Raw genomic sequence first — 72,089 nt, 5'->3', positions numbered from 1 at the left:
AGCGAACTTGGAAAGGTACCACATTTAAAAATTAGATTAATTATGCTGCTTAGTGTTTCCGCAATGCAAGGGGCAACAAGTTTTAATTGATAGGCAGAGACATTATCTAGACCTGGGCAAGTGTTTTTTAGATTTAATATAGCAGAACAGACCTCATCGGCTGTGACGGGAAAAAGAAAGAATGTGTGATTGCAACGGTTACATGGATAGGAAGAGGCTATCGGGCAAAACTGTACACTTCATGGAAGTAATCACTAAACGAGTTAGCTATGCAAGACGATGCAGTGCAAGTGTCATGTTTATAAGTTATTTTATCAATGGTTCTACTAGCCTGGGGAACATTCAAAAAGTCGTTGAAAAGTTGCCATTGTTTCTTAGGATTATTTTTAGCTTTGCAGAATTCTTTCTCGTAATAAAGCCGTTTTGATTTTTTGAGTAGGTTGTTCAACATGGTATTGTATTTTTTATAGCGATGCGCTAGATTCACATTGAAAGGCTGTTTTTTAGTCTTCCTGTAAAGATTATCTTTTTTACGCATGCTCGTTAACAAACCTTTAGTTATCCAGGGATTACGTGGGAATTTAAACTTTTTTTTTTGCATTTGACAGTTGTAGTACTAGCGCGCGCAGCCTTCAAAAATAATGAGCAGAATTTTTCGAGTGCCTCTTCAGGATCACATAGATTACCAATTGATGACCAGTTGGTAGTATTTATTGTATTAACAAAGTTATCCCGGTCGAACCTGGTTGTAAAGTAATTAGTGTCATAATAAGGTTTTTCTGTAGCAAAGGTAACGAAAATGGGAAGATGATCTGTGATAGACATGTCAATGACACCCGCACTTGGAGATGGTGTGACATTGCTTAAAGCGTGATCAAGAAGTGTATTAGTTCCAGAAGCGGAAAACCTAGTAGGAGAAGTAATTAAAGACTCAAGCCCGAATCCAACAAAACAATCGCTATATGATATTACTAAACTATTATCAGTATCCAGTAAGTTGATGTTAATGTCACCAACTATTAAAATCTGTTTATTTTCAGCTGAAACTTTATGAAGAATTGTGGAAATGTTGTGTAAGAAATCAGGAGTAGATGAAGATGGGGAGCGATAAATGCAACCAATGATTAGATCACTGCGATTACTAGTAGACGATAGGTTAGTTTCGATCCACACTGATTCACATTTAGATACGTTTAAACATAGGTAAAGCCTACGTTCGTACTTGATTTTCGATGATATGAAGATAGCCGAACCACCATGCCGATCCGAACTGCGGTGACAGTATTCGGAATGGAACGACCGAAAACCATATAAATTACCATCAGAAGAGTCAAGCCAAGTTTCGGATATGCACAAAAATGAAAAGGAATGTCCAAGTGAATCAATAAAGGCAGTAATGCTATCTTGGGTTTTGCATAAACTTCGCGCATTGAAGTGTAGTAATGAGTAGTTAGAACCAGCGAGCAACGATTTCGATTCCGTTGTTGAGAACAATGCCATTGAGGAAATGTTGTCAAGAACCGATTATGAAAATGACAAATGTTGCGAATTGATATCTATGTGAAGATGCGCAGATCTGACTCGGCACTTATTCTGAAGACCCTGCTGTCATCAGTCTTGCGCGCCTTGATATGGCAATTCTCAGTCCAAAGGTAACGCCATTTCATTTCTTTTTTGAGGGCCAGCGCTTTGCTGAATAGTCGTTTGTTGTCAATGGTCAGATGTTCGTTGACGTAAATAGCGCTATCCTTGCTACCTGTCAGACCTATCAGAGACGTATGCAAACGTGCTTTTCGAGCTTTCCGAAGGAACTCGTTTTTGTTGTCACGCGAACAAAAACGGGCGATAATGCTTTTTTCTGGTGTCTTGCTGGCGACACGGTGAACTGCGTCTATGTCTGTGGATGCAATGGGGCATTCAACAACTTCAGCAATTGTGTTCGAAATGACAGCGCAGTCTTCCCCCTGTGTACAGGGGATGCCTTTGATTTCAATGTTATTTAGCCGGCTGTATTGTTCCATTGCTGCAATCCTCCTGGCGAGCGCTTCGTCTTCGGCCCTCAAATCTTTGTTTGAATTTAGCAATTCACTGACAGTAGTCTGCACTTTGTCATACTGGTCACTCATGTGACGCACACTCTCAGCCAGAGATGTAAGGTTAGCAAGACCCTGGTCATCAAGCTGTTTTGTAATTTTAGAAGCAAGTTCATCAACAAGGTTGTCAAGTTTGTTATTAAGGAGTGATTCAAGTTGCTCAATTTTTTTAGCCAGTTCAGCATTTGAAGGCATGTTATATAGCACAGGCAATAACCAAAGAAACACTAGTGAGCAGACAGGAAACACTAGTGAGAGACAGGAATTTGAAAACATGGGTCTGAACACCGTGTGTTCGACGTCTCGACACAGCGGTCCCCAGTTATCTAGCGGTCCCCCTCGTCCCCGGCAGTCCTTTTCTGCCACATCTCGCCGCAACCCGTCCGAATGGCGTACGCATGATGACCGGCCGATCTGCTTCCACTGCTGTCGAAACAGCCACGTCGCCCGTCACGGCCGAAACCGATGCCCAACACCTCCTCGGACTTACGCCGCCACTTATTCCCGCACCTTTGGACCTACTGTACCCTATGCCACCTGCCATGAGCCCACTACCGCTGATGCCCCTGCTCCGAACCTTCGCTACAGCCGCTCGCTCTCACCTCGACGCCACCAGTCTCGTTCGCCCCAACCCCGCCGTTTCTCTTCGCCGCCTATCGGCTCCCGGACCCAACCGGAAAACTAGGCACTGCAGCTTCTGGAGGTGAAGCTGCGTTGTCGACCCTGCCCTCAAATCCTCTGCTCACGTTACCCGCGAACCGAAACCTTCTTGACGTTGACGTTGACGGCTACCCTGTCACGGCACTCATCGATACAGGAGCACATCTTTCTATTATGAGTGCTGCCTTCCGACGACGACTGAACAAGCTCCTCACCCCAGCGTCGGCACGCGTCGTCCGCATTGCGGATGGCGGTACTGTGCCTATCATCGGCATGTGTACGGCACGTGTCAGCATCGCCGGCCTCCACACTCCTGTCTTCTTCACCGTAATTGCTCATTGCCCCCAAGACCTCATTCTCGGCCTCGATTTTCTCTCCGCCCCTTCTGCCCTTATTGACTGCTCTTCCAGTACCCTTCGCCTTGAGTTGCCAATGCTCGCAGAACCTTCTGACGCACCCACTGCCGCTTACGCTCCACCGGCTTTCTTCGCCTGCCGCCAAAGTCCATAGCCTACATTGAACTGTTGTCTTTCTCACCAGTTCCTGATGGCGAGTGCCTCGTCACTCCTTTTCCCGACATCCCAATACAGTATGACGTCACCGTGCCTCACAGTATACTTACAATTACTGCGAACCACTCGCATGCCTGTCTGTAACTTTGGATTGGCAAAGCAAGTTCTACCGAAAGGTATTTGCCTTGCCACCATTGATTGTCTCAGCGACCAATACGTGGCAGCGTTATCGCCCGATGGTTCTCGCGAGCTTAGCATGCCCCTCGCGCCAGCCTCGGGCGTTGATCCCAACACCAACATAAAGAAAATGGTTGCGACGGACCTGTCCTCTACGCAAGCTGAAGACCTTTCCGAAGTATTATCGTCCTACCGCGATATTTTCGACTTCGACGATCGCCCTTTAGGCCAGACGCTCGCGATGAAGCATCGCATTCTGACTGGCGATGCTGCGCCTATTCACCGACGACCGTATCGAGTTTCTGCGTCGGAACGCCGAGTAATTCAAGATGAAGTGAACAAAATCTCAGATAAAAACATCATTGAGCCTTCATCGAGTCCCTGGGCGTCACCTGTGGTGTTGGTTAAGAAGGACGGCACGTGGCGCTTCTGTGTAGACTACCGTCATCTGAACAGCGTTACAAAGAAGAACGTCTACCCGCTCCCACGTATAGACGACGCCCTTGACTGCCTGCACGGTTCCAGCTATTTCTCGTCTATTGATCTTCGTTCGGGATATTGGCAGATTGCTGTTGACGATATGGACAGAGAAAAAACCGCGTTCATCACACCTGATGGCCTATACCAATTTAAAGTAATGCCGTTTGGATTATGCAACGCCCCTGTCTTCTTTGAGCGTATGGTGGACTCCTTGCTCCAAGGTTTCAAATGGTCCACATGCCTCTGCTACCTCGACGACGTCATCGTCTTCTCGCCAACGCTCGACACTCACCTTGAGCGTCTCACAACTATACTTGATGTATTTCGAAAGGCGAAGCTGCAACTTAACTCGTCCAAATGTCGTTTTGGCCACCGACAAATTACTCTTCTGGGCCATCTCGTTGACGTTTCCGCAGTACATCCTGATCCCGACAAAACTCCCGCTGTCCGAGAGTTTCCGGTTCCGAAGACAGCCGCAGACGTTCGAAGTTTTGTAGGGCTGTGCTGGTACTTTCGTCGTTTTGTTCGAGATTTTGCGACAATTGCTAGGCCCCTGAATAATCTTTTGAAGAAAGGCGTGCGATTCTCGTGGGGTACTGCAGAAGCCGCCGCCTTCTCTCGTCTCGTCACTCTTCTAACCTCACCACCCATTCTCGCCCACTTCGACCCTGATGCCCCCACAGAATTACGTACAGATGCCAGCTGTCATGGCGTAGCTGCCGTCTTAGCCCAGCGTCAGCGTGGCAAGGATCGCGTTATTGCTTATGCGAGCCGCCTCCTAGCACCATCGGAGCGCAACTATTCCATTACGGAACTCGAATGCCTTGCTGTTGTCTGGGCGGTTGCGAAGTTCTGCCCTTACCTTTACGGCCGCCCTTTTTCCGTAGTCACTGACCATCATGCTCTCTGCTGGCTCTCATCGCTAAAAGATCCTACAGGCCGGCTTGGTCGATGGGCTTTGAGGCTACAGGATTTTTCATATTCCGTGGTGTACAAGTGTGGCCGCCTGCGCCAAGACGCTGACAGATTGTCGCGTTACCGACGACTCTGACTTCTCTAATACTGCCAGTGCTTCTTGCGTATTCTCCGTATCCCAGCTGCTTCATTTCGCCGACGAGCAACGCCGTGACGCCTACATCAGAGCACTCATCGACCGTTTTGAACGCTCTCCGGCCGATGCTGCTCTACGCCTCTTCGTCCTCCGCGGCGGTACTTTGTACCGTCGTAACCTTCATCCGGACGGCTCTGAGTTCCTGCTTGTAATACCTAAACACCTCCGCTCCACCGTTCTAGAAGAGCTTCACGACGCACCAACGGCAGGACACCTCGGCGTATCTCGAACCTATGACCGTGTACGTCGCCGTTTTTCTGGCCGGGCCTTGCCCCATTCCGTACGACGTTACGTCGCCGCTTGTGAACTTTGCCAACGACGGAAGAAGCCTTCCCAGCTCCCCGCTGGTTACCTGCAGCCGCTCGACATCCCTGCCGAGCCCTTCCATCGTGTCGGCTTGGACCTTCTCGGCCCATTTCCGGAAGCCACATCAGGAAACAAGTGGGTTGCAGTCGCGGCGGACTACGCGACCCGCTACGCCGTAGCCCGTGCTCTTCCGACCAGTTGCGCAACTGATGTTGCGGACTTCCTGCTCCATGATATCATTTTCATGCATGGTGCTCCGCGTCAATTGCTTACAGACCGCGGATGCACCTTTTTGGCCAAAGTCATTGACGACATCATGCGTGCCTGCTCAATACAGCATAAATTTACTACCTCCTACCACCCTCAAATGAACGGCCTCACTGAGCGTTTGAACCGCACCCTTACAGATATGCTATCCAAATACGTTTCAGACGACCACCGTGACTGGGACTTGGCTCTACCTTACATTACCTTTGCATACAACTCTTCCCGTCTCGAAACTCCTGGCTTTTCCCCGTTTTACCTATTGTATGACCGCGAACCGACGCTACCACTGGACACTGTGCTTCCTTCCGCCACAGCTTCGACTAGCGATTATGCCCGTGATGCAATCGCCCATGATGACCATGCTCGCCAACTTGCGCGTGCTCGTCTACAAGTGTCTCAAGGCAAGCAGAAACAACGTTACGACCTCCGTCACCGTGATGTCCATTTTGTGCCCGGCGCCCTCGTGTTGCTTTGGTCACCATCGCGTAAAGTCGGCCTTTGTGAAAAACTGCTTTCCTGTTACACAGGCCCATATCGCGTGATACGCAAAGTGACCGATGTCACCTATGAAATCGCTCTAGGCACGCCCACCACGTCCTCCGCTGTGACAACCAGTGACGTTGTCCACGTTGCCCGACTCAAGCCCTACAACTCTCCATGCACCTTGGATATTTAACAGCACCGTGACGGTGCTTTTGCCGCCGGGGGGTAATATTACGATATCACGGAGCGATGCTCAAGAGACGAGCTGCCGCGAGAACGACGAAGTTGGTCGGTGCCCTTGGCACGAGCGAGTGTCAGCCTGGATGCCTGTCTCCAGTGTAAATAGCGTGTAAATAGCATCTTTCGTCTGTGTCTTTCCACACGTAACTATATATATATATATATATATATATATATATATATATATATCGGAAAATATGCAGGCTGTAATAACAGTCACTGTTTAGATCAAGCGCTATAATTTAACGTCCCGAGCAACACGTCCTACAGTGTGAGCTTCAGATTCACTTTGACGTCATTTGGCCACGTGAACGGGAGTAAGTGGGTGAAGAAAATTTATTACAGGTCCGGCGAAGACGCGAACTCGTCCTGTACCCGATGAATCCCAGTCGGGACCGGCAGGTCTAGCCCACTGGATCAGTTGTGGGCACGCCGGACAGCCAGAATTCGCTTGTCTAGAGCGGGGCTACGCAGAGACAAGTCCCACTCCTCCTTGATGAACTTGGGGTATGTTGACCCTCACTCCCAGAGCATGTGTGCTAGAGTGGAGGTCTACCCGCAGGACGGGCAGGCATCGTCGCAATATACGTCGGGGTAAGCCTCGTGGAGAACGGACAGACACGGATATGTGCTGGTGTGTAGAAGTCTAAGCGAAATGGCTTGCGCCCTATTCAACTTGGGGTGAGGGGGTGGAAAGACCCTTCTAGAGATGTAGAAGAATTTAATAACCTCGTGGTGAGTAGCGGGAGCCTCCTTGTGGCCGTAGGGAGGAGGAGAGTCGGCGCTCCTTGCAGAGGAAGCGTGGACAGTGAGGTCACGCGCAGCCTCGTGAGCAGACCCATTGAGGTTCGGGGGGCACCCTCGACCGGCCCTACGTGAGCGGGAAACCAGTGAATCGAATGATGCGTCAGAGCATATGGACTCAAGCCGTTAAGAAGTCGAGCAGCTTGCTGGGCGATGCAACTCTTCTGAAAAGCCGTAACTACCGTTCTGGAATCGCTATATATCTCGGACCCACGACCGTCTAGCAAGGCGAGGGCGATGGCGGCTTGCTCGGCGACTCCGGGGTCTGAAGTGGGAATCGAGGCGCTATTGGCAATCTTGTTGCTGGAGTCAACCACAACGATGGCAAAGGTCTTCCCATTGTTGTACTCCGCGGCGTCGACGAAGCTTGCTCTAATGTCTTGTTGCTTGATCTGTTTGAGGATCGTTGCAGCTCTGGCCTTGCGTCTGCCCACGTTGTGGACGGGATGGACGTTTCGGGGCAAAGGGGCCACTTTGAATTTGTCTCGAATGCACCTAGGGATCGGGGTACTGACCTTCGTGAATCCCGCAGGGGGGTAACCCATCTCTTTGAGGTTGTGAACGTGTTCCTAATGTGCAGTATATGAACCTCTTTACATTCCCGCCACATCGGGAAGTGTACCTTGACTGGGAATGAATAATGGACTGCCATTAAAACCGCTCATATATCGAGCCGGTAGTGCGTTCATGCGACCACGACGGTCCGGCCAGTACCAGCTACCTCTCGTTCAGAATAGTCACTTTCTTGTCAATAAGATGGCTTTAATTGTGAATTCTACCTCTCATTTCTCGTACCGTTCACGATTTATTCGTAAACCAGTGACGCTATGATCGGTCCCTGTAAAAGGGGACACTGCTGCACACACACACACACACACACACACACACACACACACACACACACACACACACACACACACACACGCACACGCACACGCACACGCACGCACGCACGCACGCACGCACGCACGCACGCACGCACACACACACACACACACACACACACACACACACACACACACACACACACGCACGCACGCACGCACGCACGCACGCACGCACGCACACACACACACACACACACACACACACGCGCGCGCGCGCGCTCCCGCACGCACGCATACGCACATGCGCGCGCGCGCACACACACACATTTTAGCTTACGGCAGAACTCGTTCCGATTTTGTCAAATGTATATTTGTCCTATCCCATTATTAGGTGTGGCGCTATTCTTGAACTAACGCCAGCAACGGTAGAGCTGGTAGCAACAAGAGTTCAGCACTCTTCTAGAAACTGACTGCTCGGTTGATGAGTGAGTTTGCAAAAGCCATTAATAAAACTGGGACCTCGACGCAAATTTTTTCAGCTACCTTTTCATCATTAAGTATGTCTATCTGTGTCACAGCTGAATCTTGAACGCTACTCTCGTATGCGTAAGGTCCTTAGTTCTCCAATGCTTCTGACGCATTCTAAGTGCCCGTAAAAGGCCATATATGATAGACACGTAAGTACAAATGTCGAGCACCTACGTTGTCAAAATAAAAAAAAAATTATCAAATTTAAATTTAAATCGCGCTTCAGATCTTTCACTTGAGTGCATTATAAGTAGTTCTTTACCTTTAGTAGTCTTGAGGTTGCGGGGTCAAATCCCGGCCACGGCGGCCGCATTTCGATGGGGGCAAAATGGGAAAACACCCGTGTACTTAGATTCCCAGGTGGTCGAAATTTCCGGAGTCCTCCAGTACGGCGTGCCTCATAATCAGAAAGTGGTTTTTGCACGTTAAACCCCATAACTTTTTTTAATAGTCTTACGCAAGATTAGTCCCTGTTTCACCACCGGTAAAATGTGTTACCGTTGTGTCGTTCAGTTTGTTCCCGCTCTATCTGTCTAGTCGTATCTAGGAACCGGTTGACCAGATGACGAAGCTATTCAAAAATAAAAAGTCATGCATCCTTATTGCCGTAAAGTGGTAAAGTAGTTCGGTGTGTTGAAAAGCTCGGAATAAGAACTGTCAGTGTCAGACTAGCACCGAGAAAATGTGGCAGCACGAAAGAACCTGCAAAGCAGCTGACGCCTCGAATGTGAACGTGGCTTACGGTGATTATTTCATATTCTTGGGACGTCAAACGTAATAATATTAATTTTAACGGTCTGCACGGAATATGAAATACGAAACACCGCGTCAAGGTGGGCAATCATAACACTTACACAATGTTCTACCATTCGCCTAAAAAGTTGGACACGCCTGTTAACATGACAGAAAGCGGTTAATACCGTAACAGGAAGTCACAGAAACGCATGAACTATGCCTTTTACATCATTCGCCGATAACTGCAGTCGCATTAAAATGTCTGAAGATATTCTCGTCTGTAAATGTTGTCTTACAACGTTTCACTTTCTAACGTACACGTGCATTGATGACTTGATAGTTGGGTTACAAATAAAACTAAAATAAAATTAAAAGTAAAATTTATTAAAATTAAATGCTGACCGAACGGTCAATTAAAATTGACAGTTCAGTGAGCAGACTGAAAACATTTCGCTACTGTGCATTTCCTGTCCCTGAGGGCCAGTTCCGTTTACGTTTAAACACTATATAAAATGCAGCAAATCGTTGACTTTAGAAAAGTCAGTAACACCGAAAGCATTGGTTTTCGACCATGAATTGGAAAATGGCTTTCGCGTGTTAAACGCGTTTGTGTGTTCAAATTCGTGTCCTCGTGGGTTAAAGCGCAATGGAGGCCAAAACTGACGAATTATTGTCCATACCGGCCCACAATCCCTGATGTGGACCAAACTACCTCTCCTAAACAGAAAAGTGAAGGAGATATGGACAAAATAAATGCAATATCAAAAAACAAAGCCAATGACAAGAATCGTGTATGAAATAGTGTATCTCCTAATCTGGCTCTCTGAGCTCCGGCCTGCCGTTCAGCGTGTCGCTTTACATGAGCTACTTAGCATTCCTGCGTTGTAATGCATTTTTAAGCATGGGGAGTCGTGAACGCTTCGACGATATAAAAGGAAACAGCTTTTTAGTTCCTGCTCATGGGACGGAACAATGTACACTTGGTAAAAAGTGTTTCCTCTCATGATCATTACTCAAACATTTCGGTGCTCGTTTAAAAGCAGTCAGTACGCTCGATAAGTTCGTGAGAGCATGTGCGAGATTACTGTCATGGCGGCAATTTCGTACACGTTGACTGCGTGCCAGTGGAAAACGGGCTTAAGAGCGAAGAGCTTCGTGCGTGCTCTTGTTGCTTTGAGAGAAACATAAATGTGCTCAGTACTTCACCGATTTAGTACTCATCCGGCAATCAAGCTTCACCCCATCTTTTGTTCGCATTCGCAATCTCATAAATAAGGAGCTTTAAAAAACCGATTAAGGAGGCGCGCATAAGGACGGTACTCAAAAGAACGAAACAGACGTAATCAGCCCTGTATCTTTTCATAGCCAACTTTGACAAAGCTGCACTGTTTCACCAGTGGACGATGCGGTCGAGCGCGTAGCGATTTTGTTCACCGCGACTGTTCCGTCCACTTATCTGATCCTAGTGGCCTCGCAGATATAGTTTGAGTTGATCAATGCTATGATAAGCATTATGACGGCGCTTAGGTCGTCATTAGCTGGGCCAGTGTTGATCTCCTCCCCACAGCACAGGAAGCACGTTGAGCCAATACTTAGGCACCTACTGTTTCCGATGATATACTGAGCACGTCGCAGTCAGGTCACATCTGCGAGTTTTTTTGTAAATTTCGCCCTTGGCAGAAGACATCCGGTCTACACACCGATGTAGCAATTTATTTTCAATATCATTCTAGGACAGTGTTCCGGTTGTCATCATGGCCCACTGAAAGCACAAGCAGAGCACCATACTCATGTTTCGACATCCACAGTACGGAAAATCGCATGGACACACTTTCAGAAAATTTCTCAAACAGCTCTGTAACCTCGTGAGCGGTACTGATAATTATTTAAACGTCCCGACCATGGGAATTGGAAGGTGCACTGATCGGGAGAAGTTACTTTCGTTTCAGTTTTTTAGTTACGACCAAAAATCAGATATCCTATTACCAATACGGCGAAATTACAAGGCAATCGCGTCCTTAAACGGTGGTAGCTCAGGTGACCTTAAGTTGTGTCCTGAAGTTGCTGCTTTCATGAATGCCTACATAATTTTTAGAAATAGTAAGGTTCGTTACAGTGCAACACAAGACAAGGACAAAAAAAAGGAACAAAATGACGAAAAGACCTTCTTTTGTCCTTGTATTGTGTTGCGCTGTAACGAACCTTACTATGAATCCCAACCAACTGTCCCAACATGCCCTCTTGATTCTTAAAATTGTATTCAAAATATTCAGAGCCCAAAGTGGATGCATTTTACTTACCGGTTGATGGACGTGATCCTCCATACTAGAAGCGCTCGGCTAAACAAGCAACCCATATTTTCTCGCGCACAGTATTCTGCCCATACGCTTTCCTTCTAAACTAGGATCAAGACACTGTCGAATTCGCAGTAATCGACTTCTGGCTTTTGCTATGCTGGTTGCTGGTCGCCCTGATGGTTCCACGGTCCATGCACTTGGATGGTCCTGGATCTTTTCCACAGCATATGGTCAATTGTCAGGGTCCATTTTACTCTTTTCTTCTTGATCCGTTTTGCTCGGCAGATGTCCCCAAGCTTTCCATCATCTTGGATGGAGCATCGTCATGGCTCTGTTCGTATTTACCATGATGGCTTTGGGCAACTATATTTTGTCTAGCATCACTGCCACTGGCAGCGTCTTGTCAATAAAAGGGAGTGTGCACTACTTGGTGGAGCTAGAATGCTGGGAACCCAGTTATAGGCTGAAAACATGCTCCAGCACTAGTTAAGACAACTTCTTCATGCACCCCGACCCACTCCACGTCGGTTCGAACCACCACTATCAATTCATTAGGAATATGTATAGATAAAGGTTTGCGGAGACAAGACACATCGGATTGCCACAGGAAGACTCATGAAAGAACACAGGGTTTTCGTCTTGCGCCAAAGAGGACATCGTTCGGGCTTCGAAGGAGAACCTAGTTCCGAGCGAGCCTCTCCTCCTGCTACGGCGGATGCCTGCAATGCATCTGGTAAACCCCTTCAGGTAGGTTCGCTATGTCGTGCTCGGTCGGCGAAACTCTTTCATTTTGTAGTTAACCCATACATTTGCACATCTTCAACCATGGTTGAATCTTGCACCACAAAAGAACACTTACACATGTAGCAGCATGAAGAAACTGGCTTTGAAATTTAATTTGGACAATCATTTGGGTAGTTCAGTTATAGCACTCATGATCTCTGATGTAAAAGGAAACATTGCTTACTTGTTGCCATCTATATTTTCTGGCATATAGCATTGCAATTCTATGCGCGTATGGTCGTAACCTTCCATCTTATTTGATTCCGCGGGTTCTAATAAAAAAAATGGAAGGTAGAATCGTAGGAACCTGCATTTATATAAACTGTAGCGAAGGTGATTTTCACGCGCTGCAGCGGCATCGCCATAACTTCGCTTGCAGCAGAGCTTGCGCTTCGGGAGGCCAGACTGGTATAGAGCGCTGGCGCACTGCAGTGCTCAGATACTCATTTCGTGGTTGCTGGCATTTTCACCCACCCTGGAATTGCGCAACCGACCTCTCCCGTTCATCGTGCAGTGATGACGCCAGCCACACTGCACCACCGGCTTCTCAAGCCCTTGTTTGTGCTGGTGTCCTGCGTCACCGATATCCTGCTATCTCCAGCGGCACCGGTGACAGTGACGTCGAAGACTGGCTGTCATCATATGTACGAGCGAGTGCACACAGTTGAGGTGATAGCGAAAAATTCACCAACATTATCTTTTGTTTAACGGCTGTGCCCAATCCGTGGGTTATAAACCACGAAGCAAACATTCGTCCGTGGATCGACTTCAAGTCCAGCTTCTCAAAAGTCTTTGGCCGAATTGCCGTCTTCGAAGCTGGTTTGAGCAAATTGATGAGACATTCAACATCTATATAGTGGACATCGTCGACGTCTGCAGACACTTAGGTGCGGCAATGACGCAGGCGGACAAGTAATGCCACATCATGAAGGCAATTTCCGGCGATGCCTTTCATATACTGTTGTCCAAGAGCCCTGGAACAGTTGCTGAGGACTTCAAGCTTTGCAAAAGCTTCGATGAGCTCAGCTGGCAACAACTACTCACGCAGCGTCCCTCTGTGTCAGGCGAAGTCCTTTCGAGCATAGTCACCATTTCCGACCCAGCTTTCCGAGATCAAATAGTTTGCCCGTGCAGAAATCATTCGGCAGTATTGGCTGCTCTCTTCTTCCGGACAGCCGCATCGTTCTTGCCTCCACAGCGTCGTCAGGTGATAACGGAGCAAGTTTGCGAAGCTCTATCTTCTGCACCCGAGCCTCGGCTTGTGCCGACTCCCGTTGCTTATGCCCAGATAACTGCACGTCCAACCTGCGGCGGGGCTGCAGCAAGACTGTCACCTCAGACATTGTTGCCGTTGCCGATAGATGTATCACTAAGTCCAGCTCATCGCTTCATTCAGCCGAGGTACCCACCTAGCAATGGATAATGGCACACCACAGACAACCAGCCAATCTTTTGTGCCTGTGGTGTGCCTAGCCAAGTCGCATGATTCTGCTATGGCAGCGTATCTACCTGCCGGCAGAGTTTTCCACCTGAATCGTTTGTTTTGCCCTACCCATTGTCCTCAGCACCCAGCAATGCTGGCCAGATATTCCCATACTCAGACCGCAACCTCTCGTTGACCACCACTTACCGTTGCTTCGACGCAGCTCCATAGCGCCGAAGCGTCGTCGTACCCATACGCAAGAACTGGAAAGCTAATTGCCGCAGTTCTCAAGGCACGAACTGCGTCGTCGACGAAAAGACCAAGGCCTATTTAGCCTCCGATGATGATGATGAGGATGGTAATTTATGATGTTTAATGGCACAGAGGTTACTATTGCCATAGAGTGCCGTAGCAGTAGGGATTTGGCAGCTCAGGGCAATAATTTTCCAACAAATATGATAGATGTACATGTGGATGGTGCTGTTGCACTCGCCCTGGTCTGCGCTGGTGCAGCAGTCTCAGCCACAAGTGCCAAACTCTGCCGCTCGCTTCATAAAAGTACGAGGCGCTTACCGAACATTTCACTTCGCATTGACCGTGCAGACTATACCACGCTTGCGGTCGCATGCCCTTATTGTCGTTGAAGGTATCTTATACATCGCTGAGTTGTCGATGTTGTGTTCTTGTTCGCACCATATTATTTTAGGCGGGGACTTTCCGCTAATCAAGCCGTCATCGACTCTTCACGCGCTGAAGTGGAACTTGCTGCGCTTTCCGATGTGCTGTTTGCTGATGCTCAGCAAGCCTAAAGTATTCATTGCGGATGACGTCTAAATTCCACAGCATTCTTCTGCTCTTGCCACGCTGTCCAGCAACATTGTTATTGGCGGAAGCGCCGCTTTTACACCTTCTGCCATCTTCATTCGTCTTAAATGTTACCGACTGCCTTTTGTCCGACTATTCGTCTGCAACCAGTTGCCATATCTTCGCACTCTGCTTCGCATTGTGTGCATTGACCATATGCGGAGCGTCGCCCCTTCTCATATCATTGGTATGCCGCCAGGTTCCAACACCACTAAGATCGACGCGCTCACGTGTAGCCCTGCCCATGACCCCGCGTCTGCCGATGTGCTCAATCGCTCCTTCCCAACGCACCCAGCTTCTACATCTCCTAGACAAATTTCTGTCCTCCTGTGACTGCCAACGTGCTTCTTTGGGACGCACGTCAACTCTTTGTCAGCCCATCGACTTGGGTCTCAGAGCACCTCTGTGACAAAGGTCATGCCATGCGTCAGTGTCAGACGCTGTGTTGTCGACGACCAAGTAACTAATACGCTAAAGCATTACGTCGTGCAACCTTCTAACAGCTCCTGGGCGTCCGCAGTTCTTGTTAAGACGAAAGATGGATCAATTCACTTTTTTGTCGATTTCCCCCGACTTAAGGAGATTACTCGCAAAGATGATTATAATCCCTTTGCCGGGGATTGATCTTTACCGCCTTCACGGGGCAGTGCTCTTCTCTTGTATCGGCTTACTTAGCGGCTATTGGAGTCTCCGCGGCGCCGGACGACCAACCTAAAACAGCCTTTGTCAAACCAGACGGCTTATATGAGTTTCGAGCCATGATTTTTGGTCTTTTCAACACCTCTACAGCTTTCGAACGGATTATGGACAAGCTTCTACATGGTCTCAAGCGAAAGACGCGTCTGCGTTACCAGACAATGTCGTTATTTTGTATGCCCTATCGCGCGTTGCTCGGAGACATCGGTTGACTTTCTGAGCATATCGTGGCATCCTGGGACAGAACTATCCAGCCTTAGAAATGCCAGCTAGACGGCGTTATTGATTATAAAAGCTATATTTTGACAGGGGAAATGATGCGCTTGCTACAATAGAGCAAAGCACTCACAGTGATAACCAGTGGGTGATTACGCTTTCGGAATAGCGTCTAGCATAGCTGTGTTTATTCTGAAAATTAAGTGCGGAGGGCTCAGGCTCTTCAAACTGGGCATGCGTCAAGGCTTTAAATACTTAAAAGCAATTGACCGATCGCCGATATATCCTTGATTGATCAGTATTCTGGGTTGCCTTCTAGTAAGTCAAAGCCATCGAAGGTGCACTGACGTAAAACGATCTCTTGGAATGCATAGAAAAAATATTCATGCAGAAACTCCTCTGGTAGTTGTATACTTATACGTAAGCATTCTGCCACTTGCTCATCTTCACGTAGCCCGGTGTCATGATCTACGTTATAGAAGTTGATCCCACCAGTATAAGCCTTTATCAAACCTCATTGGTGGTTTGCTTAGCATGTTGGATAGCGAACATGATAAGACAGCTTTAATTAAGAGAGGGTTCATTACGGCACTTGAACCCACGAACATTGTTGCTCAGTTGTAGTTAATTAGCCACAGGTTATTATGATAGAAGTAATTAAGGCTCTCGTATCCTCGACTTTTGGTGGCAATTGAAGCCCTGACCTCTGATGATAATTAAAGTGAATTAGTGTAATTTAGCAAAGCGGTTGCAAAGCCACCATTACATTTGCAGTGAGGGTTATGCAGTGCTTTACTGATGGTTCGGATGCTTGTCTTGAGGTTGTTCTTTATTCACACGTGTGTTGTTCTGTGTAGTACGGGTGATTATAATGAGTGTATGCAGTGTTGGCTTCCCTTAGCTGATCGCGTGTAGCCTCTGCCTTACGTGGGTATGAGCCATTGCATTTCCTTCCCTGCTTCCCCATGCCTATACAGAGTAGCATCCCAGCGGCTATATACGCGCCGGCAAAATTCCGTGTTTTTCTAATAAAGAGCTCTCTCTCTCTCTCTCACTGCTTACGGCGGTATGAGCCATTGCTTAAGAGGGTATGATATATTCATTCTTTTAGGTGATGGACAAATTTCATGCATCGTAGGAATAGAAATGCTTACACATTTAAAATTCCCGCATAAACTACTTTGGTAGTTGTCTAAGTATGCATGAACATTGTGCCACCTGCTCATCTCCACTCAGCCCGGTGTCATTATTAATACATTGAAACTTTATGCAGCATGTATAAACCTTTCCCAACCCTTATCGGTGACTGCATCCAACCCTTACCAGTAGTTAGTAACCTTATCCTCTCTAGTGAGACCCTTATCATTCCTTAACTGTCCATATCAACCTTAACGGACAAGATCCGACTGTTATCAACTCTATCGGTCCTTATGAATCTTAACAGAAGCACCTTATCCATCCGTGTTGAATCATTATCAAAAGCGATGAGGCCCATATAACCCATCCTCACTCTTTATTAATCTATTTACTACTGATCTGTCAGTGTTGAGCAACGTGAAGCGCGCGAGCACTCAGAGATCAGTGGCATTTCGGTTGGTGCAGGAACGACCCAACGGAATTCACGTAACGAGATCACCGAAACGCATTGGGGATGCGGCGTGTTTGGCAATAAAATTTTCGAAAAGCGGAATTTTCCTGGTGTTTACAATGCTCCATGTCAATTCTACATGTGGCCGTAAAGGTAGGTTTTGTCCCACTATCCACAAATCTTCCAACAAAGTTTTCCTAGAAACTTTTCTCCTCCGACATATGTTTTGTACCGCGCGTGCAACACATTCGTGTGGTTCATATATAGAACCTAACTACTGGTTTCTGTGGCACAGAACTGTGTCGCACCTACGAACTGATCAACATCCTAAGGAAGAAGTTCCAGGGAGCAGAAGCTTTACAGACGCTGACGTTACGCTGCTGGATGGCGACAGCAGCGGTCTCGTTGTGAGGCCAAAATTTGCAGTCAAGCGGCGGACCACCTCGCTGGAACTGCTGTCCATGGTGCGGAAGGCTTCAAGCTTGGTCCCCGCGAGTGAGAAGCTGTAATTGTATTTCTGACAGTGGCAGATTGTGCGCCCAGACCAAACTGCAGCCGCATCAAATCTTCAGGATCAGCGCCAAAGTGGACGGCCAGCAAGGGCCTCTGAACCATGATGAGGGTCATCAACGTCAAGCGTATGACTTGATTCCGGGAAATCGCAGGAGCAAACAACAAGAGAGCGTAACAACACTCGCTATTTTCATTGGTTCAATGAACCACGTCATTAAGCACCTCCTGCGTTACAAGAGTATTTGCGCTGGTTGGGTACGCTTCGGCGACTCTTTCATGTCAGTCGTCAGTTGCCGTGCTACCGCGGTCCGTATCTCTCTAGGTCACCCCCTTTGGACTTAGCTGTTGAGCACGTCCGCCGGCCTCGGCGGCCGCTGCTGCTTCCTCGGTCACTCGTCGCGTAGGACGTCGGTCGCATGCGGCGTTGAAACCGCACGCGGCGTTGGCCCCGAAGGCTGCTGCTGCTTGCTGGCTCGGGCAGCACGCACTGCTAGGCACATTGCTAGCCGCGCGAAACTCGAAGTACCGCTGAGCATCGTTCAATTGGACAATATTGTTTTCGCTTTCACAACTCGGAAGTGCTCACAATTCATAACACTTTTCATGGTGACGGGTAGCATCAAGAATCAAAACCAACTCCCCCAATTTTCCGTATTTTTGGGTAATACTGCTTTCGTTATGGGATACTTTTTGTTACGAATCGAACAAATTTGTTTTACATTGATGTGAAATGCCAGTGCCATCCGGATGGCACGTCAGGTGTTCATATATATATAGATATATATATATATACATATATTGCCGCCCAGTGTTTTCGGGGAAAATGCATTGTACGTGTTCAGAAAAATGGGGTGCAAATAGGTCAGGATAGTAGCGAATTGCACTGAACGGCTCCGACAAAACGGAACTACCCTGTTATGTTGTTTACTTTGACATTCAACCACGTGACAAGACTGGTGGTGCTGCTTGATACAACAACAACCACGTATCCCATGCACAAGGCCCCGTCCAGCAAGTACAACACGAGTCCTAGACCCGTGAGCACTCTAGTTCGCAGAGCAAGCCATCGGCGACGAGGCCTACTATCAGATACGCGAGGACAGCTTAGCGAGACAGGTGTTATGGCGTCGTGTGAAGTTACTTTCCGTACCTCGCCGTACCTTTCCGTACCTTTCTGAACCCGCTGTCGCCCTCGGCCTTTCAGGGAGATATATACGAAGACGTGAATGACTGGCTGAGTGAGTTTGAACGTGTCGCTGCGTCCCTTTTGGGGGCGAGGTTGCCGCAACAAAGGCTCTTGCGACTCGTGTTCAGACATATACAGAGCTGTATATTTCATACGTCCAAGATGTCTTGGCTCTTTGCCGTAAAGCTGGCGACATGATGTCTGAAGTAAGCGAAGAGCTAATATACTAAAAGGAATCGCAGACGACGCTTTTAATATGCTTGTCTTCGGCAACATCTCGACTATCGACGCAATCATAAAAGAATGCTGTCTCCTTAAACAAGCCAAGAGCCACCGTATCACACAGCATATCACACGGCTGCTGAATATTGCTGCCACGTCGACATGTTAGGGTCGACTGTGTCAGCCCACCACCTGTGACGGTGTAACCCGCACGGTTTCCCGCGAGGTCGAGGCCGCCTGTTCCGTCTGCGCGATGCTTCCCGATCCACCAGCAACTATGATTTCGATGATCGAGGCTGTCGTCCGAAGAGAGTATGAGAACATGGGTCCCATATCCATCTTTTCGTCGACACAACCCAGCGCACCCTAAATCTGTCGCGGCCCTCCTCGTATTCGGCAGTCCTTTTCCGCCACTTTTAGCGACCCGTTCGAATAGCGTACCACTGACGACAAACCTATCTACTTTTACTGCTGTCGCGTCGGCCACGTAACTCGTCACTGCCACAACCGATGGCCACCACAAACTCAACATGCGCCACTGCCTATTCCCGCACCTTTGGACCAACTGCTCCTTATATCGCCCGCCATGAACCCACTGCCTCTGATGCCCTAGTTCCAAACCTTCGCTACGGCCCATCACATTCACCTCGAGGACGCCAATCTCGGACGCTTCAACCCCATCGCTTCGGCGCCTATCGATGCCCGCACCAAGCCACAAAAGTAGGCACTGCACCTTCTGGATCTGGAGTTGCACTGCCAACCCTTCCCTCAAGCCATCTGCTCATGTTACCCGCTAACCAAAACATTCTTGACGTTGACGGCTGTCTTGTCCCTGCACTTACCGATACAGAAGCCTATCTTTCGATTACGGGTGCTGCCGTCCGACGACGCCTCAAAAAGCTCCTCACCCCAACGTCGGCACGAGTCGTCCGCATTGCGCATGGCGGTACTGTCCCTATCGTCGGCGTATAAACGCCACTTGTCAGCATTGCCGGCCGCCACAATCCTGTCCTTTCCACCGTGATTCCCCATTGCCCTCACGACCTAATTCTCGGACTCGATTTCTCTCCGCGCATTACGCTGTTATTGACTGCTCTGCCAGTACGTTTCTCCTTGAGTTGCCTCTTCTCGCAGAACGTTGTAACGCACCCCCGTGCCGCTTATGACCAAGTGGCTTTAGTCACCTGCCACCAAAGTAATTAGCTGTTCTTGATGGCGAGTACCTCGTCACTCCTTTGCCCGACGTTCCAATGCAGTATGACGTCACTGTGCCTCACCGCACTCTCATGATTACTGCTAACCGGAGTCGCATGCCTATTTGTAACTTTGAATGGGGAAAACAACTTCTGTGCAAAGTAGACTGTGCCTTATAAACGGTGATTCTTTTTCAGAAATCAGGTCTGCGGAGCAGTGGGAGACGCGCTATTCAGCTCCGATCCGGAAGCACAAGTCCGACTCGTCCGGATGGTTGAAGACACCGGCGGGACCCAATGACTCCCGGTTGCCGCCTCAAGGGGGAAGAAGACAGAAGAGGATCTCCCACCTCCCCCCCCCTCTCTTGACCCCAACCAGGGCATGCAATAAAGCTGTCCTCTCTCCCTCTCTCGGCAACAATCAAGTGGCGGCTTCATCAACCGATGATTGTTGCGAGCTTAGCAGGCCCCTCACGCCGGCCTCCGTCCCAACGTAAAGAAAATGGCTTTGGCGGTCGTTTCCTCTGCGCAGGCTGCTGACCTTTGCAAAGTTTTATCGTTCTGGAGAGAAATTTTCGACTTCGACGATCGCCCTTTAGGCCAGGCGCTCCGGGTCAAGCATCGCATTCATACTGGCGGTGCTCCTTTCACCGACGAGTACGTGTAGTTGCTGCGTCTGAACGCTGAGTAATTCAAAGTGAAGAAAGTGCTTGATAAAAACATCATTAAGCCTTCTTAGAGACACTGCACGGCACTTATAGTGTTAGTTAAGGAGAAGGGCGGCCCGTGGCGCTTCTGTGTAGACCTTCGCCATCTGAAGAAAATACAAAGGAAGACGTCTACCCGCTCCCACCTGTATACAACTCCCTTGACTGCCTCCACGGTTCTAGCCATTTCTCTTCGATTGATCTTCGTTCTCAACACTGGTAGGTTGCTGTTGTGGATATGCGCAGAAAAAAGACCGCGTTCGTACTGCCTGATGGCCTAAACCAATTTAAAGTGACGCACTTTGGTTTATGCAACGCTTTCAGCGTATGATGGACTCCTTGCTCCAAGGTTCTCAATGATCCACATGCTTCTACTACCTCAACCACGTCATCTTCTACTCCAGAACGTTCGACACTCGCCTTGAGCGTCTAGCCACTATATTGATGTTTTACAGAGAAGCTGTTAGCCTCTAGTTGGTCGAAATTTTTCGTGTCCGTCAGCAAAAAAAAAAGAAAGTGAACCGAAAAAAAGTGCATATCTTCTTTGGAATCAGGCATACAACACACAGCTCAGCATTCATTTCAAAAGGAAGCACAAAAAAAGTGTCAGAACCTCATGATGGATGATAAGGCGCCTGTGAACAACGCGAGGCACGTTCTCTCTCCCCGCGCGTGTTTTCCGGTAAAGATTACGGTTGAATGAGCTGCTCCTCTGGGAAAGAGGCAACAGCAGCATAGGATTCAATGAGTGACGTCACCAAACTTTATATATAAGAGGAAGACCAGCCTAGTAACACATTCAGTTCATTGCAAGAGTGCTATGGGTAGACCACGCAAAGTTAAGCCTCCCGAAAAGCAGTGTGAACACGATCAGCGTCGATGAATGCAAATTGTAATGCTCAATAACGCTGTGGTGCTAAGATTAGGAAGAAAAATAAAACATTTCAGATCCCCGTTGACTCCATTTGATGGGTTTTCTAACAGGTTCGCTGGCCTTTTACTGTCGCAGGGTCGGGACGGCGAGTCAATTTTTCCGAAAGACGAAGCTCCAAGTGAACTCGTCTAAATATCGTTTGGGCTGCTGAAAAATTACTGTCCTGAGCCATCTTGTTGATGCTTCCGGAGTACAGCCCTTTCCCTGCAAAACTCGCGCTGTCCGATGTTTTGTGATTCCGAAGACAGCCGCAGACCTTCGAAGTTTCGTAGGGCCATGCTCGTACTTTCGTCGTTTGTTCACGATTTTGCGGCAATTGCTAGAACCCTCACTAACATTTTGTAGAAAGGCGTAGGATTCTCGTGGGGTACTTCAGAAGCCGCCGCCTTCTCTCGTCTCCTCACTCTTCTGACCACCCAGCTTCGCCAACTTCGACCCGGACGCCCCTACATAACTACATGCAGATGCCAGCGGTCATTGCGGAGGTCCTGTACTAGCCTAGCATCAGGGAGGCCAGGATCGTGTTATTGCTTATGCAAGCCGCCTCCTATCACCGTCCGAGCATATCTATTCGATTACGGAAAAGGAATGCCTGGGCGGTCGAGAATTTCCACCCCTCCCTCTGCGGCCGTCCTTTCTCCGTAGTCACTGACGATCATGCTCTTTGCTGGCTTTCACCCCAAAATAATCCTACAGGCCGGATTGGTCGATGGGCTTTGAGGCTCCAAGCGTTTTTATATTCTGCGGTGTGCAAGTTGGGACGCCTGCACCGAGGCGCTGACAGCTTGTCGAATTACCCTGCTGACGACTGTGACCGCTCAAAAACAGAAAATGCTGCTTGTGTTTTCTCAGTATCGCAGCTAATTGATATTGCCGACGAGCAACGTTGTGACACCTACATCAAAGCACTCATCGGCCGTTTTGAACATTCTCCGGCCAAGGCAACTCTACGCCTCTTCGTCGTATTCGTGTTGATCGCAATATTCATCCGGACGTCCCTGATTTTCTAGTTGCGATGCCTAAAAGCCTCGGCTATACTGTGCTAAAAGAGCTTCGCGACGCACGAGCGGCGGGACATCTCAGCGTGCCTTGAACCTACGATCTAGTAAGGTGCCGTTTTTTTTATGGGCTTGCCCGTTCTGTGCGACGTTACATCACCGCTTGTCACGCATGCCAACGACGTAAGAAACCATCCCAGCTACCCGCTGTTTACCGGCAACCACTCGATATCCCACCGAGTCGTTCAGTCAGGTCGGCTTAGACCATCTCGGCCCCTTTCCGGGATCTACATCACGGATCCAGTGGGTTGCCGCAGCTGCGGAGTACGCGAACCCCTGCGGCATAGCACGTGTTCTTGCGACCAGTTGCGTAACCGATGTTGCGGACTTTCTCCTACACTATATGATTTTGATGTATTGGACTCCGCGTCAAATGCTCACAAACGGAACCGTACATTTTTGTCCAAAGTCATTGACATGATGCGTGTCTGCTGTATACAGCAAAAACTTATCACCTCCTACCATTTACAAATGATCTGCCTCACTGAGCGTTTGCGCCGAACCCTTCCAGACGTGATATCGATATACGTTTACACCAACCACCGTGGCGGGGACGTTGCTCGACCTAACATTGCCTTTGCTTACAGTTCTTCCCGTCTCAAAACTGCTGGCTATTCTGCATTCCACCTTTTGTATGGACGAGAACAGGCGCTGGGAATCGATGCAGCGTTTCCGCCTACCACAGCTTCAACTAGCGATTATGCCCGTGATGCTATCTCTCATGCTGATCATGCTCGCCAACTTGCACACGGTGGTTGACAAGTGTCTCAAGACACTTGCAGCTATGCAGCACCGCTATGACCTCTGTCACCGCGATGCCAATTTCTTTTTGCCCGGAACCCTCGTGTTGCTTTGGTCACCATGTCGTAAAGCTTGCCTTTGTGAAAAACTGCTCTCCTGTTGCACAGGACGATATGGCGTGCTCCACAAAGGGTCCGATGTCCCCTATGAAATCATTCTAACCACTGCCACTACGTTCACCGATGTTACAACCAGTGACACTGTCCGCGCCGCCAGGCTTAAACCCTAAAGCTCTCCACGCGCCTTAGATCTTAGAACAGTCCCGGGATGGCACTTTGCCGATGGCGGTTAGTATAAGGATCCCATAAACAGACGCTCAAGAAGTGTAAAGTGTCTTTTTTGTCTGTGTAAACACACGTAAATATATATGTATATGGGACGCGAGCGGGGAGGAGGGAGCAGGGGGACGGAGACAAACATTATTCTTCGTCTACCTCGTTCTTCACCATTGCACCGTACCATCCTTACGCGCGCGTGTGCACACACACACACACACACACACACACACACACACACACACACACACACACACACACACACACACACACACACACACACACACACACACACACACACACACACACACACACACACACACACACACACACACACACACACACACACGCACGCACACGCACACACACACACACACGCACACGCACACACGCACACACGCACGCACGCACGCACGCACACACACACACACACACACACACACACACGCGCGCGCGCGCGCACGCACGCACGCACATGTATATATATAGGCACTTTGCATGGCAGCACTACAAAATTTCACTACATGGTTTGCACCGTGATCCGGGACCTCAAACAGGTACCACGTATTGCTAACGCATTTCTTTCGCATTTACCGCTAATTCTCCACTCACTTTCTTCTTAGGCCAACTGTGCAGAAGGCTCGTGAGTTATCAGTGGAATTGAAAGCTCCAATTCAACATACGCCGATGATATTCAGAAGCCCCCAATCTTTCCTGGAAATTAGATGCCCGGCAATTGCTCATCTTTGTAACATTATTTTATGTTGAGGCGCCTTTGCTTAATGCACGAAAGAAGCCCGAGTAATACCAATATTTGAACAGGTGACTAAAACATGCTAATTAGCGCGCAAATTTAGACGCTACCTGCTTTTTCAACATATATCGAATAGATAGAACACATAAGATATTATATCATGCCCTAATGACCACACTCTACTGCGTGATTTTTGCCATGGCTTCAGTGGAAATTGATCGAGTGAAACAGCACTTTTCGGACCAACGGAATTTGTCATAAAGCATTCAGTAGCATTTTTTTAATCATCCACTGGTATTCATGTACCTTTCAAAGGACTTCTATTTATTCGAATACGAGGTGTTATTTTATAAACAGGACGCATACGGTGTTGTGATGCTTTCCGAGTTCACTAAAATATTATCTTTCACATAGAAAACAATTTGTAAATACTATTAACGAGACATCCTCATCTCTGCAAGTGTACACATGTCTCACAGGGCAACATAGTGGTACGGCTATTATTTTTAGCATGAATATGTGATATAGCACGCACGGTCTAAAATGTCGAAATGATTTCATGTGGAGAGAAGGCGACCCTATGTAAGCGGTAGATCAGAAATACAGATATAAACGAAGGCACATGAAAAACTTAGAAAAACGGAAGAAGGAACTCACAATAACAGGTTAAGAAAAACGCTAGTGCGAAGTTCACCTACGCTCTCGAAGCAAAAAGAATATTATAACATGCATGTTACCTTGTGCATAAAATTATTAGTGGGTATGTATACTTTAGGAGTCATTTTTGCTGAATATTCTCTAGGCGTTCTTATACGCATGCAGCGTATGCTCTCCTATTAGGTGACACTAACATTATATAAATCATTGTATTGAAGAAATGCAATAGTGTCACATTATCTGATGCGCAGCAGGATAGCCTAGCCCAATGAAAGTGTACTTCCTAAATGAAAGCGTTCTTTCAAAATGGGCCGTTTATTTACCACACTGGTAAACTTTCCGAGAGATATGATGTCCTGCTTGTGTTTGCGTTACGTAAATATTGGCTCCTCCTAAGCTGACTATCCTATTTAAAGCGAATTTGCTCCCTAACATTCTATTTATCCGAGCTTCAGGAAAATTTAACGCCCGATTAAGAACGCACATAAAAAAGTGGTTAATACCATCACGTATAAAACGAACGATGAGAAGCGCTCCTTGGTTTATGGAGAGCTGTCTTTGCTAAATGATGTTTACTGTGAAATTTGCACATCTCGCGTGACTCAAATTGTCAAATTAAGCTGTATGAAAGCGACAGTGGTAAGGGCCCCGTGTCGCAGAAAATCCGGCGTCGGGCGTCGGACGTCATCCTTGCAAAATGATTTTCGAGCGCCCCGTACCCAGACCTTCCATGTGGCGCAAGGAAGCTACTGCACTAATTGAATTTCTCAAGCTAACACACGTAGAAAAATTGTAAAGTACGACTTACATACAACCTACCGACACGGTAGCGTCGGATTGTAATTTGACGATGCGAGGAAACAAATTCTATTACGCGACAACTCAAAGAAACCCCTTTTGCAGCGTTTCTACCAGGCATATACCCGCGACGGCGTCTACCATTTGTGCACGCCGGCCTGTGAGTGTCTTGGGGGCCATGGAACGCCGCGCCCGGTTCCTTGCAATACCTCGAGATGGCGCTCGCCTTCGTGCAAAGCGTTCGCGGCCAGCGTTTCCTGGTAAACATTACCGTTACATATACTTCATATGCCGGGAAGAGTGGGAAGCAGCCAGGGATCTTTTAGTGCTATCGCGTTCCACTCTTAAAGGCGAAGCTTAGGCCTCCTTCATCTTTTTCTAACATGAATTATCGGCAGAAGAGTACGCATTTGGGCTGGTTGGTTTCTGCTCGTAATGAATTATCTTCTTATATACTTGTACGAGCTCTCATCTTTTGTTTTCATGGTAAGCGCATATACAAATACGTTTCTCTAAAAAAGTATGTTTATTTCTTTGCATACATTTTTTGTATGATTATTTCTTATATCGTGCGTTACTTCTGCTGAAATGCTAAAGATATATATATATATATATATATATATATATATATATATATATATATATATATATATATATATATATGCGTTAATGAAGAGATCAGAGGTTCCTTCGAACACTCGGATTTCTCTCCCGAGGTCATCGTCTTCTTCCTTTCTTCCCGTGCTGCCTTAACAATCTTATTTTTACACTGGGCCATGCTGCAGGTTTCGGGCGTAAGTTGCAACCTGGCACGCAACAACGTGGTTGGAGAGTCGACGAAGAGGCTCTGCCACTGGAACACAAATGTATTTCATCCCACACTTTAGGAAATAATATTTCGAAATTAGAGCCGCTCTGGGGATTAGTTGCAACTGGATACAGCTTGCAATCTCACCGGCTATAATTCACTACTCGTTTTATATACCATAAAGTAAATAATTAAAAAGATAATTAGTAACTGTTTGGCAATTACTTGATTATGTGTTTTCATTTTTAGTGTTAGTAATGTTTCCCTAGTCGTATAATCGTATGATCTAGCTCAAAGGCAAGAATTATGCTGGCTTCTGCAGGCTACTTTTCTTTAAGCTACGCAAGAACCTAAATATCATCAACTGGTGTTTTACTTCGCCAAAAATTTATGGTGCTGAATGCAATAAATTATTAAAGCGTATTAAAGCCTCTTCTGTCTGGGGCCTTAGCGCCAGCTTTATTACGATGATTTCGCAAAGATGAGTCTATAACTTCAAAGAGGCGTCGAAGTAGCACACTGTTGAAGCAGTGCTGTTCTGTTGACTTTCCCAGTCTCCGTCTTTGGTAGGGAGTCGAGGAAGAACACACCTCCATATAGCCACTTATGCCTGGCCAAGTTTCCTGCAGTAAGAGATGTGTGTATATTAGATCCATGGTTATATTAGACGCAATAACGAATCATGACTGAGTATCTGGTACCGGTCGCCATAGGATAGATCGCACAATTTAAGTGATTCCATCCTGAGAACTTATTAGGTACTTCGTCCGCAAGACGTAACGTGTGCAAATAGTATTTTACATATAATAGTAAATGAACTTGAATACTTTAACGTAAATCGCAATACTTTATCTAGAACTTCGGGACTAGTAGACACCAGTAAAACAGCTGCGCACGAATTTCTCTGGCGTACAGCAAATGTCATATATCGTGGAATCTAGTTAATATTTTTCCTGTTAGTTCTGTTAGTTCATTATACAACACTTAACATTAGATATTGCGTTGTGTACACGATTTATCGCTTTCGATTCGGTAAAAGTTGTTACAGACATCTTAAGTAATGGTAAACATTGTAGATAAGCAAGGCTCAAGTAATTGCAAAACATCCCAGGGAAACAACGAAAATTGAACTTACTCCTGTAATCAGTCTCACCTTCGCTACGAGCAAAGTGAGGAACCAGGCTCGTTTTGCGTTGTACGTGTTTGTGACAACACCAGCCCATCGCAAACTAAAAAAAAAAAAAACTACGAAGGCCAAGCTAAGTTTGAAGGCCACCACAATGCATGCGGTAGGGCTTTATCGAAACACATCTAACATATGCAATGAGGCAAGTCATGTCCAACAGTAACAACTTTATTTACTCGTGTAATATTCGCAGTTTTTTGGATTTCTTTACTGGGCGCAGGCCTCACACGATGCAAGCTTATAGCGACTCATAGATGCCCCGGAGTCCGCTCAGACTGCCATGCAAAATGATGTAAACACTGACTGCCGATTAGGGACAGATTCACAGCGGCAGACCAATTTTAGAGCGCAGAACTTAGGTGCCCGTTCCTACGTTGAGCGTCGGCGTTGCTAGGCGTGCCTCGGCTTCGCCCGTAGCCGAGCGAACGAGCGCAGCGAAGGACGAAAGAGAGAACGTGGATTGCAATAGAAGATGAGAGATGGCGAGAGCGGAGAGTGCGCGAGGAGGAAAGCAGAGGAGGTGGAGGCAACACCAGTTCTCTACAGGGTGTCGGTGGGGGCAGCGGAAGCATGAGGAGGAAAGCGGAGGAGGAGAGTGTGGCAGAAGGGTGAGGAGGAAAGTGGCGTTTTGCACGAGACAGGCCCAACGGCGGCAACCAAGCATGCGGTGAGCCCTATGAAAGAAAGCGCTCGCTTGCGTGGGCGTCGGATCCAGTACACCGCTGCCGCTAGAGAAAGCGCTCGGTGCCCGGCACGCGTTCCTATGTTCACGCGGTTCTTCCGGGCAATGAGCAAAGCTAACGGTGGAAATGCTTCATCTGCCGTTGCTGCTAAACAAACGGCCCATCCAGGCCAGTTCTCCTGTCCAGTAAATGGATGGAAAAACAGCGCCCTGCTACCTCAATTGGTAAGAGCATCTGATGTGTAATGCGAAGACGTGGGTTCGTGCCCCACCAGCGGCGATTAGTTCTTTCATCTAGTTTCATCTCCTTTGATTTATTATTTATGAATGTGAACTGTTAAGTGAAATTCCCCTAATATATATATATATATATATATATATATATATATATATATATATATATATGTGTGTGTACCATATCTCTCATGTGCGTTTTGATTAACCCTCTAGCTTGCACGACATAAGACTTGGCCTACAGTGTATTTCTTGCTATATTTCTTGATATTGCTCAGGTGAAATAAACATAAATATATTTATATATCAAAAGAAATATTAAAGGGTTCCTCTAAAATGTGAACGAGATACAGTACGTCTAAAATATTGTTGCCCAGCTCCTTAAATATAGATGTATGGTCCGAAACTTGTGTTTGGTACTTGCTTTGACAAGGTGAATGTGCGTTCTTGACATGCACTTCTACGGGGATAAAAAGTAAGACTTTGTTTTAACGAAGGAACGAATATTCACATTCGCGCGATTGTGACCATCATGTGCGCTAAGAGCAGATTGACGAAGCCTTCAAGTTTTGTGACCAATACTACAGCTGCTGCTCAGGGTCTACGTTTTTGTGAATAGCACTGTTGAGCAGGAACACAAATAATGTCAAACTTGAAAGGCGCAGACTAACATTTCGATTTGCAAAGATTTGCGGAAGGACTTTTTTTTTCAGGTAAACAATAATGTTGAGCTACCAGGCAAACGGATTTCAAGAGGTATACTTCGTGCAACGTACCTGCTATGGTAGCCTTCATCTTATCTGCCATGCCGGCGAGTGCATCGTGACCGGGTGTTTTCTTGAGCACGACTGCAGCCGCAGGCGCCTGTCCGAGCTCGTGGTGCTCGAGTCCCACCACGGCCACTTCAGAGATGTCTCCCGAGTATTCCTGGAGCAGCAGTCCTTCGAGTTCCGCGGGTACGACCTGGTTGTCCATGCATTTGATCATCTCCTTCAAACGCTGCACGAAGTGGAACCGTCCGTTTTCGTCGTAGTAGCCAGCGTCGCCTGAAATTATTTAGTTTACCCGAGTGAAAGCAGGGCTTTATCGCCACCATCGTCACATTTGTTGCTAAATAACATTCAAGCCGCCGGACAATTTCGTTGTTGTGGTGCTGTGATGTTGAGCCCGAGGCCGCGGAGTGATGCGCAGACATGGAGGACTAATTTCCCCGGTGGTAGAGTTAAAACAAGAAATCACTCGGTTACTTATACTGTGCTCCAACAAACATGATGTGGGAAAAACTTCTACAGAGTCCCCCACAAAACATATGGCACCTCTCACAGTCAAGGTGTTGATCTAGCCCGTCGGACACAGCTAGACATTTTTATCAGGAAATGCGTTTCTTGCAAGAAGAAACCATTGTACGATGCGCTACAATTCTACAATTTTTTTTTCCACAATGATGCGAATGGACAGGGCAACATTTTCGAACTTCTTGATACTAAATGGTTTCCTGTATCGTCAGTGCGCATTTTTCGTGCTGTCGTATTTTATGTGTCATTTTTAGAGATGCCTACGCATAGGTTGCAACCTGCACCTTTTCGTAAAAGCCTAGTTTCTGCTGCAGTATTCTGCTAAGGAAGCTAACGTACATATTGCCAACGCTGCAGTTACCTGTACCTTTGTCTTTTCCTGGTGGCTATAGTGCCTCGCCACGACAACGACATTGTGCGCGGCAGAGTTGCGAGACCACTATATTTTGAATATACCTTATTTGGTAACTAACCTCGTCTGTTTTTATTTATTTATTTCAAATACATTACAGGCCCCAAGGGCGGCATTCAGTAAGGGGGGCGTCATTGAACAAATGATAAGAGAAAACAGATATATGAGCTCTAAAAAATGTGAGAGCTAGAAATGTTTGTAATGATCACATGCTTGCAAAACTGTGTAAAAAATAAAAACGCTAAATCAATACAAAGAGTTATCGGGTAATCAATACAAAGGGTTGTTCAAGCTCGGACGAGACGACATTGAATAAGACTTATAGTTGGGATGGCTAGTCTATGTTTTCTTGCTTACAATAAGTTTAGTGCGAAGCAAACAACCACACACACAAAAAGACACGCGATGACAGTTATTTCTCAAATGCTTGTTCTAGAAACATAGATCCTGAATACTTAGCTGCAACAAAGATGATGCGACAGCGTTCCTTTTCGTATTAGTTTTATCTTCTTGTCCAAACATTTCACTATGTCGCGCACACAGCTATAAAGTCCGGATATTTCTAAGGCACTTGCTTATTCCACAAACCCTATTATGACCACCCTGTTATGACCACCCTATTATGACCACCCTATTATTAGTAAAAGCCCTTTTACTTGGCATTGGCTCAACCATCAGGATCGCCCTTTTCTTTGGACATGGCTGAGCAACATACGGCTAAGCAGAGTCCCACCCCCAAGCGCTTGGGGCGATTTTGTCGAAAGACAGTAAAGAGCCTGCGGACTCCTGGTGTCTCTGCAAGGGGTTTTCCCCTCCCAGCCAAAAGATACTGATCCTTGGGTTGTACTGCTAAATTGGAGTCCATTAAACACAACATGACAAAACTCCTTAATTATTACATTAACACGACTAAACTGTCTCGAACAGAGCGGACATTGTATTTTGCTAACTTGTAAACATATGTATACGTGCATAAGGGACAGCTATCCTGTGACATTCATTTATTTCTGACATATCTTGCTCTTTTTGCCAGTATGCAGTTCTTAGGTCATTACGCCACCGCGAAACGTCACCGTGAATATTGCGTGTCAGGTATCTTGACACAGTGCGCGTCCTGCAAAAGTGCATAGAAATTTCCCCTTGCTGCGTTTCTTTTTTGTTAATATGCCTTCAATTGCCTTACTTTTTAGTGTTCCTGTTCGTGTGCCCTTCAAGAGGACGATCTGTTCCCGCGCTGCCATGTACAGATACAACGCCTCCTGGGACCAGTCGAAGAGTTTACGACAGCTTTTAGCCATGGAGAACATTTCTAATGTGTACACCAGAAAACTATGAAGTTGAACGTGAAGTTGAATGCACAGGGGCAAAGTTCTGGATTTCGTTGGACGCACGCATTCATCTTGCAGTGTGTCTAAGATCTTTGTCTTTGTCGCTGAGCATCGCATTTAAAAACTTTTTTTGAGCTATTGGAATACCTTGCACCTTTCCAGCGTGAAAGACTCTTGTCAAAACTGCGCTGTGCAAGGTGTTTGTAGGATTTCTTCAGGAAATTAGTGTGGGTCACATATGGTAATCGCCTGTGAACCAAGTTCGCGTGGGTAAAGGTGATCGGCCAAAAAAAGTTTAGAGCTCTAAGTTACGAAGAACGTGGAATCATGGCACTTGTGAAACTTGAAACTTACACTATGGACTTTCCACAGCAACAACGGGCCTACGGGATAAAACATTGCGCTGCGCTTCCGATAAATTTCGGCCACCTTGAGGACGTTGACGCGTAACCGAAGCGCGCAATACACAAGCGACTTCGCTTTTTCTCTCCACAGCTGTGAGCCTGCCGACGTTGTAATAAAGCCCATGAACTTGTGCTCCACAGAATGGCACAGCCACACAGACACCGCGGTGTGGGTCGTGAAAACTTGGGGAAAAGTTGAAGGTAAAATGTTGTGGCACGCTGCTCAGACAGTTCGTACTTATATTCTAATGACTGTACTGTCTCTTCAAACAGATAGGATGGGACAAACATCAACTTAGTAGAATAAATCCTCAGCATTCACTAAAAAAATTGTAGTAAGCGAAAATTTATATCCCTGCCATTTACTTCAGCTTCTCGTCCAGTGGCCTGTCATGGTTCGCAAAAAATTGGAGAAAGTACATTACAGGCATTTGCTTTCGAGTGTTAACTTTGTCGCTTTGTCTTGCATAGGTTTATTTACGGTATAGGAAAAACAATCTCGGAAATCCTGCACCAGCGATACCTCAGGGCTGTGTAAATAAGCGCGTTAGTGAGACTCACAGCACAGTGCGACAAATCGTTCAGAGTTGCATATCAGTGTGCACAGCTGTTAATGGAAGGGCCGATGATAACTTATAGTCATAATCTGCGCAATCTAGTCGTCTGAATATAGAAGGCACAGGAAAGAAGGCTGACTATACGGTGTGGTACTGACTAGAATTGCAGAAATCCATAGAAAAGTGAATGTGAAAAAATATCACCGACGATTACGATACTCCCTAATGCGACATTTGAGCTCAGATCTACACGTGTTTTCATTCGCGATATACTGATGTAAACAACTTGAGAGGGACCAGTAGCAAAGACGGCAATCACCAAAAATCTGCGGGTCAAGCACAACGGAGTTTATGCATGATTCGTCGAAGGTTCGAGTGTGGTTGCCGGTGCCCGCGTGGCTTCCAGAAAGCACTACACAATTCGCGCCAAGCATCCAATCCGATTAGAAAAATTTTGGTGACAACAACCAACCGATGCAACTATCGATAACATTCATGAAACTTATGATACATGCAGGCGCATCATGCGTCAAGGAATAACGTTTAACCTTTGTTAGCCGGTGAAAAGCAGTGACCGAATAAAGAGAAAGAAGTCATCGGTGATCAGGCGATGGCGCACTTGATGTGGCTCAACGGATTCTGCATGAATTTAGACATGTCTGGTTTATGTACCCTACACTAAATCCTACAAGTATACGTATGTCGTAGATCCTTTACACATTATAAACGTCGATCGCGGCGCTAGTAGGAAGCTTTGAAGTTAGAGATAGGATGTAAATACTGAGTTTATGAAAAGGAGTAACGAATACGTACCCGCCGTGGTGGCGTAGTGGCTTCTAAATCGCGGCTACGACGCTGCACTTCGAGGGGGCGAAATGTAAAATTGCCCGTGTACGATGCAGTGGGTGCAAGTTAAAGAATCCCAGGTGGTCAAAATTAGACCACTACGGCCAGCCTGATGATGACATCGTGGTTTAAGCACGTGAAACCCCAGATTACAAACAATAATAATACATAGGTAACAATTTTCGGTACTACCTCTAGGTGCCATATGCCTGTAAATACAAAAAAAAGCATTCACCGACGTTTATAATACTCCCGAAAACGACATTTGAGCGCCGCTCTGAACTTATTATTGACAAGTGCTTGTCTTTATCGGGCGACACGTTTCACCACCTAACAAATGTTATCGCACAGCGCAGGACGCGCCTGCGTGTATTGGAAGTTTCTGGAATGCTATCGATGGTTCCATCCGCTGTCTGTGACCGAACCTTGTGTTATCTCATTCCATGTGTGAGCGACGCGAATAATGTACAACTTTGTGAAAGGCACGCGGGTCCCAGCGATTAGTCTGGAACTTTCGGCGACTGGTGTATAAAAGCCGACGCGCTTGACCCGCTCATCAGATTTTCGCCGATCGCCGAGCTTATTGGCCGCTATCGTTCTTTGAGTGTAGCCTGCTTTTGAGGGCACAAGTTCGCCCAATAAAACCCTAGTTTCGTTAATGAAAGTTTTGGTGCCTTCGTCACCGTCACTACCACATGACATTATTATTTCGTGATATATTGGCTGGCACGGACAATCTGTCTCGTTAGGCACGTTGCAAATGGAGCGAAGTGTGCCGCGACTATCTTGCTTATCTGGAAGGAAGGAAAGAAAAATAACTTTATTTAAGGCCAGCACTAAGGCCCAGTAGAGTGCTTGCTTCGCTAGGGGGCTTGCTTGGCTAGGGGGCCTTGTTGAACCGCCGAGTCTGAGTGAAGCCATGCACTCCAGCAAGCAGAGTAAGGATAAGGGCAACTGTCTGGAGATAAGGGCAGATAGAGAACACATTCTGAACTCATGTAACACTGCTAATCTGGAGATCGCGAAAGCGAGCACGTGGGTGACGCGTGGGCGCGATTCACAGCAGCCGTTACCGACAGTCCTATATACCAGATGATAGGCGCTAGTCTGGCGCCATCGTAGCCATCGTCGGTACACTACGCTTTTCTTCTCTCGCTTTCACCATGCCGTCCTCCGCTTTCCGCCTCGTGGTTCCACCGCAGCCTCCTCTCCGCTTGCGTCCTCGCATCTTTCATACCCCCCTGCGCTCCGCGTTCGCTTCCATCTTTCGCTGTGCTCGTTCGCTCGGTTACGCCGACGCTCGCCGCAAAAGGAGGTGCCTGCCGGGATAAACATCCCGGTACGCGCCTGTGTTTTTGCTTAGTAATTGTGCATTCGCGCTACATTATCTTGGTAGGCGCCTAAGAGATGCTGTAAAGCAGTGATTTGGTCTTGATGGTAAGTTATCGTGAGGCTTATAGCGCGTGAAAAAGACAAGGACGAAAGGGAGACGTGACACACACAAGCGCCTGTGTGTGTCGCGTCTCCCTTTTGTCCTTGTCTTTTTCACGCGCTTTTTCACGGCGCCTAAGAAGTGTGCTGTAAGAATGAATCATGTCTTACTAACCGTATTGGGGAAAAGAATGCTGCTTTTAACGTCCAAAAACTCAACTCAGTAATGAGGGAGACCGTAGTGCAGTGCTCTCGATTAAGTTTGCCCAACTGGGATTTATTAAAATGGATAAATTTGAATAACTGTGGTTCTTTAACGCTGACTTACAAAATAGTACACGAGTGTTTTCGCAATCAACTCCCATCAAAAAGCGGCTGCCATGGCATGAGAATAAAATCCACCAATTTAATTAAGCAAGCGTTTTAGTACAAATACTTATGAGCCCTTTTCGACACTCATTTGCAGTGGAATCACCACGTTAACAATGCATGTAGGCAATTAGACTTTGTGTGCTACACTCTGATAAAAGCCAAACAACGTATTCGCTCTTCTGTGCTTAGTTATCTGTAGTTTTCGTTCTGCCACTCCTACAGTAGCTACTGCCTTATATCCTCGGGACTTGCATATATAACATGTTTATCCTCCTTATCGCGTCTAGATATACTGGCATTATGCATTTTTAGCAGAAACCCATTGTGTCTCTCAAGTACAAACTTTTTCAACAGCTCGGTATCTTACCGTTTATGTAACTGCGAAATTGTAAGTTTTGCGTCACTATAAACAGCATTACGCAAACTAATTATCTATCACCACTGAGTATTTCCTCTCGAAAATCCTAATAACCCTAGGCAATATTCTTATTGCAGTTTCAGGCGTGGGAAAATACGGCTAATTGTGCGGCGAAGCGTTATTCATTGTGGCTGCGCAAAAGTTTGGAATGAGTTGCCAACAAGAGTAAAAACACATAAGATTTTAAACTAAGTTGTAAGTGGCATTACTTACCTAACGAAACAGAATGCTTAAGTTTATTTTTACTGTGGAGTGTCTGTTCTTACTCTGTGTATTGTATCTCTCGTAAATGGCACCACCGCCAAAATCACATTTAGCGATGCTGAAATGTTTTTGTTATTTTGACATTGTGAAATGTCTTTTTTTTTTCAGGAGGCTGTGTGTCCAAACGCAACAATTATGCAGACGTGCCTGTTAGAATTTGTTCTATTGTGTTTTTAAGTTGTACACGACGGCTACATGTGAAGGCATGTTGCATCTGAACGTTGCTTGCGTTTTCTCCTCACACATAACCTGTATACATGGATGATAGTAGACCAGCTATAAGCTTTTAACTTACCGCTGTCTATTTCAATCGCTGATAGCGTGCAGTGACGCCGACCGATTGTGATTGCGTGTCTGTATTCTCCTTACTAACGAGAAAGCGTCATATGCCCCTTTAAGCGGGAATTCAGCGTTGTCGGCGGCGGCGTGACCGAAAGATGGCACCAAAATTGGCCGACGGTGCGAAGAGCGAAAGCACGTAAGAAACTGACGTCAACTTTGTCAAGCAGGTTTCTGTAAACAAAGTAAATTAACGCCTCCGGAAAGGTAATTAGGTAAATTTCGGTTTGGGATGAAAACGAATGCGGACCTCCGGGGTGTGAGACGAGCACGCTTACCCGACACTAGGGTGTCTCCATGGTTACGACTGAATAAAGTTGTGCCTAGTGCGTGCACCGATGCAAACGTGACGTCACTGCCTCCGTCACTGCCTCCCCCGTGTCACTTGCTCTTCGGGCTTCACCGGTGCTGCGTCTACGGCGATGCACTCTCGACGCCGAATCATGAGTATATTGAATGACGTGTGCCTAGTGCCTGCGTCATTACGCGCGTCACTTGCTCTTCGGATTTCATCGGCCCTGAGCCAACTGCGATTCACTCCGAAGCGTCTACCTAGGCGGCAGCTGTGAAGCGTGGTCGCCCATGGAAGCTCGCCTCAGAAAAGGAAGCAAGAGAACACAAAAGAAGACATAGTAACGACAGACCTACCATTAGGCATAAAATAAAATTCATTTGTTTCAACTTACTTTTTCTTTCTAAACTAAATTATTGTCACCCAGTCTGGGCAACAACATCAAAACAAAACATCACTAAACTAAAATTATGTCAAGGATGAGCCATTCGTGCTGTAGCCAATCTGTCCTCCAAAGAACACGCGTCTAAATATTTTTACGTGTACAAAATAATACCGGTTGAATTCATTTATTCATGTCGTCTAGCATGCATGTACAGAACTACGCTGACGAGGAGAAATGTTGATTATGTAAATTTGTTTAACCTGGAATCGTCGCGAAATTCTCTGTAACACGAGACATACAGACGTTTGGTTAACAGGTTTCTGTCCTACAAATTGTCGGCATCCAATCCGTATTCTACCGCATTTCTGATCGTCTAAACGCCCCAACTGCAAGTGGATTACACCTGGATACTATTTCTCCTCGTTTCTTTTTTACTTATTGCCTTTCGCGAAATCCCACTGTGTGATTCTTCTACTTGTATTTGATGATTGTATACATATCAATATGCATGAGCACGTGTATTCCTCCCATCATATATATATATATATATATATATATACACGTATGTTGTCTATTCAAATCAAGTTTGATGAGTCTGATGTATTCATTTTTGTTCTTATTTCCATTTGCGGTGAAATGCCTTAGTTTATTTCCTGAAATTATTTTGTACGTACCTGATACCGTTCTTCAACTTCTTTCTGCTATATAAAAAAAGCCCAATTTACTGCCTGTAGATCCATGTTACTGTATTGGACATTTCTTTTATCTTCACACTTTCTGTAAAGTGCCTAGACTTATGTTACGCTGTCATGTACCTATGTTACTGCTGCACACTGTCGAATTGTACTGTAGGGGGCCGGGCTTAGTCAAGCTGCGCTAATGCAGCTTTTTACCACCACTCACCTTTCTCTCTCTGTTGAGAGATGAAATAAAGTTTGATTTGACTTGATTAGATTGTTCTGCAGCAAAATCGCCCGAATGTTTCCAGCCTGTGGTCAACCGATACGCAAACACACACGTCGAATTCAGCAGAAAGAACTTTAATGCATGTCGAATAGACCTATCGAAAACGTTTCCCCTAAGCAATTATAATGATTTCGCATTGCCACATGTAAGTAACGCGTATGAATTTTCGAGCTCTCTATACATTTTCCTGTCACTTTACATCCCCCTCCCCTCACTCCCGAGTGCAGGATAGCAAACCGGATCGTCCGCTCTGGTTAACCTCCCTGCCTTTCGCCTTTTTTCTGTATCTCCATCTTTTTTTAAGTTTTCGGTAGTTTTTTGTCATTTTGCTTGGTACCTAGAATGTAGAGCAAGGCAAAAAAAAAAAGAAAGCAGAAAAACGCGACCTCGTCCTACTCACCAGTGCAACGTCACCATGACTGACCTACCACGGTAGGTGCAGTCTTCGGATCGAGACATTATAACGCGATAAGGCTGAGGACCCCATGTCGTGAAAAATCCAGTGTGGGTGTCGGTGTCGCCGGAGTTGTCCACGGGCGGAAATTTTCGTGTATATTAAAGTACGTCTGTATGCCACATCTTGGTATATGACAGGCTGTATATGCAGATTGTACTGCCACACAATTCTATCAATAAATTTGCTCATACCTTGCCTTACATTATTGACAAAGTTGTTCTTTGGAATTTTGAGAATGGCAACTCACAAACAAATGTCATGAAACAAAACACCGGCAGAGCATGCCTTTTATGTGAAATGTTCACAGACTCAATATTAAATGCAACTCAATAACAGAAACCTGCAAATTATGTATTCTGTCTAGGCGCGGCTGTGTACTGCCTCCGGGATCGGCCCACGCAAGAGGCCGCGTTTCTAACAGAAAGCTTGTCTTCATGCATAGCGCTCGCAAACAGCGTTTCCCGTTAAATATTACGGTTACATAAGTTCCGGTTTCGGGGAAGTGTTAGAAGCAGTTGGGGATCTTCGAATGCTAAAGGCGAAGCTTAAGCGCCCTCGAAGTTTCTTATTTGTGCTTGCAGATTGCCTTGCTGGCAAGCTGGTCGAATAGGTATCACACCTACCTGTCCTACACCAGCCGTTACCTTCGAAGAACTCCGCTGTCTCTTTCGGCCGCTTATAGTAGCCACGCATGACAGTGGGAGTGCGAAAGCAAATTTCGCCGATCTCCTGTGGGCCCAGCGTCCGACGGGACTCAATGTCCACCACCTACGGACATGAGGAGATTTGTCTGTTACATCATTTTCAGGAGTTGCTCGTCACATCTAGAACACTCGAGAAGTAGTAGTAGTAGTATAAAACTTTTATTTAAAGAAAATTACATTCAGGTCCAGTGGGTGGGTCCCTCAGTCCAGGGCCCCACTGGCATCGCGGCACGCCGGGCTTGGTCGAGAAGGGCCAATTGGTCCTCCCGCACCGTGCTGGCTAGCCACACCTCCCACTGCCTACTGTTGGAGTTTTGCCCCATAAGGGGTGATTGGATTTCTTGTGACCGGCTCTGGCACGACCATGTGATATGGTCAAGAGATGCCGCCCTCCGCACCAAGGGCAAGTGTTGGGATACCGGGTGGGGTGTATGTGGTGTAGTAGGAGTAGGTGTGGGTATGTACGGGTTTGTAGTCGGCGCCAGTCCCGCATTTGCGCTGAGTCCAAGGATGTGTCTGGAAAGCTATACCGCGGCCTTCCTCGTCTCTGTGCCTCCAAGATATCTTTTGTTGTGATTGGAGATTCTACGAGAATGCGTTCCGTCGCTCGGATGCTATATTCTCGAGTGAGGCGGTCCGCCCTCTCGTTACCCCTCACTCCGGCGTGCGCGGGACACCACGTAATAGCGTGGTGTTCCGTGAGATTTCTTCCTAGGATTTTGATGGTGAGTTTGGGCAGGGTGCCTGCCATGAAAAGGCGACATGCCGACTTCGAGTCGGTTAGTATTAACGCAGAACGTGCTCTATTTTCAGCGTCACGTATAGCTTGAGCCACCGCAGTAGCCTCTGCTGTGGCCACCGACCCTGTTCTGACTGTTGCGGAAATAGTAGTTTGTGAGTTTGTGGCTACCACAGTGAAAGTTTTGCTATCCTGCTTGCACGCGTCCGTGTTATAAACCTCCGGATTTCTACCGAACCTGCGTTCGAGTGTCCTGGCCCGTGCAAGGCGCCGTTGTCTGTGCTATTTCTCGCTCATGTTTTTAGGGATTGGGGACACAGAGATCTGAGCTCGTATGTTCGGTGGGAGGAGTTCTGTTTGGTCGTTACAATGTGCCGGTCTGAGTGGATACCCTAATCGACGGAGAAGTGTTCGACCTTGCTCCGTGGAATTGAGCCTTTCTCGTTGCGCAATCAGTGTTGCAGCCACGAGTTCTTCAAATGTGTTGCTAATACCCATTGCATTAAAAAGGGTCGTGCTAGTGCAAATCGGTAGACCAAGCGCCGCCTTATAAGCTGTGCGTATAAGGGCGTTTATTTTAGTTTCCTCTGAGTTTGATACTTTTTGAAAAGGAAGGCCAAAGGTTACACGGCTTATGATGAATGCCTGTACGAGCCTTATCTTCTCTTCCTCCTTGAAGCCTTTTCTGTTTCTTGCTACTCTCTTTATCATCCTAGACACGCTGTTAACCGTTTTCCGGAGATTTGCGATCGTGTGCCCTACTGCTCCATTTTCCTGTATCCATAGTCCGAGTATCCGAGCTTTAGATACCTCCTGTATTGTTTGACCTCCCAGAGCAAGCTTTATCGGAAGTCTATTTTCCCTTCGTTTATAAGCCGCTCTTACTCGGATTAGTTCTGACTTCTCCGGGGCGCAATTCATGCCAGCTTTTGTTACATGATCCTCAACAATGTTAATTGCCTTCTGGAGGGTTTCCTGACATTCCCCTAAAGATCCATTTGCGGTCCAGAGAGTTACGTCGGCCGCCTAAATCGCATGTCCTAAGTTTGAGAGCCGTTGTAGTTTCACCGCTAGTCCTTTATCCCTATATTGAAGAGTAGCGGTGAAAGAATTGAACCTTGCGGTGTTCCTCTTTTGGGGGTCTGAAGAACATCTGAGCGGGTGGATCCTAGCCCTATCGTGGCTGTGCGGTTGTCTAGAAAGGATTTTATGTATTCATAGGTGCGCTGTCCGCAGTGCATGTTCGATAGTTCTGTTAAGATGCTTTCGTGCGAGATGGTATCGAAAGCTTTTTTGATATCTAATGCCACTATGAATCTGTCTGCATTTCCTCTCTTTGTGTTTAGTACTTCTACTTTCAGTAGGAGAAACACGCCCTGTACCGACATATGCTGTCTAAAGCCGAACATAGTTTCCGGGAAAAGGTTGCTGTTTTCTATGTACCTAGTGAGTCTCATCTCTATAACCTTTTGAAAAAGCTTACCCAGACATGAGGTAAGATATGGGTCGGAGGTTTTTTATGTACCTCGGTTTCCCTGGTTTCGGTATTAGAATTATCTCTGCATGCTTCCATGCCTGTGGGATTTGACCTCCTTTAGTCCATACATGTTTGTTAAAAAGATGTGTTAGCCTTGTTAAAGCATTGAGGCTAAGATTGCGAATCATGGTGTCTGTTATTTTGTCAGGTCCAGGCGCCGTATTTTTCTTGAAAGTTTGCGCTGCCACGTAAACCTCTGCCACCGATATAGAGGCATCTAGCTCCTCATTGTTCCCTCCTAAATATGTGATAGTATCATGGTTTTGCGTGGAATTTGCTCATATATACATGTCTTCTAGTGTGTCTAGGAGATGGGTATCAGCGTCTCGAAATTCGCATTCAAGTAATCGCAGATCTCCGTTCATCGCTGTTTTTGCACTTGCAGGATCTATCATGCATCTCGAAATGGCCCATGTATTTTTTGCGTGTAAGGTTCCTTGTAGCGATTCACAGAATTGGTGCCAATTATTGTTTTCTAGTGTTTGTGCATAAGCATTAGCCTCCTGTGTTAATTGAGCTATACGTATTTTGAGCTTTCTACAGAAAGTATATTCAAATATAGCACTCTTAAAAACACATTGTCAACTTTTGAGGCGTAAATGTAGGAGCTATTTTCAACATGAGAAACTTCATTGCGGGAAAGGAAGTGACTAGAAAGAAGTTTTCTGTGAAAGGCAAACGACTACTATAGGGTACGCAATAGACAAGACGCCGCAAGGTGAAGTACGCAGAACTTACAAAATGAGAAGAAAAAAGAATTTGACAGCACGAACTTTTTGAAAACGTGCGTTGTCTCTGAAAAAATTACACGTGAACAGAGCAGCGATATTGCAAAGATCACGCAAATCTTATAGCTGCATTATGCCATTTCTAAATTTAAATGTTTATCTTACGGATATTTGAAAGTTACGCTTTACACTTCGCCTGCGCTTCACTTGTATGTATTCCCCCTTTGGTACAGAGAAATAGGACTGAATCCAGTACTAAACTCTTAAGAACAGAAGAAGAATAATATGTAATGTTGCGAATGGGCCACGGTATGTATCGGCGGTAGTAATTTTTCTAAAATGCCTAATTAGCTAAGCTAGTGATATGTTTATTTATAAAATGTCGCGCGGTTTTTGTATCGGATTCTAACACACGAACCAAGGACCCACGTGGTAAATACAACTGTGTATAAAGAAATCTATGTGCCAATTTTACTAAACCCACGAACTGTTGCAAAAGTTCCTCAAAGCCGTACAAAAAACAAAAATTGGTTTTAACAGTAGTTTCACTTCATCGTGTAAAGTGGGTCAATGTCGTGCGCGGTTCCCCTCCGTTCAGCAAGCTACAATACCGGGGGAGGTAGTACACGGTCATATTCGATATCCCCAATTAAAACGTCGGCACAACACGCATTGTAGCGTTATTACTTCTGCATGGCAGTGTTTTCGTTCGCACTATTAAATATGAATCCCCCGTTGCCCACCGTGTGGCTGCAAGGATCAGCAACTTTTTACTCAATTTGGAGTTGCGTGCGCGCAAGGAAACGGAAGAGGCCCGACGCAGTTCTGTAGGTAAAGAATCGAGACGAAACAGTAAGCGTTGATATCTGCATTACTAAATTGTGCACGAAGTACAGTTCAAGTCCCTGAAAGCCTTCGCAAGAGCAGCTCTGACGCTTTGCATATCGTCGAGACTTGTTTCTTGTATAAGGAGTGTATCAAGGCTCTGCTTTGATTGTGATGTTAAGAGAGACTTAATTCAGCGAGAAAATATTCGACTACGCACGACACGCAAGACATGCGCACCTTGAGTTCTGTCATGGGGGCGGGAAAGCCCAAGTCCGTGGTGCCGTCCGTGGACGGCGTGCAGAGGATGCCACCGCATTCGGTGAGGCTGTAGACGTTAACCAGGCTCCGGAGGCCACCGAATACTTTCATGGCGGCATCGTACGTCGCTCGAGTCAGGGGCGCGCCGCCGACGCCCGCACGACGAATTGTGTCCAGCCGCTCCCCCGAGCGTCGCATCTCTTCGCACAGGGCGCGAAGTTGAGAGGGAAAGAAGAACGCCCTCGTCACCTGCGAGCAAGAAGAGAGGAGCTGGCGGTCCCGACGTTGGCACGAGGGCAAGCAGAAGGGATGGCTTCGCCTCTGCGTTACTAGAGCTATTTCGGGGCATTTGTTGTTGAATAAGTCGGGGAAAATGCAAAACGATAGTTCTTTTAAAAGTGCAAAGTGCAAAGCCTGCGTTAATCTACAATGGCACTCTGAACCGTGCGTGCTCGGTCAGATTTCGCCCCAATGGCGTCGCAGTGTTCCGTGACTCACATAATACTTCCTCCGGTCTTCGCTTTACCACCAACGGCCTAAAAGCTGTGTAGAGTCGTTAGTACATCATTTATTCATGCTCTCTAAGAAAAGACCTCTACGGATAGGTCATCGAGTCGGAGTCACTTTTTTTTACATACTTGCAATTACCTAGCTAAGGTGGGTTCTACACACCTTAGCTAAGGTGGGCAACTGTGGGTTCGAGAAGTAAACCGCTGTTTAACGGTACCAGAATACGTGACAAGTCTGTAAAGAATTTCCTTTTATTTATAATTACCTCTTGTAGTTCAAGAAGGCTGAAGCCGCAATCATATATTCTTATGCAGAAACCATTATTACCGGCGGAATCCCGCCCGCCTACCTTTTTGTTGCGCGGTCGCGACCGCAATTGTGCTTCCAACGCTGCAGATCGGTTCAGTGCATATACAGGAAAGAAGAAGTACATATTTGTATTGACGTGTGTAATACGCAGTTTTGCGTTGCTCTCTACGAACAGAAGGTATGCCTGCAACGTCGAAAACGCAATTGCAGTGGCGACAGAGCGAGAAAAGGGAAGGCGCGCGTCACTCTGCCGGTCATCGATGGTTAGCGAGTATGAAACTCCGAGTGCGGTAACAGCTTTCATAAACCCCAAAGAGCAGCATCACGAGGCAGAGAAAGGCAAGAGTTGGTGGCGGTGGCGGGAACGGGGCGACTAAATTAGAAGAACGTAAGGGGTCACCGCGATCTTGAGGGGTTCTCTTAAGAAAGCTGACAAATCGGCTCGGTGCCGGTCTGGGAAATAATAGTCCTTTCGGGAATTAAGGCATAAAAAACGATAAAAATGTTCAGGAGACGCAGCAGCCTCTGTTACAAATATGGATTGCGCAACTTCATGTAGATTTATTGCTGGCGTGCTGATGCTTCAGCGCGATAAGGACAAATGACAAAATAATATAAAATGTGCACATTTATCGTCTACTAACTGAGTACGAAGTAATGCTTAGGCAGCCCTTCAGGGTAGCTTTGAGAACTTCTCCTAAGTACCTGCACGACATCACTTTGCGTATGAGTTTCTGAACGTTTCATATCCTTCATTTATCCTCCTTGTCCATTATTTTCTCATGGGAAAAACCTTACCAAAGGGACTTGATGCAAAACAGGTCCTAACATTGGTCATGTATTTAACACAGCCCTTGAGGAAAGAGATCATATAGAACCAATCGTACTGCGTGTTTCTTGACGACAGGGGCCAAGTCTTGGAGTCTCAGTAGGGGCGGTGTCAAAATGCACGTCGCTCCATTCAGCACGGACATTGGAGTCCACAGGAGTCCTGACACGTGCGTGATGGGTGCCGAGGCAAGCACCACGTCCGCAGTGTCGTAAAGCATGCCCGCTCTGCGAGCAAGGAAAGGATATTTGGTGTATCGCACAAAGTATACCATTACAATACACGCACAACTCTGTTTAGGAAGCGCTGTCTGCAAACGTGCGCAAGAAACTGACTCATGTAAAAAATTGGCGGAAAAATGATTTTGCGTAGTGTATCTGTCACCTCGACTAAAATAATTATCACTGTGCAGCCCCCGTAATAGTTCACAGAGCGCAACTACAGCGTGCCCCGGTGCGCCTTTTGCATGACACCCTGGAACTTGTTTCGGGAATAGGATAGAACCCGTTAGGACAGATTCCCCGTAGATGTGAGACATCAAAGTCTGTTAGACACTGCGCATGAATCCGCGTGGCAGGTAGAGAATTGAACCTAGTAAACGAACTCTCCTATATGTATTTGCAATCCTCAATGTCTGAAGCATTAAAACTAATAACGCTCTGAGTTCCTGCGCATTTTGGTAACTTGAATTGGTGGCTCAATTGAATAACTGAAAGTCTCATGACACTAGAGTTTTAATTCCACCGAGCCTACACTTGCCCAAGATTTTACCAAGTGGTATTTTTTCTATATGAACGATAATATAATATAATTAATTGGTTCTTTAGGAAGGTTAGAATATATTCTGAGATTTTACGTGCCAAATCTACGATACGATCATTAGGCACATCGTATCAAAGTTCTACAGTTCAATTTTGACCACCCAAAGTTCTTTAGCATGCACTCTATCTACGGTACCTGTTTTAAGGCGAAAGGCTTAAATCTCTATATTTCAAAGTTGTATTGTGAGGCACAGGAAATCAGAGTGCTAGTGCTACTCCTCGTGCCACTGTTCGCGCGTTCGCCGTCGTCTTCATCCACATCACACATTTATTTCATATAGAGTTAACCATCAAGGCCCGAAAAAATCTACCAGCTACATTTCGTTGATTTTCGTCTCACACAATCTTCACTGTTCACTGTAACTACATTGTGAACATTTTGTGAGTGGTGCTTTATTCTTTGAAATGCTACGATAGTGTAGAAGGATGATGGTTATAAGGCCCCTGAGGCCCTTTAATGTGAAACAATTCAAATCTGTTTTTATTCCACTCTCCTTGCGTCAAATTTACTTAACCCCCGACTCAAGCATCGGGCGGTGGCCCGCAGCGTCGTCGGAACAGCCCAATCAAAGCGTCTTTTCGTTTACTTGTATACTTTCTCATATTTTATTGGAAAAGTTCCCATACTTATCTGAGAATATTTTTTTGCACGTGGAAAGACTGCTGACGGGACACTTTTGAGCGAAAATTCCCCTATGCGTGTAGTCTCAACGTACTTGACTACGCAATAGTTGACCACGAAGCTGTAGTGCGTCAGCTCGACACCTTTCGGAAGCCCCGTGGTGCCAGAAGTGTAGACGACTGCGAGGACCGTGTCTCTTGGGTCCTCGATGGGGCACTCCTGGAAGGCGGCCTCGTCCAAGTCTCGAAAGGATGCCGCGCACACGAACCCATCCACCTCGCCCATCGCGAACAAACCCTGCGATCCAAGAGATTGAAAAACAATGACGCTGATTGTTTTTGCTGGTACGATAACGAGGTCGTGTCACGAAAGTGAACCAAAAAGCAAACAGTAGCTGTAAAGACTGTAAAGAAGTTCAAAGTATCATCTAAGGAGTTCACACTATTTTTGGCTTTGCACTTACAAGCGTCACAATGCTTTAAGATTTATACATGCTCTGCAGCACGAATCACATCAAAAGAGATAGTGTTTGGAGAGAGAGAGAGAGAGAGAGAGAGAGAGAGAGAAAGGAAGAAAAAGGAAGGCAGGTAGGTAAACCAGACTAGCCTCTCGTTCGCTACCCCACACTGGGCAAAGGGAAAAAGGAATAGAAAGAGGAAAAAGGGAGAAAGCAAACAGTGTACGCGCAGGCTGGACTGTGTGCATAGAAAGAGAGAGATAGAGAATAGCATTTTATTGAGTGAAAAGGAACGCGGTGTTGGGAGCGGGTGGGTAGGTTCCTATTCCGAGACTCTACTACTCCGTCTGACGCGGCCGCTGTCGTTACCATGCAGTACAACACAAATCGCGGCGGACGGAGCTGGGGATCACGCGGACGCAGACTGCGATGTCAAGGAGTTTCCGGCAACGTACTCAGAGGTGACTGGTCACTACAGGAAAGAAAGAAGAAAATATCCACAACCCCACGGGCGTCTAGACAGGTCCCAGGCGGTCGACCTACGACGGTTGCAGATGGGCACTTTCACCAACCCCTACCACCTGCACCGCCTGTGGCCCGCGCTGCGCCCGTCGCCCGGCTGCCCGTGGTGCGAGCACGAACGGGCCGATATGGCCCATGTGCTTTGGGAATGCCAACGCCACGTGGAACAAGGACAAAGAGGAAGGGGGAATACAACAGCGGAACCCTCTGAAGTGGGGCGCCTCGCTGAGAGATGGCAAGCCGCCCTCCTCAGCGAGGCACCCGAAGACCAGGAGTGGGCCGTCCAGCGGGCCAGGGCGTTGCCGAGGATCTCGAACGACCTTCCTCGGATGATGGACCCCTGGCAGCCTAGCCCCGGGCACCAACATCAACAACCGTTGGACAAATAAAGTTTATTCCTATCCTATCCTACTGACCAGAGCTACTCGCCGGGCCAGGTCGAGGAGACGCCTCTGGGTTCTCCAGGTCCGCGCCGGCGAGGATGGTTTTCCGCTGCTCCATATTTGTGATTTCGCATCTCAGCAGGGGGAATTGAATTTTGGGGGCCTGCTCGTGCGTTCCCACATTACATGGGTGAGAGTTGGTTTCCCCCCGCACCTTGGGCAGTGGCCGGGATAGGCCGTAGGCCAGATGGCATGCCAAAGCCCGAGGTGCGGGTAGGTGTTTTTCTGAATTAGTCTCCAATCCCGGGCATCCAAGGCTACGGTGGGGCCCCGCGTATGTTCTGCGGTCCAGACACTGGCAGCAAAGCTCCTTGAGACTCAAGTCCGAACATGTGCCCTTCCGTTACACTGGCCTGCCATAATTCTGATATCTGAAGCTATTATTGGCGCTTCAGCGTAGCTGGCGATGTGCATTGAAGTCACTAGGGATAAAACTAAGGGCCCAGTGGTCGTCAGCAGTACGCTGCAGTACGCAGCGGTATATTGATAGCGTAAACCACTGCCTTTTGGATATCATTGCGGATAGAATGCAGCGAGTGAGCTATGGTGCTTGCTCAAAACTTTAAAACACTGAATTGAGAGTACCCAGTACTTGCACATAACTTCAGCTTATACAAGAGCAGTCGAAAAGTATTTATCAATGACGGGAGCATCAGAACTACTTGCTGGTTATCTGGCAATTTGTCAAGAGCCCGCGCTCTGTACTCTACATAGGTGCGCTGTATAACTTGAAGTGTCCCCGGCCGTGGTATCGGCTGAGGGTTCTGTTGTGGCTTTGGTTATGGCTGTGGCTTCGGCTGTGGCTTTACTAGTGCCGACCGAGCTTTATTATTCACCGCCATGATCTCATTGACTAATTTAGATTGGATTTTCCAGGCCTTGGGGGAAGAAGAAGAGGTGTTGTAGGAAGTTGCATACTGTTCACAGAGGCATCGGCGTTGTTTGAAGTCTGACGGTGTCAGGAGCGTCGATTTTTATCGGCGGTAACAGCTTTCGGAGGACAGGAACGGTCTGGCGCCATCTGCTTGAACACCGACTTTTCCTTCATCATTTTCATGCAGTCTTTTGAGGAAGGGGCATGGGACCAAATGCAATGGGTGCATTTGAGAGCCGTCGGGGAAGAAGAGTCTGCAGCGTGTGGCTCAGCGCAGAGCACCGCAAACGCTTGTGTTCTCGCACACGGCGCTTATGTAGCCCACGCTCATACAATTGCGACATTGGAGTGACCTTGGGTAAATGGTCGCACTGGCCCCATTTGACGTGCGAGGGGAGAGACCACCGCTTCAAAATTATGTTCACACAGCGGGATGTGCTCAAGCAAGACATATGGGTTATGGCGACGCCATCAACGGCAGGCTTCCCTAGAACTGACCAGTCAGCGCTGGAGATGGAGACGTCCACGTCGCAGATGACACCAGTAGTGAAACCACTATCCCGGGGTTAAGCGAACGAAACTTCATGCCACCAAGTTCTGTACATTTACTCAGAGTGCTCAGCGCCGTCTCATGGACGGCGTAAATAGCCAACACATTTTTCTTGGTTTGACTATGACGTCTGTAACTTGCATTGGAGCCACCGATCCAAGCCCCACCGAGTCAGTACTGTCTGTCAATTGAGTCACCTCAGGTTGTCGGTAGCGAGTTCTGGTAGAAATACAATCGTACCGACTGCGGTATTCCGCGGTGGCCCTACCATTGGCATAATCGAAGACATGAACGCCCTTATGTTTCTCCGTTTCACCTTGCAGCTCCGCACAAGTTCAAAGTCATCATCGAAGAAGTCCTCTAGCCGGCTGGCCGGTTCCCGTGAGCGCAGTCTCGATAGGCTAGCTGCACTCGGTGACTGCATATGCGGCTGTTCGTCTGTGGCTCAGTTACCTCTAACCGCTGCGAGAGTCTCATAGCCAGGAGACCAAGTCGCACCTGGAGGAAACAGTCGATTTCCTTGCCAGTGCATTGGAGAAGCTGACAAAAGCTGGAAACATTGGCGACCAACTTCGCCACAATCGTTCGCATTCATAGTCTCAGCGCAAACTGAGACTCGCCATTGCAGTTGTGCTGGTACGACCGTCGCCATTTCGAACAAGCACGTCACTGCACCAAGCTCTCTTCGTCGACGGGAAAAGCACGGGCCAGTCGCTAACAGCGACATGCGACATCGGCCATCGCGCAAGCCGCCTATTCCACGTAGTCGACCGCATCCCCGGCACCCGCCTGCTTGTCGACACAGAAGCCGAGCTGACTATTGCACCCGCCACGGCCGCACAGTGCCAACGCGGCAAGTCCACACCCAAGCTCCACGCTGTGAACAACACTGCCATCACGTCATGTGGGCTCCGCTCAATAACGCTAGACATCGGACTGCGACGCTTGCACAGATGAGTGTTTAAACCTAGATTTAAACCTAGATGTGAGTGTTCGCAATGAACGCTTAAAGGATAACGCCACATCCCTCGATGTACTTTGCCTGCAGTCCAGCCTCAAGTAATCTGGCATCCGTATGTTTTGGCCGGTCTCAACGTACGACAAGATGTTTGCAGAGTACCCGCCACTCACGAAGTCCCGAAACGATGTGCTGCCCGTAAAACCCGATATCATGCATCATGCCACCACCACCAGCCCACCTTTCGCTGCACGGCCCCGGAGGATCGCTAGACCGAGGTTGGAAGTCGCCTGCCATGAGTTCGAACACATGATTCAGCTCAGCGTTATTCTTGCTTCCTCCAGCAATTGGTCTTCGCTTCTCCATCTGCTTCCAAAGTAGGACAGTGGCGAGTGGCGGCCTTGTGGTGATTTACCGAGATTCGAATGCTGTCACTATTGCGGATCAATATCCCCTTCCCCATATATGTGTTTTCGGCGCTCGTGTCGAAGGAACGAAAATATACAAGATAGATTTGATGAGCGCGTACCACCAAATTCCCGTCGAACCCAGCGACACTCCGAAGACAGTAATCACTACTCCATTTGACCTATTTGACTACTCCATTTGACCATTTGACCTACTCCATTTGACCTATTGTCTACCTCGACGACATTCTCTTCGCAAGTCGCACAGACGAAGACCACCTTCGCCTTCTGTGTGAGCGATCGGCTGAACACAGTTAGGTCTTAAATCCCCAGAAATGAAATTTCGGTGTTGAAGCCGTGGATTTTCTCGGTCATCGCATTTACCTCCAACGCATCAAGCCACTGGAATCACGGGTGTCAGCAGCCGAGGACTTCCCCTCTCTGACCACCTTCCGAGAGTTGCACGAGTTTCTGTGGCTGATAAGTTCCATTCAATTATCAACGATATCCCTAGGACCCAAAATCAGGCAGCTGACGCACTGTCCCTGGTTGGCACTGTGCCCACAGTCCCCGTGAATTTGTAAGCTCTAGCCTCTGCCGAGAAAAACTAGCCCGAGCTTCGCCAATTATGGGAAAAAGGCTCGTCGCTCCATCTAGCGGAGGTGCCGCTTCCCTAACCAACAACATTAATCATGTAGGACACTTCGCAGACAGCTGCTCGCCCCTTCATGCCCGATCAGTTTCGGAGGCCAATATTTCATTCACTACACTGTGTAAGCGATCCTGGAATCAGAACGACAGAAGGACTTATCACAGACAGGTTCGTCTGGCCAGGGGTCAACAAAGATGTTTAAGCTGAGCAAGAAGCTACCAAGCCTGTCAAGCCGTGAAAGTGGCCCAGTGCACGAGTTTGACAGTGGAGATGTTTCGACCACCAGAGAGCCGTTTCAATCACGTGCATTCAGACTTGATGCAAGAAGACTCTTTCGCCCTGTGAAGGTTTCAGGTGCCTCCGCACGTTTGTCGATCTGTACACAATTAAGGTGGCCTAAGACGATGTCTCTACAAGACAGCATGGTCAGAACAGTGGCGGACGCGTTTCTTACCTCACGAGTATTGAGGTACGGTTGCCCGTTGCGCATAACTACTGACCGAGGCTGACAATTCCAAAGCTAGCTTTTTTTCTGCCCTCGCGAGACTGCTCGGCACATGCCTTCATAACACCACGGCTTACCACCCACAGAACAACGGCATGGCCGAGCTTCTCCATCTACAATTGAATGCGTCATTGACGCCCCATTCGACAGACAGCACTGGGTGCAAAGGCTACCCTTAGTACTGCTGGGGTTGCGAACAACAATCAAGGCTGACCTTGGAGTCACTAGAGCCAAATCGCTCTATGGGTCAGTAATCTGCGTTCCAGGCCAGTTTTACGGCACCCAGCAAGACACTCCGCCATCGTTCACGCCGCACAAGGGATGCATTCCTGGTTCAACCAGCTTCGATCTTCACCCCTACGTATCGCCCGCGCGCAGCCTGTGTTTAGTTTCCCGACAATGGACATGGCCACACGCGTCTTTCTGCAGCGCGACTCTATCAAGTCGCCATTGTCTCCTTCCTATGAAGGGCCCTTTCGTGTGATTTCGCGTTGAGGGTCGGGCGACCGGGTGAAGGCAACCTGTCTTGAACATTAACACTTCATTCCTCGCACAATGCGCACGTAAGCCTCCGGTATTCTAACGGGATCGCCTTTGTGGCGACCGTCCGTCACTTCGGCGTACCTCGCCGGGAGGGGGTCATTGCCACTCGCTTCGGAAATCCAGTTTACTTCGCCGCGCCTCACCCTGGCGGTCATTTCCGCCTGCTCTTCCTTGAAACCAAGACGCCAGTGTGACTGGAGTACCACCACATCGGCTCGGCATGCCTGCTGTTATTCTTGAATAAACCCAGTCAACTCCATTTTCAAGCTGTCAAAATGTGCAGTCCTTACGTCCGCCAAACCGAGCTCCCAACAGAATTCTTTGAAGGGGCGTAGGCACCAGCCAATACGCTGAAACCTTGAACCTGCCATGTACTAGAGCCGACGCGCTTGACCCACTGATCAGATTTTCGACGATCGCTGACTGTGGTCACCAGTATCATTGTGCTTGACTTGCTTCTTCTTTCCGGGCACAGGTCCACCCATTACAAAATTACATTTATGATTCAGAGTTTTCGCTACTGTTTTCTTCACTGTAACTTCAACGACATCTGGTGCATGTGCTTGTGCGTTACTGTACTGAACGCCCCGGAAAAGCCGTGATCTAAGCCCGAACCCTGAAGCCAACACCAAAGCCATCCTAGACCGTCGAACAAGTCTCAGGTTACAAAACTGGCCCACGGAATAAGGAGTTAGCCAAGGCGAAGTCAAGTGCGATGGCAGCCGCAGTGCCGCCTACACCGATCGTGCTTCAACGATCCGGGACGCCTCCTACTTTCTATGGAATTTCATCGGACGACGTGGAGACCAGGCTTGAGATATTCGAAAGCGTGTCAACCTGAAACGAGTGGAACGCTGAGGACAGAATGAAATACTTCTATTTTTCATTGCAAGAAGCAGCCAGAACGTGGTTCGAAAGTACAGAGTCCTCATTATTGACATGACACCTGTTCTAACAGTTCCTAACGACATTCACAAGCATCATCAGAAGAGAAAGGGCCGAACACCTACTTCAAGCACGAGTGCAGCTGCCTAGCGAGAACATCAATGTTTTAAAGCAGAAGGTGATCCAATTCTTCCGCCACGCGGGCCTATATATGCCTGAGGAGAAGAAAATTCCGTTCCTCGTGCGTGAGGTAAAGCAAAAACTCTTTGCTGGACTTGTGCGCCAGCCGGAAAAAACTGCAGCAGAATTTCTCGCGGATGCCAAGCGGCCCACCAAAGATCTGAGGACCGATTGGCTTTGGGAGCTCACGGCAAAACCACTTATGAGGTAGTGCATGGGGACATAGGTTGGGCCGCCTTGCTTGAAGTCAGAGACATGCAAAGCAAAAATAGCTTTGAAGAAACATCTACGATCATGGATCAATATAAATGGGTGGCTAAAGTGCATAAGTATCTGTACATAAATTGCGTAGACACAGAATGGAGGAAGAGGTCGAGAACGTTGCCAAGCAAGTACAGGGTAATTGAATGTGTAGGCGGACAATCAGGAGTACAAGCAGAAAGAAGGTGAGAGAAAGAGAGATAGCGAATGGCGATAAAGATCATGGAGATTTGCAGGAATTATAACAAAGAAATTAGAAGGCAAAATATGTACGATAACATGAAAAGAAGTGTCTTGCTATTTGACACTCGAGCGGGTTGCCTAAGGTTAAAAATATATCGGAGCAAAAATTAGCAATTAGATTATGCTGCAGCAAAAATCCGGAGGATACTCAGCACATGTTAATGGAATGTGAAGGAATTCACCCAGCGAGACCAATACGTAACGTACAATTTCCAGAAGGGCTTGGATTTAAAGTGGATGTAAGTATAAAGCAAAAAACCGGAGGCCACTCAGCACATCTTAATGGAATGTGAAGGAATTCACTCAGCGAGACCACTACGTAACGTACAATTTCCAGAAGTGCTTGAATTTAAAGTGTATGGAAGTATAAACCGGCCAGCCGTCGAGATAAGCAAGAGACGTGCAGAATATTGGTGAAAAGTAGGGAAAAGACTAATACGACCGGATTCAGTACGGATGTGCAGCATACGCGTACATCCTCATTCTAGTAAGCCCTCAGCGCAAAGCGAGTGCGTTATTGAACTAATTCATTTTCTGAAAGTAAACTTCGCCAGAAAATTCCTAAAGCACGACTTAAACACAACCTGTGGAGATAACATCGAATTAAGGGGACATTTGAAGTAATTCGAATGCAAGAGAAAACATAATTCTGGTGCGCGGAGATTTAGACACAAACCCCTTTTCCAGCTGCCACTAGATGTCTATTTTTCGGGTGAGCACACATCCAAAAATACGAACCAACTAGAGGCTAAGGGCGTCGCTATAAAACGTGACTTCTGCTAACATTGAACGTGCAGGAAGACGGTGCGTATCACACCGCCGTTCTTATCGGCTCGCCCTGCCACGCATGCATTCGTGCTCGCAGAAGATACGGCGTCCGACTTGCTCATTCTCCTCGCACTTGAACTTAGTCCTCTCGCAATAAAAAGAAAGTGGCAGCGTGGAAAGTGCGTCATGTTGAAATAATGTGTATTGTGTCTGGGCCATTTCCTGCAGAGTACAGAGTGAATACAAAAGCGTAGATTCTCTCAAATAACTTCGGTGTTACGATAAAGCCTCCCTGGGTTCGCGACTGGTTAAAAAACAGGTGTCTTTGTGCTATAGGTAAGGAAAGCTGCTGATTTGCGCATAAATATGACTCCGAAAACAAATTTCGGTATCGGCCAGCGCAGTACCAAACACTCTAGGCAGCAGAAAAAAAAGTAACCTCACTGCGTAGATAGCTCTCGCAGTAGTTGCATATATCGAAAAGTGCGTGTATTTAATTGCGTGGAGTATATTTTTACCTTTTCTCAAACCTTTCTACGTTAAAAAAATTCAGCACATTATCTATAGCATCAACATCGCGTACTCTGAATACATCAATGAGACAGACAATATCGACTGTACCTTTATGCATAATGATGAGGTTGCACTTTTAATTTTTGCTGCAAACTTGCTGTCTGTAAGGACGTGCGTGCAGTCGCTGTCGCTGATGAGATACTGCAGCTCTCCTGTTGAAAGAAAAAAAAAACATGTTTTAGCTCACGATGCTTGAGAACAGAAAGATAGGGTTTGCGAAAGCTTGGCAGTCACAAACGTTAATATTCAGAAGCGCTCGGCGCTAACAGCTTACAGTCTGTGGCGCATTTTCAATGTAAATACATTTTTGCTTTGTAGCAATTTCAAACCCGATATTGATTGAGAGAATGGCTCAGCAACCAAATAAAAAGTAGCCCAAGTCTTGAATTCCGTACGAAACCAACATTTACAATGGTAGTGCTTTAACGGTGAACTTATCATACACGATTTAGTACGTATTCAAGCAATTTAACATATGTGCCATTCAAATATACAATGCCTTTATTGAAGAGTACACGGGCAGTGACAACAACGAATGATTCCAGATAGAATTTTCGAGGATAATGCCGTTGTGTAACCAGCGTATATGTCCCTTCCCAATTTACCATTTGCATTTAGTCTCACTCACGTTCTAAGATGCGTTGCTTCATTGCGTGTGTGCTCTTTCTTGATGTCATCCTGACGTGTTTTCAAGGCTTTTCGCAGATTCCCATAATCGGCGATGGACACGCAATTGTACTCGGAACACAGTATCTTACCCACAACACCGAGAAATGGCGCTCTAGGTAGAGGGTACTTCAAGCGTAGGAATGGTGGTTCGAAGCTTACTTGTCGGGACGTGCGCGTATTGTACATCGCGGTCACTGAACATGCAAGCGCATTGCGCGCTGGTGTATACCACCTAGGGGACAGCAGCGTCCCTTGAAATCTGCGTCCACGAGGCGCTCTATCCACTTAGTGGTAGTAGTTGTTTGTTGTTAACTTTCAGCGCCATCTTGCGAAAAAAGTACTTTAGTATATTCGTTTTTCATTAAGTAGTTTTCAATGGTTCATATCTGTTCCTTGAGGCCGGCTGCGGTAAAGCAAGTCCGCTTTCTTCAGCTGACCTGTGATGTCGTGACAGAGCAGTTGCGTGTGGTTGATGTGTGTGTATGGGACGAGAACGAAAGCTCAACTGTTTTCCGTAGTGTGTGGGTTTTCTCTAGCTACAATTAGATAAGCCGGGAATTGAGCCGTCAATGACGCCATTGACTTCAATTTCTGGCTTGGGTTTGTGGCTTGGGCTTGGGTTTGTAGATACAGAACTGCCTGTTGGCCTAGTTGGTGCTTGCTAAAAGACGCGTTTTTTGCTGCAAATTAATTGTTCAATTGCGGCAAAAAAGATGCCCTTGTAGATACAGTTAAGATGCTGGGCTGCTGAGCACGAGATCGCGGGATCGAATCCTGGCCATGGGGGCCGCATTTCGATGGGGGCGAAATGCGAAAACACCCGTGTGCTTAGATTTAGGTGCACGTTAAAGAGCCCCAGGTGGTCGAAATTTCCGGAGTCCTCCGCTACAGCGCGCCTCATATTCAGAAAGTGGTTTTGGCACGTAAAAGCCCATAACTTAATTTCAGATACAGTTAAGCCCTATACCTGTCTGTGGCGAATCTTCGATTCACAGAAAGAAGTAGTTCTGAATAACCTTTAAATAACATAATCACAGCACAATTAAAGCTCGAAGGAAGGACGTGCTTGAAAAAAGAAAGACGCGAACGGTTCCGACCCCTTCGCGCGTTATTTGTACTCATTATGTAAAACAAGGTTGTCACCTCCATGCCTGTAGAAGCCTACGAACTATACGTACGCAGGGAAAAGTTTCTTACCGCTGGTACTACCAAAGGGCCAGGAGGGGGAGGAGGCGCGCCAATGTACATGACGTGTATTCTTATAATCGCATTTGCTTCCAAGATTTAATGTATTCTCTTACCAAGACCTCTGTTCGCAATGGTTGTTTTGTTTCGTGTTGTTGGACGCAGCCAGAACATTTACCAAGATGCGCTAAGTGCCACGGTACACGTTATATTTCTGCTGCCACAGCCCTTGGTTGGGCAACTCTCTGTTTATCTGAAGATTCGGTAATAGGTACCTGGTTGAAATATTTGGGCAGTTCTTCAAAAACTTCCCGAGGTTCTTTCGAAATGTTCTACCTTGCAAAAGAAGAACCCGCAACACGTAATGCCTCCGAACTCTATTTTTGTGTCCGTCATTAAAATACGAAGTGCGTCGTTTATTGTCAGAACTCAAGGAACAAAATTGTCAAACTAAATTGACACATTGGCATAGCCTTTTTGTTCGTTTCTTTACTGTCATCAGACCGACAGCATGGCATCCATTCGAAGGCTGGACTGGATGTTATTTCCGCCGCGACAAATTGTTTGAGTAATTTGTGAGGGCAGGTCAACCATAATGCAGCGCACTACTTAAACGAAAAAAAAAGGCGAACCCTTGGCGTAACTTTGCACAGTGTGTTGATTATGTTTATCGCATTCAAGTAAGGTGGGAAAAATTGCTCGTAGGGCCTACACCTTAACTCTAAGCTGAGAGACCCGCAATTGAAGACGGCGAGAGCAAACACCAGGCCACATACCTCTTGAGTGTAGAAGTTGTGTCGGCCTGTCACAATTTGAAAAAAAAAGAAACGAAAGCAAAAGACGTTGTGAGCCCAAATCATGGCGAGGTAACATGTGGAATTATGGACGACTAGGAAGTTATCCGAGTACAAATGGTGGCGTTAGCACCTCTTGGCTGGCTTTGCCGTACAAAACATTTTTTGTGTATGCATAGTTTGAATGCTTAGCGCTGCGGTCATCTCTTTTCGCATATAACAGCACCTATCCCAATTTTGTTCATTCCTGTACTGTGCCATGTTCCTTCTAGATGTGTCGGTCAAAGCACAATAAAAGTGAAGATGAGGGCCGCAGGTCGGAGTATAACTTTTACGTTCTTCGCTCGCTGTCTCTTCTACGGTACAGATACAGTTTGGGAAGCGCGTGTTTGGTAGACACAGAGGAACAGAAACGATGTACATAGGAAGCAAGAAATTGTTATACGTCTTGTGCCTATTCACCTAACATAAATTTATCTTTCAAATATAATGCGTAAACTAGCTTACCCTGAAGCCTGAAAATTACTATTGTAATTACAAAATAAGCCTGTGTGAACTCCCGCAATTCGAACGCCTTTCTTGTTACCTGTCCCTGTTGTTTCTTATCTCTCTTTCAAATTATCATTTGTCCAACCCCAGTGCAGGGTAGCGAAACGAAAACTAGAATCTGGTTAACCTCCTTGCCTTTACTCTCTCTCTAAGTTGGAGTAGAAACGAAAATACTTCAAACGAAGAATTATTCCCTTTTGCCTGGAGTTTGACAATCGATCGTAACCCGCCGTGGTTGCTCAGTGGCTATAGTGTTAGGCTGCTGAGCGCGAGGTCGCGGGAGCGAATCCTGGCCACGCCGGCCGCATTTCGATCGGGCGAAATGCGAAAACACCCGTGTACTTAGATTTAGGTGCACGTTAAAGAACCCCAGGTGGTCGAAATTTCCCAAGTCCTCCACTACGGCGTGCCTCATAATCAGAAAGTGGTTTTGGCACGTAAAACCCCATAATTTAACAATCGATCGTAGCCGTATCTTTGGCGTATGTATTTACGGATTACATATAAACAGCTTTGGTCGCCATGTATGTCCTGGCGGCTGCATTACCGAAAGTGCAATTAGGGTCATTGAGTATTTGACCGACGAGTCAAATTGCTGCTGGTTGGTCTGATCTAGTCAACGACAACATCGATAAATCGGCATGTGTAATTTGAAATGTGCCCAAACAGACAACTGCCGCACCGTGCTTCTGCAACTGAGTCTGTGCCAGCAGATGCGTGTTTATTCTTGACAAATATCGCTGAATGCATGTGCCACCATGACAGATGGAGTATGAAGCCCTAAATTCATTTCGATTTGTTGCCAATAATCAGTTAAACCGCTTATCATAAACGTATTTCCCTCGACAAGCCTCACTCATCGCCTTAGTCCTCTTGACGCACACAGCTAACAGCTACAGAAGCTGAGCCCGTGCTAGAGTCATCCATTCCTCCTGCCATATCGCTTAGTCGCACAAGCGTCAGGTCATATAGATGCAGACACTACGTAGGATCTGCATGTTTGTTTCCTTTGGTTACCTGTCATCACTGCCGGCGAATAGTACTTTTCTTTCATTCTGAAAAAAATGAATATTTCCGCAGGTGATAATCCAAATCGTAGTTCTAAAGAGAATTCACAGTGAAACATGACTTCTGCAATGACACACGAACGCAAAGCGTACGCCAGGTTTTTGCGTTTCTCGCTTGTGTCCTTCAAACTACCTACGCATGCAATGCGTGCGTGTTGTATGCTCGTACGGAAACCACTCTGTAGCGTTTAACCAAGCGTCTTTTCTATAGTTTTTTTCCAGACCCATACTTTCAGTAAGAGAAGGCTTGGCAAGAACGAGTGTGGCCCCCGCGAAGACGCAGCCATACATGGCGGCAAAGCCTTCCACGCTGTTCCGCAAGTGGATGCAAATTTTATCTCCCGCCGATACGCCGTGCTTCTGGAAGCCGGCAGCGTAGCGCTTCATCCGGACAAAGAGCTGGCCGCTTGTAAGCCTGCCATCCTCGTCGACCTGCGTATGCAAACAAAAAAAATTTCTTTAAGTTCAGATCTATCTGCAGAAGGACAGGAAGTGCTGCAGAAAAACATTATAACGTCTTATAAGCCACACCTGCCCCCCTCCCCCCCCCCCCCTGATATTATTATTTCTTTTCAGTTTTTGCTCTTCTATGTCATTCTGTGATGAACCTAATTTCGTTTCGTTATCTGCTTCGTAAGTGTTCCAAAACATTTTACTGTTGAATCGGGAAGTGATGAAACTGCAGAAAGCGGTGTTCATACAGTTGTTTCTCGCAGCATAAGCTAAACATTAAAATGTGCAAAGGCCACGCAGGTGAACCGAACGAAGGTAATGTTGTTTGGCGTTGCTTTGAGATAGATTATTTTTTGCATTCTGCCTAATTACATTATTAGCCTCAATTATTTACCAGCTTCTCGAATATTGTAATGAGGTTAAGAGTGTCAGTGAGAAAATTGTATCGGAACATGAAAAACTCACAATACAGCTTTGTGTTACTCAATATGGGCTAGATAACCGTGCTTTTCGGAGCGGGAAAGAAGCCCGCGATTACACGCAAAATTACCATGCGACTGGCCGCTTGAGACAGTTTGCGCTGGAACCAAAGCCCAAAGTTTATGACGTGCTTGGGGCTCCTGCAATCGGTTCCACCATATGCAACAAGGAAAAGCATAGCCCTCCAGATGTGCAGATGTTTATCCAATGCGTGCCACCAGTTGGGCGTCTGTTTGGACAACGTCCATTACCGGCCAGTGGAAAGTAATTGCGCGTGCGCGCACAAGGATCAAGTCGGAATTTGTGGCCGAGAAACTCTTGATCGGTGACACCAGTGAGGAAACGAAGCATGAAGTTACCGTATAAACCTGAATGCAGATTGACATTTTCCCCGTAAAAACCACAGCTGAAAACGCCCTTGTTCGTCTAGGGCAGTCTTTAGAAAATTGTGTGTCGTCCTCTGGCAAAGTCAAGTTCAGGGTTCACCCTATGTACCGGGCCCACCTATATTACGCCTAATACCGTAGCTTCTGGGATGCCTTAAAATTTTACCGCAAAGGACCACCAAGCAACCCTCCATTAAGGGCGCCTCAAAAGGGAAACTGTCAGAATTGACGTAAGGCGGCCAAACCGCAATGAAGGCTTCCTCACTAAGGTAAGAAATGTTTCAGAATTTGGCCCCTAGCGTTTTGGTGCACATCGTTTCTAAGGTTGATCTGGGTCCACTGCATCATTATTGAAGACGTTCGCCGTTGTTTACACAGGAGGTTTTCATTTTCTTTATGAAATGTATTGAGCTTCAGCAGCCCAGGCTCAAATGATTTTAATCAGTTTATAGCGATGAGGGTCGCGTCCCTGGAGTGTCTGCATAACGGGAAGCCTTCTGTCCGCCGGCCCTCGCTTTAAAGATATTTGTAGGCAGCACAGACGATAACAGAAACATTTTTTTCCTGGTACCATAAATAGTAACTGCACATTGCGGTTTATTTTAGCTCGCCTACTGAACGGTTGAAATATCTAACCTTGCAATATATTGACCTGCTACCTCAAGGGTAATGTCACGTTGTAGAGATCGTCAGTAACAAGCTGGGAATGACGAAGCTAACATTTTATTGGGCAATCTTGTGCTCTGAAAGGCAAATGACATTTGGAGCCCACAGATAACGGCGAACACAGTCGGCGATCGTCGAAATCTGATCTGCCAGTCAAGCGGGTCGGCATTTACATATGATTCATGGAAGTTTCCAGACTAATCGCTGGTACCCGCGTCCTCGTGTCTTCCAGAATCTATACACAATTCGTGTCGCGCATACAACCTGATTACAGAAGCTTCGGTGACAACCGAAAACGGAAGAAACCATCATAACAATCCAGAAAGTTCTAGTCATGCAGGTGCGCCTTACCCTGAGCGATAACTTTAAAGCGTGTGATGTGGGTGAAATGCAGTCCCCGAGGAAATTATAAAATAAGTACCCGAGTCGATATCATCGCTATTTCAGAGTAAACGTATTCATCGTTCTAACACCGTGATGAACTTTCGTGGATGGGAAGCCAAAATGCACGGTACCAGAGGGGGGCACTGGCGAACAAGCACAGAATAGGAGTAATTCATTTCCTTCGGTAGAATGTCTGTTCAATGTCAAAGAGTTCGTCGGGCATGGATGCTGTAACTCCGTCTTTCCAATCAATTTTATCGTTTAAGAGCTTCTGCGGCAACACATCGCAGGTTGACCTATGTAAAGTTTTAACCGCGCACTCCACTTGCAAGTTTTGCTTCCACGCGTATTGGTCGTCGGCCATAATTTACAGGATAAACCGTAACTAGTGAATACGACAAGTGCTGTTAGATTACAGAATATAAAGCTGGATTCATTAGCTGGAACGGAGCGCGAATTCACTCAGTAGACGGCTGAGATGCAAGAAATCGTAACGTAAGCATCTTGTCCAGGGCATATTTCTGTGCGGCGTAATTAGCGCTTCTGAGCTTAAGCTATGCTCATGCGCTGGGTTAATCGGTAAAGCGTTTTCTCGTGCGAATCCAGCTTAAGGAGCATCGGGCTCGGTGAGCAGTTATCAGAAGGAGAGGACCTAAATACGCGAATGAGGATGGTTCCCATTCTGCTACGGGATATCACAGATGTGCGCCTTAAGCGAGACAGCTAGGATGTGTGGCGGCAGCAGTTGTTTCTTTCATCCTACCGTAACGGTTTTTAGGCGTAACTGGTTGCATTACAGTCTCGTGCAATTACGGCCGTGTGCAGATTAGTTGCGCGGCTGCTCACTGCCCGCACAAAGGTTATGATGAAGTAAACCATATCCGCATGATTGGTCTTTCACCGTGACCGCTTCATACAAGTCGGCGGCTGCTATACTGACATGCTGCGACTGGCAGATGTGAAGACTTTTTTATGCACGTTGGCTTGGGTGTGCGGAAGCGTTTATGAATGATACGTTCCTTTAAACAAGGCCAAGCAGTATAGAAAGAAAGTGCGAAAAGAAATATTTATAAAGATTATCGAGGCTCCATATAATCAAGGTTATGCGCAGCATTACGCAGGTAGCTGGCTATTCAGCATCATATCAGTGTCTTCGAAACCTTACGAGATAGACCAGTATGTCTGCGTAATGTCACCGGTTGCACACATGTGTATGTGGCGGGACCATGTTGGAAACCACAGCAGCAGTACTATGATGACAGTGATACGAAGGCAGCGGCCTTACTTATTCTGTTCATTCTCACAAGAAAACGTTATACCTGCACTCTTGCGACCTGAGTGTACCTGGAGAATGGCACAACGTCACACAGCGTCTACGTGGCGCTAGGTACTACGAGAAAAGTAGGGAAAGTCGGTATATCAAGAAGGCGGGTGCAAGAAAAGACAGGCCTCGATTTCAATAACGATTTATTGCTGTGCAACGTGCCACACGCGAAGACAGCGGTGAAGGTGACTGTTAGCGCGTTTGTTTCTTCCGTATGTGCGCAAATGGAAGCTCACCCGCGCACACGCGCTCTTTGAGAGGTGGAATTGCGATGTGACGCGTACTGCAGTGGTATAAAAGATCTGGTTGGTGTTGGAGCTGAAGAAATGTCTGCGTCAGTATATTGTCAACTGATCCTGCAATTCTGATTGCTATGCGCAGCATTTGTAGGAAGCGCATAGCTACTATTCCCGCAAATGTTGATATTGGCCGATTCGTTCATGCTTCTGTGAACTTATTGCAAAGTTTCTTGAACCGTGTGGTACACAAAAAAAAAAAAAAAACCAGCACGAGAGAGGCATATCACATTGAGGTCACTTAACTGCCTGACTTAATTTTGAAATTCTTGCGGCGGGAAGAATGTCTCCCGTAGAAAAGCGAGAAAAAATTAAATAAATAAATAAAAAGCAGCCTTATGGGCAGAGCACCCGGCTGTCGAGAACTGAGACACGGAGGTTAGATTACATTATTGTACATTTTTTTTATTGAAGAACCTACCTAGCCACGCTTTACCTACACAAAGAGCGCGGTATAAATTACAGTTTTATTTAGTTGGTCATAACATAGTGGTAGATTGAGATAGAGAGTACACCGATATGTTGCAAGGGTTTACAGCGGGAAGGTGTAATAATCCTCATCAGCCTACCATTATGTCCATTGCAGAACGAAGGCGTCTCACACCGATCTTGAATTACGCCTCTCTTGCGCTAGCTGATTCTGGATTGTGCATGCAAATTTCCTAATTTTATCCCCTCGTTTAATTTTCTGCCGCACTCGACTGCACTTCCCTACCCTCGGCGCCCAGTTTGTAATTCTAACGGTCCACCAATTGTCTGCCCTACGTGGTCTGCCCAGTTCCATCTTTCACGCCGGATGTCAACTAGAACATCGGCCATTCCCGTCTGCTTTCTGAACCACCCGGCTCTCTAACTTTCTCTTAACGTTACGAGTAACATTTTTTGTTCCATTCCTCGTTGCATGTTCTCGAGCTTCTCTGTAAAGCTACAAGTTTCTGCCCCACAATTTAGCACCTGTAGAAAGCAATGATTTTGCACATTTGTTTTGAACGAGAGTGGTAAGCTCCCAGCAAGGATTTGCCAGGTTGGATTGTCAGGTTGGAGTGCATTAGGCAGGCATTAGCCTGCCTTATGCACTCCAACCCATTCATATTTTATTGTAAACGCCCTTCTCGTGACTAGGGTCAATTGTCAGTAATTGACCAAGATAAACATATTCCTGCGCATACTGCAGTGGCTGACTAAAGATTATGAATTCTTCTTCCAACGCGGAGCATTTGGACATTACTTTTGCATTTTTATGGGCCAAAGCAACGATCCGATGAAAAGGCACGCCGTAGTGGTGGGGGCAGAATTAATTCCTGCCACGAGGGGTTCACTAACGAATTAACCATTAATTAAACATCCTTAACCATCAACCAACTAACCATCAATCAAATATGAACCAATTAATTAGCCAGTTAATGGTAGACGGGCGTTACTGCATTTCGTTCCCGTCGAAATGCGCACGCCGTGGCCAGGGTTGCCAAATTGGGCTATTAATAGCCAAATAGGCGACTTTTTGTCTGAGTTGGCGTCAGAATTTTCCTTTTGGCTATGCGGCTATTTTTGGGCTACACCTTTTTCTCTGTAAGAAAAAAGCAAAAATAGTTATGCAGAAATTAAAAGTATGTTGCAATCAAAATGCAGACGACAGCAGGCTAAAGAAATTGAGTGCGTCTGCTACAAAATAAAAATTAGCAAGTTCTATGTGAGAGAACACATATGCATGTCAAAGGGAAGGATCGCGTCCTTTTGATAATTTTAATTAAGAAAGCTGGCCTCAGGAAACATGTCTCTATCCGCGAACTAACGCTACCCGCGCGCGCGCACCAGCGAACATAGACTGTTGCGGTCTCGACATGTGAGCTTTCGGTGTCCTGCGTTTTAAGCATGAGATGCTTTTATATCCCTCTGATGGTGCGCCGCGGGGGACCTCGGCGGCAGAACGGAGTGAGAACACCGAGCTGAACCCAACTGAACTTTGCCAAATTTTCTGCCTACCGCATGGCGCCTACGTGGCAGTTCGCTCGGACCATTCTTGCCAAACTTGCCCCTGCTCCAACGCCAATGTAAAACATATCTTCTTCCGTTGCCCCGCAGCCACCACAGTCATCCTTTCCCTACACAACTCTCAACCCTCCTCCTGTCTTTGCTATCACTACCCGTATCAAATGCCGCCGTTGAACGCGTGTTCAGCCAGGTCTCGTTCATTAAAACCGACCTTCGAAATAGAATGTCGAACGAGACATTGGTAGCGTTCCTCCACGTGAAGTGTGGCCTGGCTAGGAACGGAAGCTGCTGCAAGGATATTAAACCGGGCCAAGAATTTTTGTCGCGTTTCAGCTCTGAAATTTTTTATGGACCAAGCAGTTCCACTTCGCCATAAACTCGTGATGCTTAAGCATAGAATACTTTCTATGTCTAAATATCGTACTAGATTTTGTACCAACTGCCATTTATTGTGTTAGACTTTGTCTTGCGAATTTTTGTAGTTTTTTGATTAGTGCATTGTGTGCTGTTATGTGAAAATATCATGAGCTGTAAGTAATAATACTGAACGCCTGAATGTATGCCAGTGCTTAGCGTGTTTAGTGCGCGGTGCTATTTGTGTGTTGTTCTTTTAGTGATTTTTGCTGCTCTGGAAAAAATAAAGCAGTGCATTTGCACTGAAGACCGCATTTGCCTTATCATGAAGTTGCCTGTATGTCAGCGTTTCTGCACTTCTTGCGCTTGTGCAGCATATGTTTTCCATGCCGCGTGGCCTCGGTGACGATGCGCGCGGAGGTCATGCGTGGTCAAGCGTGGTAAAACTACTATGTGGGTATTCTTGCTGATAATTAATTCAGTATGTTTAAAAAACGACTTCAGAAAAAGATAGAGCTTCTTGGCTACTTTTGGGCTACTCAATAGTTTCGCTTTTGGCTACATTTGGGCTACTGCGGAGGCCAATTTGGCTACCTGTGGTTGGAGCGATCTGGCAACCCTGGCCGTGGCTGGTATTTGATACCGCGACCTTGTGCTTATGAACGCAATACCATCGATGCTTGGCAACATCGGCGTTTTCTTTTTGTTCTCTTTAACTAATTTCCAGTGATTAACCGCCTATGTAGTTTATTGAGTAAACATACGGCCAATATGTCACAACGACGTTGAGCGCAATTGAAAAGCGGAGTTTTACTTGTTTTCTGTTAGTTATCTTGACGTGCATATGTTTTTCCACTTGTGTCACAAGTATACGAAACTAGAAGAAAAAGCATGACCTTGGACCCACTGCGAGCGAACTGAACGGTCACCCTGCCAACGACTATGAGTGCATAAAATTCGCTGGCGTTTATCTTGGTGCGACTGATATATTTCTGCTAACGGTGAGCTCGGCGTCTAGAGTGAGCGCGGAGCGGTTTGTGATAGCGATAGGTAATCTCTGAAAGACGCGTCATCACAAACCGTGCGTCGACTTCTGGTAAAAGCAGCCCAAAAAGGCAGCAGCGCAAGACTGAGAAATACAGAGGACAGGCGCTGTGCCTGTCTTGTGTATTTCTCTGTCTTGGGCTGCTGTCTTCTAGCGCGACCTTTGCAGATCAGCTAACTCGCCTAGTTTGGCACCCTACTGCAATCGACTTGCGCAGTCATAGCAACAGAAACAGCGGAATGAACGCTCTATCTGATATACACGCGGGCTATTACGTCAGCGGAATTACTCCGTTGCAAATATGTTTGAAAGACGCGACTGGTCCATATTCAAAATTTCTGGGGGCTTCTTTCAAAGCGAGAGAAAGGCGTTATGATGAAGATAGCTCAGCGTTATCAACTGAAGCTTACGTACGTGTTGATGCATTGTTAGTACAATTTATACTCCCTCCTCTATTATTGAACGCAAGCTATATAGCCCTCAGGAGATCAGATAAGATTGAGATAGCCTCAAGCTTTAGGAACGCAGTCCAGTCATCGGCCAGGACGCGTGATTCTTTGGGGCTTCTGAACTGCCTCTAATAAACGTTGCCATGGCAGCCTACAGTGGCAGCATGCATCTTTTTTATTTAAAACCTTCTTAATCGCATATAATGTTTTCAAACAAAAGACAAGAAAACAAAACGAGACAGGATCCTACATGCGAGTGCTTGCGCAATTGAGTGTAACTTTAAAAAAGAAGAGAAAAACTTGTTGCGCGTTACCTGGGACAGCATAGGCATCTGGAAAATGTGTTATGGAATGGACTGCACGTCGGACAACGCTAAGAACCTGGCAAAGCGAAATCCATCCCACAAGTGCCTGGCTTAAGGATCAAGTTTGCTGTCTCACTCTTTCATCGCGCGCAATGTCAAACAATCGTATTGCGGCTTCAAAAGGCTTGGTTAGCCTCCCAAAGCACGAGCACAATTCCATACCAGAGCAAATGAAAACAGCATTTGAACAATTACTTTTGGCCCCGAAGAGTATATTGGCACATAGCAATTAGCGTAAGGATATTTGAGCAAAGATGATCTGTATAACACTTGCGTAATAATTGACTAGATTGCTGAACTATCAAGAACTAAAAACCTCCTCCACCATATCGAAAACGTTAGTGTAGGCTCTACAATGTGTTCAGGCCTTAAATAAGAGTTTTTAGGCATTGACGCCAGCGTATAGAAAATTATGTGTTGGGCAGTGTGGAGTTAAAGAGCTGGTCAATATAAACGGCGTGCTTTGTGACTGCTTAAAGACGTACAATACACTTACCACAGCCACTCGCTCCGGGCACTCCGTAAGCGCGTCTTTGACGACCGTGTACACCGAGCACCGGGGCACCTCTACACTCGGAAAAGGCGAGTACACCACACCGTTTTCCACCCGAGGCTTCATCTTCTTGCTCTACGGTGTCCCCGCGGCGACGTTCGATTCCAGACTGCTGGTTTTCAACGTCTGCTTTCAGACTGCCGCGTTGAACGGAAGGGAAAATCGGAGAGTGTGTTTTAGATAAGAGAGAGAACAGAAAAACGCCTAGTGCGTGTGTCGACACTAATAGTGGAAGAGCTCTTGTCGATCAAGTATGCCGAATAGTCGGAGCAGCGATAAAGTAGATAAGCTAGTGTTCAGATATCACCAATCATTTCGACGCGATTCGTACGGTGCTTCGATGTTTACAATGCAATTTGAGACTGCATCCACCTCTTGTTTGCTAAGCCGTTATCTGACAATGTCTCCGAAGCAGAGTCGCGCTTCTCCGACGTTCCTCGAATTTAGAGGGAAAGGACAAAACTCGAAATCTGAACGCGTGGCTCGCTCTCGGAGGAGGAACTGGCAGAGGTGACACCACATGACTGCAGTAAACGTCCGTGGGCCCTGGGTGCCAGGTGCCATTTGGGACGGGGGGCGGTGTCATATATGTCTGAAGAGCCCCCTCTTTCTGCCCGTTAGACTGGGCGTAAATGCAAAGAATGCTCCGGTAACGAGCAGCCCGAGTTCACGTACCCGATATACCAGATGTGTAATGCCGAAGAATGGTCGGCTGCAGCTTTATCAAAATCCTACGTAATAATTGCATGGATGCGCAGCTAAAATATTTAATTCGGCAAGTGGTCGCTAAACTACTCGCCTTAGCGGATCATTTCGCGTGTGGTGCACCCGTACTGATGCGTCGATAAACACACAGTCTGGCGATGTGGCTGTTGGGTCCCTCTTCCGTTCAGTCCACGCTATGGTAAAATATGATGCCTTGCATAACTGCTTAAATACCAATTACAGAGTAAACATCGCAATTAAAAATTCAGGACCCTAATTGATATTGTTAGTTCAACAATTTATTTTTCTCTAAACAAAATCGTCTTGGGTGCTTACGGACGAGTACTTTGGCACTGCTGGCGGCTAACTATGGCAGTACCGAAAGAAATGTAAAATAGTGGACCAGTGACGTCGATCTCTCTATCCTCTCCATTGCGAGTGCCGACCAACAGTAGCGGAAGCTTTCGCTGGCCCGGGCTTCATCGCGGCCTTCTCTCTTTTTTGTATGGTGACGCCAGGAATCGAAGCGAAGCGCGCTCTATTCCGTACCCAACCTTGTGGCGGTACCGCAGCTCGGATAGCGACGTTTACTAAGAGCACCAAATAAAGATGGGCTTTAGGGATCAGAATGAAGACAATTCGTAATTTCATAGCACTGTCGCCCGGGCAGCAGGGAAGCACGTAGCATTTGCTAATAGTATGGGGAGATCATCTTCACTGACACGCTATTTAATTTTCGTTTGGGTTCAGGGCTGCCCACAGCCAAAATACTGCGCGCCGTAGTACCTAAGACGAATTCTGTGAATTTGTTTTGGGGAAATATATGACTGACAGGCTTTATTATTGCAAATGCAATGTTGCCTCCGAAATCGCTACTTAAAATCTCATTAAAATATTTTAGTTACTTGAAAACCATTAGTTTAGTTACTTGTGAGCTGCCAAGCCTTACAGTCGAACCGCAGATGTGCAAATGCGCTTTATCACAAGTTGTCAGTACAGCACCCTGTGTAATTTGGTGCAAAAAATGAAACAGCCTGTATATTTGCTACATTCGCGATCTCTGGGAACGAAAGCGAAGGGAGGGGGGATGGGACATGCGTGGTATCCAAGGCGGCTGTGCTGGTGCTGAAAATGCCCCCCCCCCCCCCTCCTCCCCGTAAATTTTCAATATCCTCGCCTTCGGGACAACATCAAGGAGGGGGGGCGAGGAGTGACGCAAGACCTATGGGTGCCGTGTGCCAGACGGCCTAGCTATGGCAATGGAGGAGAGTGACCGAAAGTTTCCGAGAGGGATCTAGAGCGTTCAAAAACGACCGGCCGAAGATTCATAAACCTAGTGGGGTGTTATTGCGAACCCACTACGTCGACATTTTCAGACATTGCGGTTCGAGAACAGACTCATTATAATTAATATTCAGAGTTTTACTTGCCGTAACAAGAGACCAAATTCACAAAGCCTTTAGTTCCTAAGTGCTCTTTGTCATTGATCGGTGGCTTTTGCTAATACGTACAGCATCAGTATTGTAGCGCAGGAACGTTTTTGCGATACGGGCCCAGTATCACAATACAAGGTGCTCGCCGTAAGAGGGACCTCAGGGTGAAGTTACACCACGTCATCTTCTTTAACGTGTTCTTTGCGCGTTAAACAGGATTCGTGTCACGCATATGGCGGCTTCTTTGCAATATCGTTTCTGCATTTCACCCCCGTAGAAATACCGCCGCTGCGGCCGGGGCTCAAGCTGCGAGCTCAGCAAAGCAGCCTCGTAGCCATTGCCTAAAGCAGTGGGTAATGTAGCGGCACTTCACAGGTTGTGCCTTGTGTAAGACAGGTGTGTATTCCACAAGTCCTGCCACGTAACAAAAACTAAAGATCGTCACCATTGAAACAGCACATGTAATATTAACACCTGAGTTAGTGTATTTGCCTGTATAAAGCGAAAACTTCCGTGCACTCTGTTCTGGGTTGGTGAGCAGGGAAAAGAAAAAGAAACGACAAATAAAAGGCAGGTGGATTAACCAGGACTTAGCCCGGTTGGCGACCGTGCGATGGGGGAAGGGAAACGTGGAGTTAAAGAATAAAACAAGAGAAAGACTGCTGCGGTAATCGGCGAAGTAGTAACAGTTTCTGCTCTACATTGTTACGTGTAAATATGCACAAGAATGACTGTATACGGGTACATTTACAAGCGCGTATGCATGTAGCCCTGCCCAGAACGTTTGGCTTTGTTGGGTTTGGTGCGTACGGATATGGCCAACCCTCTACTGGGGATCGGCCGTGAGTCGGGCGGAAGTTGGTAAAAAGGGAAGAGTACTTAATAGAATTTTGTAATTCAAAAATGATGATAGATGAATACTAATCGCTAAAATAAATTTTCAGGCTATGTTATTTTAAAGCTTGAAATTAATATATTTGCTTTTATATCGAGAAAAGTAAAACGATAAAAACTAACATGGCAGTTTCCTTGTTCCACTTACAAAATTAAATATGACATCACATACGTACTTATTGCAGTGTCCTAGGGCCGACGCTATAAGAGGCATTATCACAGGAAGCGTAATGACCCATCAAATTTGGCGAAGGGGACCTTCTAGAAGTAATTTTCTGTGCACGTCGAACCTACGACCGAACAGGCCATGCCAGGTGATAACATATAACATCGTCATCGTCGTCTGCTCAATGATGACAGGCCAGCACTTTTCAACGAAATAACTGTTCCGTAAGATTACCCCGGCGGCATAAGCACCATCCCGGGGCTCTAAAGGGAGTCGTCGGAGCATTAGAGGTAGATCTTGAGCCGTGATG

The 72,089-nt window shown here is 46.8% G+C and overlaps 1 protein-coding gene across 1 annotated transcript; it reads right to left on the bottom strand.

Annotated features, from left to right (window-relative positions):
• Positions 1-27,039: 27,039 nt before the first annotated feature.
• Positions 27,040-68,732, bottom strand: LOC126530651 (uncharacterized). Its single transcript, XM_050177911.3, has 9 exons — positions 68,525-68,732; positions 60,065-60,266; positions 55,619-55,722; positions 46,844-47,046; positions 45,365-45,533; positions 43,638-43,907; positions 39,488-39,632; positions 29,875-30,144; positions 27,040-27,619 (listed from the first exon to the last, which is right to left on the bottom strand). The coding sequence occupies exons 1-9, from the start codon at positions 68,645-68,647 to the stop codon at positions 27,492-27,494; spliced, it is 1,614 nt and encodes a 537-aa protein (XP_050033868.1). The 5' UTR covers positions 68,648-68,732; the 3' UTR covers positions 27,040-27,491.
• Positions 68,733-72,089: the final 3,357 nt, after the last annotated feature.

The sequence above is a fragment of the Dermacentor andersoni genome, chromosome 4 (assembly GCF_023375885.2).
Source record: "Dermacentor andersoni chromosome 4, qqDerAnde1_hic_scaffold, whole genome shotgun sequence".
NCBI lineage: Eukaryota > Metazoa > Arthropoda > Arachnida > Ixodida > Ixodidae > Dermacentor > Dermacentor andersoni.
The sequence above is the reverse complement of the archived record's forward strand: the minus strand, read 5'-3'. Positions and strand labels throughout refer to the sequence as shown.

Coding starts and splice junctions, on each gene's coding strand:
- LOC126530651 (XM_050177911.3), bottom strand. CDS start 68,647: ATGAAGCCTCGGGTGGAAAACGGTGTGGTGTACTCGCCTTTTCCGAGT. Junction 39,633..43,637: donor CCCCCATGACAGAACTCAAG/GTGCGCATGTCT, acceptor TCATGTCCGTAG/GTGGTGGACATTGAGTCCCG. Junction 27,620..29,874: donor GATGAAGGCTACCATAGCAG/GTACGTTGCACG, acceptor CTCTTACTGCAG/GAAACTTGGCCAGGCATAAG.